The sequence below is a fragment of the Peromyscus eremicus genome, chromosome 1 (assembly GCF_949786415.1).
Source record: "Peromyscus eremicus chromosome 1, PerEre_H2_v1, whole genome shotgun sequence".
Taxonomy (NCBI): Eukaryota; Metazoa; Chordata; class Mammalia; order Rodentia; family Cricetidae; genus Peromyscus; species Peromyscus eremicus.
The window spans coordinates 174,507,586-174,568,533 of record NC_081416.1 but is presented as its reverse complement, the minus strand read 5'-3'; the positions used below and the strand labels follow the sequence as shown (position 1 = coordinate 174,568,533).

General features: G+C 40.2%; 1 protein-coding gene across 1 annotated transcript; it reads right to left on the bottom strand.

Annotated features, from left to right (window-relative positions):
* Positions 1–2,272: 2,272 nt before the first annotated feature.
* On the bottom strand, positions 2,273–43,693 carry LOC131902560 (sulfotransferase 2A1-like). The gene is made up of 6 exons (XM_059253585.1): positions 43,561–43,693; positions 42,285–42,493; positions 40,498–40,624; positions 29,283–29,377; positions 9,207–9,384; positions 2,273–2,405 (listed from the first exon to the last, which is right to left on the bottom strand). The coding sequence occupies exons 1-6, from the start codon at positions 43,691–43,693 to the stop codon at positions 2,293–2,295; spliced, it is 855 nt and encodes a 284-aa protein (XP_059109568.1). The 3' UTR covers positions 2,273–2,292.
* Positions 43,694–60,948: the final 17,255 nt, after the last annotated feature.

Here is a 60,948-nt window from a genome sequence, read left to right as displayed (position 1 = left end):
AAGCTCCTTAACTTTACCTTATTTCTCTGGTCTGTACCTGTCCAAACAGATTTCTAGTTGCTTAAAGACTACAAACTACTACAAATCAACACCAGGTAGTCGTACACTTACTGAAAACCAAAGTAAACTAGATGCTTCTGTAGCACGAATCTTAAAAGGTATTATTAATAGAAACAAACCCAAGGCCAGTTACTGGGGTGAATGCTGGAAGAGCAGAGAAGCAGAACAAGCCACAGCTTCCTCTTCTTGCCAGTTCTTCAGCTGATCCTGTTTCCTAAGACTGGAAGCCTCTGAGTCCTCACCCGAATAGATCTCAGCTGAACTGCTGCTAGAAGCCTAAAAACTTAACTAGCTCTAGTTCCTGGTCCTCACACCTTAAATACCTTTCTGCTTTCTGCCATCACTTCCTGGGATTAAAGGCATGAGTCACCATGCCTGGCTGTTTCTAGTGTGGCTTTGAATTCACAGAGATCCAGACAGATCTCTGCCTTTGGAATGCTAGGATTAAAGGTGTATATGCCACCATTTTCTGGCCTCTATGTCTATCTAGTTGCCATTCTGTTCTCTGACTCCAGATAAGTTTATTAGGGTGCACAATATTTTTGGGGAACACAATATCACCACATGCTTCTGATGGAATTTCTAACTAGCCAGAGTCTCTGGTTTGAACCACAATTTTCAGACTTTTCCAAAGCTCCCTGCACTTTGGTAGCCCCAGATGGTCACACTGAACCTAGGAAGCCTGAATTCCTCTCCTTTCTCCCAACCTTTGGTCAGCACTCTTACCTGCCTAGGTCCTGACAGTGTCCTAACTTCAGCTAAGAAGAAGTTACAGAATAGTTTACATCATCAACAACAAACAGGCTGATATGTCAGGCCAAAAAAAAAAACTCAGGACAAATGGCTAACTGTGGTGCCTATTAGCAAAACAAAGTGCATGCTGGCCTCCAAGCAGTCTGGGCAAGTATTTGTTACAGAGTCCACTCAGATATCTGGAATCTTGGCTCCTCTCAGCTCCTCTCATTCCAGGCTCTACCCTAAACTTCTCCAGATCATCGGCTTTCCTTCCCCAGCTCTGATTCCTGTGTAACAATGACATTCTGACATACTACTTCTTGACTCTCTTGGTCTTCTTGTCTCTCTCTCTCTCTCTCTCTCTCTCTCTCTCTCTCTCTCTCTCTCTCTCTCTCTCTCTCTTGGCTCCTCTCTGTTCATCCTCCTTTCTTGCTCCCCACCTCATGGCCTGGCCTATTCTGCTGGCCATGTTCAGTCTATTACTTTCTCTCCCTGCTCTAGAATCTTCCAGGTGCCCCTGGCTGTATTCTCTACCATGTCTATAAGAAAAAACTTCCATTTAACCATAAAAGTAAAGAGAGTAATGCATTCTTTTCCCACCTGCACATCCAGATTTAAATATAAGTGTGTCTCTATGACACACAAGCAGAGTGGACTGTGTGGGAGCATAAAGTACTAATAGGAGCAAAAAGACAGGACTCAACAGTAGAGGAGAAATACTGAGTAAATTACTTGATGCTCATGTCTGTTTCAAAGTTTCCTAATGTAACCCAACATTTTATACACCCACTAAAAATTACAAAGAAAGAAATAGTGAAATACAGGTATAAAATACTGAGCAGAAGTGTAAGTTTACAAAGGTCTTACACCTTAGGCTATATGAATGAAGTTTCAAAGTCTCTATAAATACAACTTTGTATTTCTTTTGCAAAAAAGACACAATAAAAGTTAAATAAAGTTTCTTGCAGTTTTTTTTATATTTAAAATGTTACAAGGATTGTTTTAAGCTGAGATTCCATGAAGCATATTGGAGTTAGCTGATAATGTATAACAAACCATGAATAAAAGAAGCAAATATTTGATGAATCAAGACTCCAAGATTTAGAGCTGGAGAGATTATTCTGAGGTCAAGAGCACTGTACTACCCTTGTAGAGGACCTGAGTTCTGTTCCAAGACACAAAGCAGGTAGCTTATAGCAATATATAACTGTAAACCCATGGGAACCAATGCACTCTTCTGACCACTGAAGGTACTGTACACAAATATGGAAACACACACACACACACACACACACACACACACACACACACACACACACATTACAACTACCTCCACTGCTATTACCACTACCAATACTTCTATCACTTAATATCTGAAAAAACAAAACTCTACAATTCAATAACAGTATTTATTCTGTGACCACACCCAGTCATTCACATGTACAAGAACAGGAAAATAAACCCCACTCTCCATATATTATTTTAAAGTTTAAGAATTTATTCCCATGGAAACAGCCCTGGAGGGAAACCGGCCATTTTCTCCTGGAATACTTTATCAAAGGCTTCAGCTTGGGCTACTGTAAAGTGATTCTTCCAGTCCCCAGCCATGCCTGGAAAATGTTAAGCAGACACATAGATGGGTTAATGATGATCTCAACACTGATCTCAGTCCTTCCTTCACATGCTCTTACCATCTGCTTGACAAGGACCACACAGTTAATAAAATGGAAGTACCAGTGACTTCCTGGAGAACACATCTTATTCCCTTGACATAATTTACATCAGTCTTCTACCTCTGTGGCAATAATGTCCCCTCTTCTCCTATCTCATCATATCAGCTACAGACTCTAAGAGCTTCCACACTATCTCTACATTTTAGATGTTGAAATTATTCCTGCTTCCTACTACACCTGCTTCCATCACACTGTCCAATCCAACAGAGTTTCTTATCTCAATTATCCAAACAGGTTTCAATTCTTCTTTCTAAATTTTAATGTTTACTTATAAAAGTTCTGCAAAATATGCAAGCAACTTTTAAAAGATCTTTTAAAATTAAGTGTAATCATATGTGTGTATGTACACATGAATGCAGTTTCCTGTAGAGCTTTGAGGCATCAGATCCCCTTAAGCTGGAGATGCACACTGTTGTGAACTACATGCCAATCATCTTGATGCTTTCATCAGATGCAGGAGACCCAGATACTGCCAGCTGAGAACATCCCAAGATTTCTGTTTTCAGTCAGCATGGTGTCTGGTGATGCATCAAGACCTACATGATCTTTTTACCATATCTTTTTGCCAGACTTTGGTTCTCATCACTGCATTCTAGTATGTCTATAGTTTTGACATTAGAGATGTCAAATTTTGCAACTGCTCTCATTGAACTGTGTGTTCCTTCTTTCTAGAGTGCTGATATCTTCCCTATACTCACTTCCTGTTCTTTGGTTTCCTAGTTTACGCCACTGTGACCACCTCTTCCTCTCTTCCCTCCATGAAGAACTCTGCAGGCCCCATCTTTGTTGTATTTTATTTTATAACTGTGACACTTTGATGAATTTCCTTTTTGTAAAGATGCCTGAAATATGTATCTAATATATTGAGAAAGTAAAATGTTTCCTTCATCAGCAAAGGATTCATTCACCAAATCATATCAGGCACATAGAACATACTCAGTATGGAATTGTTGAAAGCATTCATGAATGAGTGAGGAAGGTACTGACCTTGTTTCCATTTTGTTGATGAGGAAAAATAAGTCCTTGAGATGTTACCCAGCGTAATAATGACGAAAGTGAACTTGAAGCCAAAAAGGCTGACAGTCGAAGTCAAGGTTTTCCTCATGATATTACATTCCTTTATCATATAAGTTAACTTTAAATTCCCAGTGGTATTATTAAAGAAAATATAAAGTATTCATAATTAAATGGTAATTATTGATACACCATATTTAAGGAATATGACATTAATTGATATGACTATAAGACTGTCAAGTGTTCAGAGCCTGCCAATGCCAATTAGACTAAAAGGAAAGTCTTTGTCCTCATAGCCAAACACTCCAGCCTCTAGGCTTTGGGCCCAGGGGCTAAACCCTGTGCCCCCACACCACCACCCATTGCAGTCTCACTTTCAGGCCAGTAGACACATCTCCTTCAGATGGGTCAGACTACCACCATCCCCCACAGACCCTATAGCCCTCAAGCCCCACCTCCCCCAAACCACACCCTCCCTTGGAGACTGCAACTGCTTCCTGAGACAGAGCCTGCCAGTGCTGATTGGACTAAGAGGTGAGTCTTTGTCCTCATATACAAATATCCCAGCCTCTAGGCTTTGGGCCCAGGGGTTCAACCCTGCACCCCCACACCACCACCCATTGCATTCCCAGCCTTATGTCAGTAGACAGGTCTCCTTCAGACAGGTCAGACTAACACCATCCCCCACCAGGCCCTGCAACCAACAAGCTCCACCCCTCCCAAACCCACTAATCCTCCAAGACTGCAACTGCTCCCTCAAACAGAGCATGCCAATGCCAAATGGACTAAGAGCTGCTCCCTGAGACACAAAGTCCATCAGCACAAAATAGACCAAGAGCCCTGATTAGACCAAGAGCTCCCATTGGACCAAGAAAGGCTCCCGCAGACACAGACATCACTTGCACCAAGTGGAGAAAGAGATGGGTAGACACCAGTGCAAAAATACATTCAATAACATAGAGATCAATATGGCTCCATCAGAACCTAGTTGTTCTACAACAGGAAGATCTGAATATCCCAATGCAGAAGAAACAGAAGAAATCAACCTTAAAAAATGACTTCAAGAAGATGATAGGGGCCTTTAAAGAGAAAATGAAAAATTCCATTAAAGAAATTGAGGAAAAGACAAAAAAATTGGAAGAAATCAATAAATCCCTTAAAGAAAACCATGAAAAAGCAATTAAACAGGTGAAGAAATCAGTTCAAGATTTGAAAACTGAAATCAAAATAATAAAGAAGACACAAACTGAGGGAATACTGGAAATGGAAAATCTGAGTAAATGAACAGAAACTACAGGTGCAAGCATAACCAACAGGATGCAAGAGATGGAAAAGTGAATCTCTGGCATTGAAGATACAATAGAGGAAATAGATTCATCAGTCAAAGAAAACACTAAAGCCAACAAAGTCATAACACAAAACGTCCAGGAAATTTGGGACACCATGAAAAGGCCAAACCTAAGAATCACAGGGATAAAAGAAAAAGAATACCAACTCAAAGGCACAGAAAATATATTCAACAAAATCATAGAAGAAAACTTTCCCAACCTAAAGAAGGAAATGCCTATTAAGATACAAGAAGCTTACAGAACACCAAATAGATTGGATCCAAAAAAAAAAGTCCCTCACTAAATAATAATCAAACCTCTAAACATACAGAATAAAGAAACAATATTAAGAGCTGCAAAGGAAAAAGGTCAAGTAACATATAAAGGCAGACCCATCAGAATAACACCTGAATTTCTCAATGGAGACTCTAAAAACCAGTAGGTCCTGGACAGACATAATGCAGAAACTAAGAGACCATGGATGCCAACCCAGACTATTATACCCAGCAAAACTCTTAATCACCATACACGGAGAAAACAAAATAATTCATGATCGAACCAGATTTAAACAATACCTATCCACAAATCCACCCCTACAGAAGGCACTAGAAGGAAAAATCCAACAAAAGGAAGTTAGATACACCCATGAAAATAGGCAGTAGATAATCCCACACCAACAAATACCAAAGAAGAGAAATACACAACACTACCACCAAAAAATAACAGGAGGGCTGGAGAGATGGCTCAGAAGAGCACTGGCTGCTCTTCTAAAGGTCCTGAGTTCAATTTCCAGTACCCACATGGTGGCTCACAACCATCTATAACAAGATCTGGTGCCCTCTTCTGGCCAGCAGGCATACATGCAGACAGAACACTGTATACATAATAAATAAATAAGTAACAGGAATTAACAATCACTAGTCATTAATATCCATTAATATCAATGGTCTCAATTCGCCTATAAAAGACACAGCCTAAGCCAGGCAGTGGTGGCGTATGCCTTTCATCACAGCACTTGGGAGGCAGAGCCAGACAGAATCTGTGTGAGTTCAAGGCCAGCCTGCTCTACACAGTGAGATCCAGGACAAGCACCAAAACAACACAGAGACCCCTTGTCTTGAAAAAACTATAAATAAATAAATAAATAAATAAATAAATAAATAAATAAATAAATAAATGAATAAATAAATAAATACAGACACAGGCAAATAAAATGGATACAAAAACAGGATCCAACTTTCTGCTGCATATAAGAAACACAACTCCCATGGGAGACCTCTATTTGGGGGATGTGGGGATGCAGGATGGCTTGGGAAAGAGGGCTGGGGGTGAAAGGAGGGAGGAGGGGGGATCTGTGGATAGTATGTGAAGTGAGTAGAAAATTTCTTAATAAAGAAAAATGAAAGAAAAAAAGAAACACAACTTGCCGGGCAGTGGTGGTGCACGCCTTTAATCCCAGCACTCGGGAGGCAGAGGCAGGGGATCTCTGTGAGTTTGAGGCCAGCCTGGGCTACAGAATGAGTTCCAGGAAAGGCTCCAAAGCTACACAGAGAAAACCTGTCTCGAAAAACCAAAAAGAAAAAAGAAAAAAAAGAAACACAACTCAACTGCAAAGACACACACTACCTCATATTTAGCAAAGGGGAAATCCACCAAGATGAAGTCTCAATTCTGAGCATTTATGCCCCAAATACAAGGACACCCACATTTGTAAAAGATATATTACTAAACCTTAAATCGCACATCAAACCACATACACTAGTAGTGGAAGAATTCAACACTCCACTCTCACCAATGGACAGGTCTGCCAGACAGAAACTTAACAGAGAAATAAGGGAATTAACAGGCATTATGAATCAAATGGACTTAATAGATATCTACAGAATACTTGACCCAAACACAAAGAATATACCTTCTTCTCAGCACCACATAGAACCTTCTCTAAAATCAACCACATGCTCAGTCACAAAGCAAATCTCAACAGATACAAAAACATTGAAATAACTTATATTTTTTGGACCACCATGCCTTAGAGTTAGATTTCAACAACAACAAAATTACAGAAAGCCTACAATCTCATGGGAACTGAATAATGCCCAATTGAATCACCAATGGGTCAAGGAAGAAATAAAGAGAGAAATTAAAGACCCTAATTCTTGGTAGCTTAACTCTTGTTGGAAAGGAACATCCTCATAGTTCTAGAGGTTGCAGTTCTCACAAAAGTTTCTTGTCCAGTCTCCTATGGTTTTTATTGCCTTATGCTTTAGAGAATTAGGTATCTAATGGTAAGTAATTAAATTAATTTTAGAATTAATCTTTGATCACTCATACCTTCAAGGTTTAAAAAAGGAACCAATATGATGTAGGGATTGAAAAGACCAGCATTATCTTCATGTGTCCTATAAACCATGATAGCTAAAAGAATCCTGTATAATAAAGCCACCTCTGGAGGCATCACCACCCCTGACCTCAAGCTCTACTATATACCAATAGCAATAAAACAGCTTGGTACTGGATTAAGAACTGACATGTGGACCAATGGAATCGAATTGAAGAACCTGATATTAATCCACAAACCTATGAATACCTATATTTGACAAAGAAGCCAAAACTGTACAATGGGGAAAAAAACCATCTTCAACAAATAGTGCTGGCGTAACTGGATGTCAACATGTAGAACATTGCAAATAGATCCATATCTGTCACCATGCACAAAACTCAAGTCCAAGTGGATCAAAGACCTCAATATAAATGCAGTTACACTGAACTTGATAGAAGAGAAAGTAGGAACTAGTCTTGAATGCATTGCCATTGTGGTCTCATCCTGTAAGAATCTACATGGAAAAGAGGAAATGACAGGAGACCACTTCCTAAATATAACACCAGTAGCACAGACATTGAAAGCAACAATTAATAAACAGCTCCTCTTGAAACTGAGAAGCTTTTGTAGGGTGAAGGATACGGTCCAATAAGACAAAATGACACCCTACAGAATGGGAAAAGATCTTAACCAACCCCACATCTGACAGTTGTTCATGGAATTGTGTCCTTAATTCTATTGAATCTGCTCCATTGTGTTTCTAACAAAACTTCTACTTGTTAGTTTCCATAGTCTTTCCCTATTAAACAAGATATTTCATTCCTTTTGGCATTTCATTAAAGCCTTTTATGTATACATACTGTTTTACCTCTGCCAAATTCTGATTCATTACAGGAAATCCAAGAATAGGCAACTTCTCTTCTTATGTGGGACCTCAGTTCTAGTACAGACAACTCTGTCTCCATAGAGTCTGAAGCGCAGGAATCTGGGGTTATTTGTCAATAGCAGTGGATTCTCCAGAGATCTCACTCCATAGTGTATAAATGACAATATTCTTGAAGTGACATGTATGTGTGCTTAAATCTGAACCCAAACATCCTCTTGTGAGGACACCTGGAGTACTGGATTAAATGCAATCTGCTAGCCACTTTAACTTACTTATCTACATGTATACTCCTGATGTCTTTATATTCTAGGACATGATCCTTACAATCTAGAGTGGAGGAGGATGGAAGATCAAGGCTAAAGCATGTCAAGAAAATTGGGAGAAGAAAATTAAACCCATAACTCTCTACTTCTTGCATATATACCCATTTTTTTTACTTGTCCCCAAAGACCTGACATCTGATTCATTCCTTCTTCAATGCCCAGTCCCATCTCACCAATTATTTGTTAATTAGGTAAAGGTGACACTCCAGGTGTGGTTCTTTCTGGCAAAGTTGCTCCTCAACTTTACAGCTGTGAAACCACACCCACAATCTGCTCCCAGCATAGAGAGGTAGCACAGACATAGAGAAGATGAATATTCCCATACCTGGAGAGGCAATTCAGAACAAACTGAGTAGCCCTGACCCTGGAGCAATCCAAATTTAGGTTGGCAAGTACCATCAGGTTGTAACACTGATGAATAATTTGCTTAGTCTTTATGGAGTCTATACTCAGCCTGGTGTGTGACAGCAATCTTGGCATGTTCAACATCTTTTCCAGCCATGAATGGAAGTATTTTCTGTGGTTATCATCCCTGATATATCTTTGGTCCCACACACTAATTCCTTTAGAGTTGAGGTCTATGATACAGGGAGCCTTACAAAGTCTCACTGCAACATGTCTACCCTTTTGTTTTCCATTTATTGTACTGGACAAAACCCTCTGCGATCTCAACGTGCTCATCATTCAGAGCTATTGAAGCCCACCTTGTCATAATGGAATGATTCCCCTCTAAAGTCTGTGAGTCTCAGTGGAACAACAAGCTTTCCACATGTTCTGACAAAATTTAAAGCTCAAAAATTTCTTCACCTTTTCTCAAGAGAACCAAATCTTTAGAAGCCATATCTTCAGGGACCAGACTATAATTGGACATGTTATTTTCTTTCATAGCTTGGAAGGAGCTGTACTTGAGGACCATATCCAGCTCATCTGGCTCTAATTTCTTCCCTAGGAAGTCACAAATCTTCTTTATGGTGCTCTTTGCATCCTAAAAGAAGAAGAAACAAAAATGAAGGTAATCAACGGAAAGCTCTGAGAGAACAGATGCAGAGATGGGAACTATGGATGGAGGGTGAAAAGGGGACATGAAGAAAAAAATGGCAACATAAAATGAGAAAGCATTGAAAGGGGGTTAGGAAAGGTACAGGGAATGTTGAGAGGACAGGAGTCCCACACAGCATATGTATATTGAGTGGGCTTAAAATGTGACTGATCTGTGGCCCTAAAAGACACAGTCTATAATTTCTTATACAGAGGAAAGGATATTAGAGACAGGGTTTCATAAAACTGATGCTGTTCTCAAACTTACTTCCTAGTGGATGAATTCATTAAACAGCCAATCCTCCTCCTTCCATCTCTGTAGTGATGTGCTCACAAGTTTATGACAACCCACCTACTAAATGAGTTAGGATGTTTTTCTTGAGAGAGGGTCTCACTATGGAGCCCTGTCTGGTGGGATGGAAGTTGCTCTGAAGACGAGACTGACCTCAAGCTCAAAGAGGTCACAGATCCACCTACATGACTTTGCCACCTAAGTGCTGGCATTAAAATTATACACCACCATACTCAATCTGCCCTGTGATGTTCAAAGAGATTTATAGAAATAATTCTAGACAATGATCCATGGGAATGAAGGCAATGTGCACAAGGAATATGAGAGGGGTTAATGTTTACACCATGTAATACTGTATTCTATGGGTAAATGAGAATAATATAGTTTTACACTTTCATAAGACTGATCTCAATAATTATTACTTGGGGATACTTCTGGAAAATATTAGTTTGTTTTCAGTTATAATCTCATGCTATAACTCAGATGGGCATCACATTTACAATCTTCCTACTTCACATACCCATATTCTAGAATTACAACTGTACACTGCCACAACTGGGTTAATACTAGGAAATAGTCACAAGAAGGCAGACTCTCTGCCTTTCTGCTTTTGAATTCCAGCTCTTTTTCTGGGGGCTTAAAGATATCATTGTCTCAAAATTTTTATTACATATTTTATCACAGATTCAGTTAATATATCATGGGAAGGTAAACAACCATGGCAATAACAGAAAAGAATGTGTTGAAAGGTTGGACAGGAGACTTTTGAGAAACTGCACTACCATACAACAGAGACAGCTGTGTAAGGAAGCTTCCTGGGGAATACTGAATTTTATAATGAGAAAGTAAAAGATTTTATAAAAGACAAAAGAGTCGATGGGACCAAGAGGTGAGTGACTCTGCTCATACCCAGAGAGTCCTGCCCTATGGACCCATCACTAGAACACAGCTGGTCCCCGGGAACCCCGACCCAACTCTGTCCCATTTGCTGGCCAGTAGGCAGGGCTCCCGCAGGAAGGCTGCCCTCAACAAGACCCCCCAGTGGACCGTGCAATCTACATGCCCTGTCCCCATACCCATTCGCCTGAGACCCCAGCCACTTCCCAAGGCATGGAAACCAAAACACCAGCCCTCATTGGACAAAGAGCTCTCATTGGAACAAGAGTAACCTCCTGAAACAGGGAATCTGCCACCCCTCATTAAACCAAGAGTGGCTTTCTGAGATGAAGAATCTGCCACCTCTCATTGGACCAAGACAGGATTCCTGAAACACAGAATCTGTCAGCTCTGACTGGACCAAAGCCCTGATTAGACCAAGAGTGGCTCCATGAGTCACAGAATCAATAAGCTTGGGTTGACCCAAGAGCAGCTTCCTGAAACACACAATCTGCCTGTTCCAATTAGACCAAGATCTAACATTGGACCCAGAGACACAACACAGACACAACAAGCACAGAGTGGAACAATAGCAACTTGCTCAGACACAGGCACCTCTTATACCTATTAGAGGAGGAGATGGGCAGATGTCAAGGCAAAAATACATACAACAACATAAAGAGCGATACAGCATCACCAGAACATAGGCCTCCTCCAACAGCAAGACCTGACCATCACAAGGTAGAAGAAGCAGAGAAAGCGGCCTTAAAAACAGCATCATGAAGATGCTAGAAGCCTTTCAAAGAAAAATGAAAATCAAATTGAGGAAAAGGCAAATAAAAAATGAAAGAAATCAATAAAGAAATAGAGGAAAAGAAAAATAAAAATTGGAAGAAATCAATGAATCCCAGAGATGTAAGGGTAGTTCAACATACAAAAGTCTGTCAATGTAATACACCATATAAACAAACTGAAAGAAAAAACACACATGATCATTTCATTAGACACTGAAAAGGCCTTTGAAAAAATCCAACACCCCTTCATGATAAAGGTCTTGGAGAGATCAGGAATACAGGAAACATACCTAAATACAATAAAGGCAATTTACAGCAAGCCAACAGTCAACATCAAATTAAATGGAGAAAAACTCAAAGTGATTCCACTAAAATCAGGAACAAGACAAGGCAAATATCTCTCCCCATATTTATTGAATATAGTACTTGAAGTTCTAGCTAGAGCAATAAGACAACAAAAGGAGATCAAGGGGATACAAATTGGAAAGGAAGAAAACAAACTTTTACTACTTGCAGATGACATGATGGTATGCATAAGTGACTCCAAAAATTTGACCAAGAAACTCTTACAGCTGATAAACTCCTTCAGTAATGTGGCAGGATACAAGATTAACTTAAAAAAAATCAGTAGCCCTCCTATATACAAATGACAAGTGGGCTTAGAAAGAAATCAGAGAAATACGACCCTTTACAATAGCCACAAATAATATAAAATACTTTGGAGTACCTCTAAGCAAGTGAAGGACCTATATGACAAGAACTTTAAGTTCCTGAAGAAAGAAATTGAAGAAGATATCAGAAAATGGAAAGATCTCCCATGCTCATGGATAGGTAGGATTAACATAGTAAAAATGGCAATCTTACCAAAGCAATCTACAGATTCAATGCAATCCCCACCAAATCCAAATACAATTCTTCACAGACCTGGAAAGAACAATACTCAACTTCATATGGAAAAACAAAAAACTCAAGATAGCCAAGAGAATCTGTACAATAAAACAACCTCTGGAGGCATCACAACCCTTGACTTCAAGCTCTATTATAGAATTACAGTAATAAAAACAGCTTGGTACCGGCATAAAAACTGACATATAGACCAATGGAACTAAACTGAAAATGCTGACATTAATCCACATATGTTTGAACACCTAATTTTTGGAAAAGAAGCAAAAATTGTACAATGAAAAAGAGAAAGCATCTTCAACAAATGGTGCTGGCATAACTGGATGTCAACATGTAGAAGATTGCAAATAAATCCATATCTGTTGCCATTCACAAAATTTAAGTCCAAGTGGATCAAAGATCACAACATAAATCCAGTTACACTGAACCTGATAGAAGAGAAAGTAGGAACTAGTCTTGAATGCATCGGCACCAAAGATCACTTCCTAATATAACACCAGTAGCATAGACACTGAGGTCAACAATTAATAAATGGTTCCTCTTGAAACTGAGAAGCTTTTGCAGGGCAAAGGACATAGTCAATAAGACAAAATGACAGCCTACAGAATAGGAAAAGATCTTAACCAACCCCACATCTGACAGAGGGCTGATATCCAGAATATATAAAGAACTTGAGAAACTAGAAACCAAAATACCTAACAGTCCAATTAAAAAAAATGGGCTAGAGAGCTAAACAGAGAATTCTTAACAGAAGAATCTCAAATGGCTTAAAGACACTTAAGGAATTGCTCAATATCCTTAGTCATCAGGGAAATGCAAATCAAAACAACTCTGAGATACCACCTTACACCTGTCAGAATGGCTAAGATTAAAAATACTGAAGACAGCTTATGCTGGAGAGGATGTGAAGAAAGGGGAACACTCCTACACTGTTGGTGGGAATTCAAATTGGTACAGACACTTTGGAAATCTGTGTGGTGCTTTCTCAGAAAATTGGGAATCAATCTCCCTCAAGACCCAGCTATACCACTTTGGGGCATATACCCAAGGAATGCTCAATCATACCACAAGGACACATGCTTAACTATGTTCATAGCAGTATTATTTGTAATAGCCAGAACCTAGAAACCACCTAGATGCCCTTCAACTGAAGAATGGATAAAGAAAATGTGGTACATATACACAATGGATTACTACTCAGCAGAGGAAAACAATGACATCATGAGGTTTGCAGGCAAATGGATAGTACTAGAAAAATTCATCCTGAGTGAGGTAACACAGACTCAGAAAGACAACCATGGTATGTATTCACTCATAAGTGGATATTAGACGTAAAGCAAAGGATAACCAGACTGCAACTCACAACTCCAGGGAGGCCAGCTAGTAAAGATGACCCTAGTAAAGACACAGGGATTGCCCAGCGATGGAAAAATGGATGAGATCTACATGAGCAAACTGGGGGTAAGGGGTGTGTGTGTAATGGATGGCAAGGATCATAGGAAAGAGAGCTTAGGGGAACAGGAGGTCCTAGCTGTATCAGGAACAGAGAGGGAGAACAAGGAAATAGATACCATGATGAATGAACACACCATGGGAATAAGAAGAAGCAGAGTGCTAGAGAGGTCCCCATGAATCCACAAAGATGACTCCACTATAGTCTGCTGGCAATGTTTGAGAGAAAGCCCAAACTGACCTACTCTGGTTATCGGATGGCCGAACACCCTGTCATCATAGAACCCTCATCCAGTGACTGATGGAAGCAGATGCAGAGATCCATGGCCAAGCCCCAGGTGGAGCTCCAGGAGTCCAATAGATGAGAGAGAGGAGATATTATATGAGCAAAAAAATATCGAGATCATGATTGGAAAAATTACAGAGACAACTACCCAAACTAGTGGAAACGCATGAACTGTGAACCAATAGCTGAGGAACCCTGATGGAACTGGACTAGGCCCTCTGGATAAGTGAGACAGTTGTTCAGCTTGAACTCTTTAGGGGGCCCCCAGGCAGTGAGACCAGGACCTGTCCTTAGTGCATGAGCCGGCTTTTTGGAACATAGTGCCTATGCTGAGCCACTTTGCCCAGCCTTGGTGCAGGGAGGAGAGGATTGGACCTCCCTCAACTGAATGTACCAGGCTCTGCTGGCTCCCAAGGGGAGACCTTACCTTGGAGGGGGTAGGAATGGGGGAGTGGGCTGGGGGTAATGCTGGGGGGTGGGAGGAGGGAGGGCAAGGGAATCCATGGTTGATATGTAAAATGAATAGAAAACTCTTAATAAAAAGAAAAAAGACAAAAGAGACTTTTGTATTGCTACTTATGTGCAAACTTTCTGTTCCTGGATGATACCATTAAGAGATCAAATTCCTTTTGAATAATCCAGTTTTCCTGTTTTTATACTCCTTAATATTTTTCATTAAGGATTATATTTTGGAGCCCCCAGCACCCATCTGGACCAGAGGTGAGTGCCTGGGGTCATACCCAGAGAGGCCTGCCCCTAGGTCCCATCCCTGGGCACCAGCCATTCCAGGGAAGACCTGCCCAACTTGGCCCCAGTTTCCGGCCATCAGGCTAGGCCTCCCTGGGAAGGTTCCCCTTCTACAAGATCCCCCTGGCAGACCATGCAGTCTACATGTCCTGCCCCCACACCCATCTGCCCGAGACAACCCCACACACACACACTTCCTGAGAATTGGAGACCAGCCCCCAGTGCCCATCTGGACCAGAGAGGCTTCCTGAAATGCCAAATCTGTCAGCTCTGTCTGGACCAAGACCGCTGAAAAGACCAAGAACAAATTCATGAGGAGATGGGCAGACAACAAGGCAGAAGTACATACAACAAAATAAACAGCAATACAGCATCACCAGAAGCTAGCCATCCTCCAACAGCAAGACGTGAACATCACAAAATGGAAGAAGCAGAAGAAAGCAACCTTAAGAATAACATCATGAAGATGCTAGAGGCCTATAAAGAAGAAATCAAAAGTGAAACTGAGGAACAGACAACCAAAAAATGGGAAGAATACTATAAAAAAAAAAAAAAAACTAGAAGAAAAGACAAATAAAGCAGAAGAAAACAATAAATCCCTGAAAGAAAACCATGAAAAAGCAATGAAAACAGATGAGGGAAACAGTCCAAGACCTGAAAAGAGAAATAGAAAAATGAAGAAGACACAAACAGAGGGAATGCTGGAAATAGAAAATCTGGGTAAACAAACAGGAACTACAGATGCAAGTATAACCAACAGAATGCAAGAGCTGGAAGACCAGATCTCTGGCATTGAAGATACAGTGGAAGAAATAGATTCATCAGTCAAAGAAAATACTAAAGCCAACAAAGTCCTGACCCAAAATATCCAGGAAATTTGGGACGCCATGAAAAGACCAAACCTACAAATAATAGGGATAGAAGAAGGAGAAGAATACCAACTCAAAGGCACAGAAAATATACTCAACAAGATCATAGAAGAAAACTTTCCCAACTTAAAGAAGGAAATGCCTATGAAGACACAAGAAGCCTATAGAACACCAAACAGACTAGACCCCCCAAAAAAGGCCCCTCACGACATAATAATTAAACAACTAAACATGCAGAATAAAGAAAGGATATTAAGAGCAGCAAAAGAAAAAGGCCAAGTGACTTATAAAGGCAAACCCATCAGAATAACACCCGATTTCTCAATGGAGATTTTGAAAGCCAAAAGGACCTGGACAGATGTGATGCAGACACTAAGAGACCATGGATGCCAGCCTAGACTAATATACCCAGCAAAATTTTCAATTATCATAGACAGAGTGAACAAGACATTCCAAGACAAAGCCGGATTTAAAAAATACTTATCCACAAACACAGCCCTACAGAAAGCACTAGAAGGAAAATTCCAACCTAAGGAAGTCAGATACACCCTCGAAAACACAGGCAATAGATAACACCACAGCAGTAAACCCCAACGAAGAGAAGTACACACACACTACCACCAAAAAAAAAAAGAATGAACAATCGCTGATCATTAATATCCCTTAATATCAATGGACTTAATTCATCTATAAAAAGACGCAGGCTAACAGAATCGATACAAAAGCAGGACCCATCTTTCTGCTGCATAAAAGAAACACACCTCAAATTCAAAGATATACACTACCTAAAATAAAAGGCTGGGAAAAGACTTTCCAATCAAATGGTCTTAAGAAGCAAGCTGGTGTAGCCATCCTAATATACAGCAAAATAGACTTCAAACTAAAATCAATCAAAAGAGATCAAGAAGGGCATTACATACACATCACAGGAAAGATCCACCAAGATGAAGTTTCAATTCTGAACATTTATGCCCCAAACACAAGGGCAAACACATATGTAAAAAAAAAAAAAGAAAAAGAAAAAAAAACATTACACTAAAGATTAAATCACATATGAAACCCCACACATTAATAGTGGGAGACTTCAACACCCCACTTTCACCACTGGACAGATCTCCCAATTCAAAACTTAACAGAGAAATAAAGGACTTAACTGATGTTATGTCTCAGATGGACTTAATCGATATCTACAGAACATTCCATCCTAACAAAACAGAGTATACCTTCTTCTCAGCACCCCATGGAACCTTCTCTAAAATCGACCACATACTTCTCCACAAAGCAAATCTCAAAACATACAAAACAATTGGAATAACCTCCTGTATTCTATCAGACCACCATGGCTTAAAGTTAGATTTCAACAACAACAAAAACTACAGAAAATCTACAATCTCATGGAAACTGAATAATGCTCAGCTGAATCACCAATGGGTTAAGGAAGAAATAAAGAAAGAAATTAAAGACTTCCTAGAGATCAATGAAAATGAATACACTACATGCCCAAACTTATGGGACACTATGAAAGCAGTGCTAAGAGGGAAATTCATAGCACTAAATGCCCACATAAAGAAGTTGGAGAAATCTCACACCAGTGACTTAACAGCATACCTAAAGCTCTAGAACAAGAAGAAGCGAAGTCTCCCAGGAAGAATAGATGCCAGGAAATTATCAAATTGAGAGCTGAAATCAATAAAATAGAAACACAGAAAACAATACAAAAAAATTAATGAAACAAAGAGTTGATTCTTTGAGAAAAACAACAAGATAGACAAGCCCTTATCCAAAATAACCAAAAGACAGAGAGAGAGCACCCAAATTTAAAAAATCAGAAATGAAAAGGGGGACATAACAACAGACAATGAGGAAATCCAGAGAATCATCAGGTCATACTTCAAAAACCTCTACTCCACAAAACTGGAAAACCTAAAAGAAATGGATAATTTTCTGGATAGGTACCACATACCTAAGTTAAATCAAGACCAGATAAACTATTTAAATATTCCAGTAACCCCTAAGAAAATAGAATCAATCATTAAAAGTCTCCCAACCAAAAAAAGCCAAGGCAGGACCAGATGGTTTCAGTGCAGAATTCTACAAGACCTTCAAAGAAGAGTTAATACCAATATTCTTTATATTCCTCCACACAATAGGCACAGAAGGAACATTACCAAACTCCTTCTATGAAGCTACAATTACCCTGATTCCTAAACCAAGCAAAGATGCAACAAAGGAAGAGAACTACAGACCGATCTCCATCATGAACATTGATGCAAAAATACTCAATAAAATACTGGCAAACAGACTCCAAGAACACATCAAAACAATTATCCACCATGATCAAGTAGGCTTCAATCCAGGGATGCAAGGGTGGTTCAACATATGAAAGTCCGTCAATGTAATACACCATATAAACAAACTCAAAGAAAAAAAACACATGATCATCTCACTAGATGCAGAAAAGGCATTTGACAAAATCCAACACCCCTTCATGATAAAGGTCTTGGAGTGATCAGGAATACAGGGAACATACCTAAACATAATAAAGGCAATATACAGCAAGCCAACAGCCAACATCAAATTAAATGGAGAGAAACTCAAAGCGATTTCACTAAAATCAGGAACAAGGCAAGGCTGTCCACTCTACCCATACCTATTCAACATAGTACTTAAAGTTCTAGCCAGAGCAATAAGACAACATAAGGAGATTAAGGGGATACAAATTGGAAAGAAAGAAGTGAAGCTTTCCCTGTTTGCAGATGACAGGATAGTATATATGAGTGACCCCAAAAATTCAACCAAGGAACTGATACAGCTTATAAACACCTTCAGCAACATAGCAGGATACAAGATCAACTCAAAAAATCAGTAGCCCTCCTATATACAATTGACAAACAGGCTGAGAAGGAAATCAGAGATACATCACCTTTCACAATAGCCACAAATGATATAAAATACCTTGGGGTAACTCTAACTAAGCAAGTGAAGGACTTATATGACAAGAACTTTAAGTCCCCGAAAAAAGAAATTGAAGAAGATGTAAGAAAATGGAAAGATCTCCCATGCTCATGGATAGGCAGAATTAACACAGTAAAAATGGCAATCTTAACAAAAGCAATCTACAGATTCAATTCAATCCCCATCAAAATACCAACACAATTCTTCACAGACCTGGAAAGAATAATACTCAACTTCATATGGAAGAACAAAAAACTCAGGATAGCCAAAAGAATCCTGTACAATAAAACAACCTCTGGAGGCATCACAATCCCTGACCTCAAGCTCTACTATAGAGCTACAGTAAGAAAAACAGCTTGGTACTGGCATAAAAACCGACATGTGGACCAATGGAATCGAATTGAAGAACCTGACATTAATCCACATACCTATGAACATATAATTTTTGACAAAGAAGCCAAAACTGTACAATGGAAAAAAGAAAGCATTTTCAACAAATGGTGCTGGCATAACTGGATGTCAATGTGTACAAAGCTGCAAAGAGATCCATATCTGTCACCATGTACAAAACTGAAGTCCAAATGGATCAAAGACCTCAACATGAATCCAGTTACTCTGAACCTGATAGAAGAGAAAGTAGGAAGTAGTCTTGAGAGCATTGGCACAAGAGACCACTTCCTAAATATAACACCAGTAGCACAGGCACTGAGAGAAACAATCAACCAATGGGACCTCTTGAAACTGAGATGCTTTTATAGAGCAAACGACATGGTCAACAAGACAAAGTGACAGCCTACAGAATGGGAAAAGGTCTTCACCAACCCCACATCTGACAGAGGGCTGATATCCAGAATATATAAAGAACTCAAGAAATTAAACATCGCCGGGCGGTGGTGGCGCACGCCTTTAATCCCAGCACTCGGGAGGCAGAGCCAGGTGGATCTCTGTGAGTTCGAGGCCAGCCTGGGCTACCAAGTGAGTTCCAGGAAAGGCGCAAAGCTACACAGAGAAACCCTGTCTCGAAAAACCAAAAAAAAAAAAAAAAAAAGAAATTAAACATCAAAATGCCCAACAGTCCAATTAAGAAATGGGCTATAGGGGCTGGAGAGATGGCTCAGAGGTTAAGAGCACTGACTGCTCTTCCAGAGGTCCTGAGTTCAATTCCCAGCAACCACATGGTGGCTCACAACCATCTGTAATGAGATCTGGCACCCTCTTCTGGCCTGCAGGCAGAACGCTGTATACATAATAAATAAATAATTCTTTTAAAAAAAAAAAAAAAGAAATGGGCTATAGAACTAAACAGAGAATTCTCAACTGAGGAAGTTCAAATGGCTGAGAGACATTTAAGGAATTGCTCAACATCCCTAATCATCAGGGAAATGCAAATCAAAACGACTCTGAGGTACCACCTCACACCTGTCAGAATGGCTAAGATCAAAAACACTAAAGACACCTTGTGCTGGAGAGGATGTGAAGCAAGGGCAACTCTCCTCCACTGCTGGTGGGAATGCAAGTTTGTACAGCCATTTGGAAACCAATATGGCGCTTACTTAGAAAACTGGGAATCAATCTCTCTCAAGATCCAGCTATGCCACTCTTGGGCATATACCCAAGGAATGCTTAATCATACCACAAGGGCACTTGCTCAGCTATGTTCATATCAGCATTGTTTGTAATAGACAGAACATGGAAACAACCTAGATGCCCTTCAACTGAAGAATGGATAAAGAAAATGTGGTACATATACACAATGGAGAACTACTGAGCAGAGAAAAACAATGACATCATGAGGTCTGCAGGCAAATGGATGGATCTAGAAAAAATCATCCTGAGTGAGGTAACCCAGACTCAGAAAGACAAACATGGTATGTCCTCACTCATAGGAGAATACTAGATGTGGAACAAGGATGACTGGACTGCTACTCACAACTCCAAGGAGGCTACCTAGAAAACAGGACCCCAAGAAAGACATGGGGATCGCCCAATGACAGAGAAATGGAAGAGATCTACATGAACAGCCTGGACATGAGTGGGGGTAATGAAGGACGAGGGTCAAGAGAAAGAGAGCTTAGGGGAGTGGGAGACCCCAGCTGGATCAAGAACAGAGAGGGAGAACAAGGAATAAGAGACCATGATAAATGAAGACCACATGAGAATAGGAAGAAGCAAAGTGCTAGAGAGGTCCCCAAAAACCCATAAAGATACCTCCACAATAGACTGCTGGCAATGGTTGAGAGAAAGCCCAAACTGGCCTACTCTGGTGAGAGGATGGCCAAACACCCTAACTGTCATGCTAGAAATCTCAACCAATGACTGATGGAAGCAGATGCAGAGAGCCACGGCCAGGCCCAAGGTGGAGCTCTGGGAGTCCAATTGGCGAGAAAGAGGAGAGATTGTATGAGTGAGAATTGTTGAGACCAAGACTGGAAAAAGCACAGGGATGAATAGCCAAACTAGTGGAAACACATGAACAATGAACCAATAGCTGAGGAGCCCCAAACTGGATCAGGTCCTCTGGATAAGTGAGACAGTTGATCAGTTTGAACTGTTAGGGAGACACCCAGGCAGTGGGACCAGGACCTGTCCTTAGTGTATGAGCTGGCTGTTTGGAACCTGGGGCCTATGCAGGGACACTTAGCTCAGCCTGCGAGGAGGGGACTGGACCTGCCTGGACTGATTCTACCAGATTGAGCTGAATCCCCAGGGGAGTTTTTGCCCTGGAGGAGATGGGAATGGGATGTGGGCTGGGGAGAGAGGTGGGGGCGGTGGTGCAGGAGGAGGGAGGACTGGGGAATCTGTGGCTGATATGTAATATTAAATCAAATTGTAAAAAAAAAGAATTATTTTTTGACTCCTGCCAGGGAAGCAGGTAGGCTGACTGCAGATTTTTACCTTTCACTGTGCTCCTCTAGATCCAATACCCCAGTCTCATGTCCAGTTATGCCACAGAAAATCTGTGGAAACTCCCCCCAGACTAGAGTGGATTCCACAGATCTTCTAACCTCAGTCCTGCAATTCACTGTGCTATCCCAACATCCAACTCCAACAGGCCCTCATTTGCAAACCAAAGACCACTGTGGCCAGGTAGGAAGTAAACTAGCTACAGATTTTGACCTCCTCCTCATTCCTTTGAGTCCAATCCCCTAGCTTTATCCCCAGCTCTGTAAGCAGAACAACTGCATCAGCTACCCACATCTCTAGTGGATCTCCCAGACCCCTCATAACATCCCTACACCAATGCATTGATTTGTTTCACACCTCAGCTCCTTCGTGCATTCTCTGGGAACCCACAGGCCAAGCTGAGCAGGGAAGCAGTTAGGCTAAATGCAGATCATCACATCTCCATTTGCTCATTCAAGTCCAGTCTCCTAGTCTTCTTCCCAGCTCTGTGTAGAACACCTGCTAAAGTCTCCTTCTCCTAAATGTCACTGTCTCATGTGAATAACACAAAGATTAACCTCCAAATTTCCTTCTCCCTACTCATTGTTTTGTCCTAGCAAATCCTGAAATCCAGATGACACTCCCTAAGCACCTACAGGCACTCTAACAAGGAAAGCCAATAGGCTGACTGCAGATCTACATCTCTCCCTCCATTCTTCCAAGTCTACTTCTCAGGCTTATTCACAGATTTATATTGAACCTTCTGCTGTAGCCTGACCTCACTCAGTAGCACCATTCTCAGGTGACTAACTAAGCAGCTCCTGTAGAAAACTCTGCTCTCTTCCCTCCTGTGGACCTTCTTATGACCTTCTCCTAGATGATCCCCATTGCTAAGTGTCAGCTTTCTATACCTGGAACCCCCAGTGGCCACACTTATCAGGATCCCAGAAGAATTTACTACCAACACATAGCCACCACACTCTCCTAAGCATGAGACAGCAACAAAAAGTAAGGAAGGAAACACCAACCCAACAAAGACAACACCAGATATCACCACCTAGAATTACAATTTTCCCAATCCCAAATACCTAGATGATAACCTAAAAGCATAGTCAATAACATCCAAGACAGTATGACTTCACTAGAACCCAGAAACCATACTACAACAGGCACTGAGTATTTCAGCATAGCTGCAGAATAAGAAAATGACCCTAAAATAGCCTGTATGGGGATAATAGAGGTCCTTAAAGATGGACAAAATAAATCCCACAATGAAATGTATAAAAACACAAACAGTGGAAGGAAATGAATAAAAGATCTGAAAACAGAAATATAATAAATCTGAAAACCCAAACTGAATGAAATCTGCAAAAGAAAAACTTAGGAACTCAAGCAGGAATCTCAGATGTGATCTTCATGAATACAATACAAGAAATGGATGAGAGAATCTCAGGCATTGAAGACAACATAGAAGAAATACATTTGACAAAGAAAAGGTTAAATCTAAAAAATTCCTGTGACAAAACATGTAGGATATCTGGGACACTATGAAAAGAACAAGTCTAATAGTAAGAATAGAGGAGGAAGAAGAAAACCCAGGTCAAAGACACAGAAAATATTTTCAACAAAATCATAGAAAAAAATCTCTAACCTAAAGAAGGACATGCCTATCAAAGTGAAAGAAGCATACAGAACACCAAATAGACTGAATTGGGAATGAAAGTCCCCTCAGCATGAGCAAATTATGGATGAATAGGTAAGTGCTGGAATGGTAGGATGAAGTAGGGAGGGCGAAAGGAGAGAGACTTGGAAAAGGGAATATGGGGAGACACAGTTAAAATAAGGGACATTTGAGGGAACATATGCAACCTAATACAGCATATATATATATATATATATATATATATATATATATATATATATATATATATATATATATGGACTATCTAAATAATATGACCTAATAATGGGGGAGATAGTATCCCAAATGCCCATCTCTTGTCACAAAAGGAATTTTCTGTTACTGAGATTGGTTTACATCTAATTGAGTTGTTGGCCAAAGAGACCTCATTGAAATCCCTAACAAACACAGACTATAGATTGCTCTTCACAAAGTGACAGCAAGGTCCTATTGCTGAAAACAACAAATTTATAACTTATTAAGATGCTTGGCTGGCAACTACATAGAGCTTTCATCCCTACTTTCCAGCATCTTTGTTAACAGGAATGTACTATGAACACTATCAAAAGAGAAATGGAAACATGAAGCCAGCCACAAATCCTTTGATCTGCAAGGGTGTCTGTTGTGCAGCAACCCTTTTCTACACTATGAAAATGTATTGCTCACATTGGTTAATAAAAAGCTGACAGGCAGGTAGCTGGGCAGCAAGTTAGATGGGAAAGCCAAATTGAGAATGATGGGAAGAAGGATGGTGGAGTCAGGAGAGATGCCAGCCAGCCACCCAGGAGGCAAGATATGCTAGATGACAGGTAAAGCCACGAGCCACCTGATATTACATAGATTAATAGGAATGGGTTAATTTAAATGTAAGATTGAGCTGGTAACAAGCCTAAAATATTACCCAAACATTTATAATTCATGTTCAGCCTCTGAGTTGGTTATTTTGGACTAGGCAGTTGGGATAGGAAATGTCCCTTTATATATGGCATTCCAATGTGTGGCCAAATTTCCACATAAAACACGACAAAGCTTAGGAAAGGATACTAGACACACAAGAATGTAGTCAAGCATGGCTTCTTGGTAGTGACTTTTTCTCTAGTGACCTCTGTTTGTTGGCAGTGAGGACATGCATGGCTCCTTTAAGAGATGGCTTTCTGGCTTAGTGCTAGCAGCAAACATGGGCAGTGGCTCTTTTAAGATACCCCACTACCAAACACTTATATGGTGTTTATGAGCAGCTGGCAGCATGCTACTCTGTAGCAGCATGGACCTACAAACTTCCCAGAGATCAGGAAGTAAACATGGTTCACAATGCTGGTGGTAAACATGCCTCTGCCATGAGACTAGACTGTCAGTGAACCAAGGGGGAGGAGCTAGCACCAGTGTGCCATGATTTAAGTTACACTGCATTTTTTTATTCATGCAGACAGAAAAGCTTATCAATGTGCAGTAAGGACATATTCAGACAAGAAGAGCCTCTAAACAGGTCACAGTGTGTTTAAAAATATGCATAGGCTTGGGAGAGAGAAAAAAGAATATATATAGTCCTTGATTAAAAAACATAGTTTTAAAATAAAGTAAATTCCTTAAATAATAAGCCACATAAATATGGAAAACACACAGAGATTCTGGATACTGTATGTTATTGTGTTGTCTTAATTTTTTTACTACTCATTAACAAATGATACTGCTAAGAGATATTTGATTATGAAAGCTTCTAGGTTAAACCAACCTATATATTTTCATACTATCTTGACATCAAAATTTAAGTTAAAAGATATGTTACTTTGGGAAAGAGGATCTGGTTTTATTCCACAGGAAATGAGAGGCTCTGGATTTATTCCAGGTTAATAAAAATCAGGTTTGAATGAGGAAGACCCCCTGAATAATTTCCAATGGGAAAGATTAACCCACATGATGCAACATTTGAGAGTGCCTCTGTTGTAGTTCCCTCTGAGTTCTGCATCAGAACAACTTCAAGGCTGCGGGCTGAGATAATCCAGCCTCACAGAGTACTTCAGTCATGATGTGACCATAATCCTAAATTTTCTCAGGATCCCGAAAAGATTACCAGCACCCACAGTCAATAGGAAGTAGTCTACAAAACCACATCCACATTCCCAAAAATAAATTATGAATGTTTGTCATCGTTTGGGAAGCTGGATACAAATTGTAATACATAATGATCAGGAAAAAAACCTAAGCAAGAAGATTATATTCAGGAATCTTGTTCTGAAAAGAAAAAGGGGAGATAGAGAAATGATAGGATAAAATGGTACATTATTGAATCTACTTTAACCCAAAAAACAAGAATTAATCTTATGTATTTTACATTGGTATGGATTTTGGTTTATTGTTACAAATTTAAAGTTAATTTTGTGATACTGTGTGTATATTTCTACTCGTTTCAGGTATTATGTTTATGCAACTAATTTTAAAGTGTAATATATAGTTAAGAAATACAGATTTATAGTCATCTATAACAACAAACTTATAATCACGTTAGTTAGGACTTCTAGGTAAAAAGAGATATATTCCAGATATATAGGCAATCTTCAAACACTTCACAGAATATGATATTTAAAATGTTTTAAGAACTTAGACTTTTCTTGATGGTGAGACACGTCTATTCCTGGCAGCACCAATTACTTCAAAAAGGATGATGGGTATCGAAGAAACTCCATATGAAGTTTGTTCTTTTATGGTAAAAGCTGGCCATGAGGTTAAAGAAACTGCCCTTGCCTCAACTGCTGACAGCTACTGTCTAAACTGAACCAGGAGGATGAAAGACAAGTGACTGCTGAACTTTTCCAAGATAGTGTAGGACAGTCCTTCAAAATCCTCTGCTTAACAGGAAAGCCCAGCAGATATGCTTGGACAGTAGGTCAGAGTTGGATGCACCAATGTTACAGAGGAACTTTGGGTGACTGTCCAGGCAACCTGATGTCCCTGCCATTAGGTTCTTTGATGGAGTTGAGGACTAAATAGTTATAATTATAGTTTTCCTTAGTTATAATAGAAAGTAAATAAAATACAAAAATAAAATAGATAATTATTTTCTCTAATTTTGCCAAATGTAAATGGATTAGATATTGACACTGTAATTCTTACTTAATAATTGTTTTAGTTGTATATAGTTTTACTATATCAAGGTTAAAACTTTCCTTTTTAATTAGAGAAAAAGGAAAAACTTCTGGATAAAAATCCTTTTCTACACTGTATATATTACTCACATTGGCTAATAAACAGCTGACAGGCTAGTAGCTGGGCAGGAAGTTGGAAGTAAAACCAAAATGAGAATGATGGGCAGAAGGAGAGCAGATTCAGGAGAGATGACAGCCAGCCAGGAAGCAAGACATTTTAGAGGACAGGTAAAGCTATGGAACACCTGGAAATACATAGAGTAATAAAAATGGGTTAATTTAAAGGCGAGAGTTAGCTAGTAATAAGCCTGAGCTATCAGCCAAGCATTTTGAATTCACATTCAGGCTCTGAGTTGGTTATCCAGGACCAGGCAGTTAGGACAAAAAAAATGTCCAATTACATAGTCCCACCTGCAAGATATGCTAGGGCAATGTTGCCACAAAGCTCATGGCAGTAACCAACCAATAAATGGATTTTACTTAAGGCCCACTCCACGAGATAAAACATATACCTGACACTGCTTTGGTGACCAGAGACCAGATAGCCTGGAGACCTAGGGTAAAACCAAATAGTACTGGTCTAAAAAATTAGTGGAAAAAAATGACTATGAATGGTGTTCTGCTTTGCTCAGATTAGTGCCTTGTTCAGCCATTATCAGAGAAGATTTCTCCCAAAGCAGTTGGGAACAAAAATAGAGATCCACAGACAGACAATACATAAAGTTTGAGATATTTTTGAATAATCAACCCTACATGATATGTCTCCACCAAATCTCTCACTTTAGAGCTCAAAGAAAGGAGGAGGAGGAGGAGGAGGAGGAGGAGGAGGAGGAGGAGGAGAAGAGAATGTTAGAACCAGAGAGGAGGGAGGACACTAAGAAAACATGACCATCCACATCAACATAAAAAACTCATATGAACCCACAGACTGGAGCAGCATGCATAGTGCCACACCAGTCTGCACTAATCCTCTGCTTATATGTTAGGGTCTAGTGTTTAGTGATTTTGTGGTCTTCCTGGGTGTTCGAACATGTGGGTCTCTGCTTGTGCCTTCTCTTGTGCTGATTTCCTTCTCTTGGTTTGTCTTGTCCAACTTTGAGGGAATAATATTACTTCATCAGATTGTACTTTATTTTGTTATTGTACTTTATTTTGTTATATTTTAAAAAATGAATGCATGAAAATCTAGCCACTAGGATAAAGGTTAACAAAGGTAAAGGTATATATGAACTATCATATATACCTGCTGGGAAAGGGAAAATCCATTGTCTCCAATGAAGTGACCCTGGATATATCAACCACTCCAGGTAAGTTTCCACATGAAGGAGTAGTTGACCAACATGTAATAGACTCCACAGTTTTATTGGTGTGTGTCTATGTGTGTGTCTGTGTGTGTGTATGTGTATGTGTGTGTGTGTGTGTGTGTGTGTGCATGTGTGCTTTTATTTGGTTGTAGTTCAGTGTTTTTATTTTTTCTTTTTGGGTATTGTTTTTTGTTTTCTTTCAGGGGGAATTTTGTTTTATTTGGATTTTGTTTGTTTTTTCAGAAAGAATTTAAGGTTATGTGGGTAAAGAGGAAGAGAAAGTTTGGAAGAAATTGTGGGAGAGAAAGAAGATGATCAGAATATATTTAAATTTAAAAATTGTTTTCAATGATAAAAAATTTAATAAGAGAAATAAAATGAAAACAAAAAGTTACATCTATCAGCAACCTTCATTATCACCAGAGTCTACTTCTAAAAGGTACACAGTGCCTATAAGACTGCATCTTCTCCTCAACTAAATTTTTAAGCTGTTGTAAGGATGGGCAAGTGTTTTCTCTGACAGACTGCACAATTTTTTTCTTGTTCAGTAAAAAGTACAATTAATATCTTTATCTGTGATATGTAAATGATGGTTACCTTTCACTAATAACTTCAAAACTACTTAAACTTTTGAGTTGCTGATCAAATGAGAATATTTTTATGCTTATATGATTGGTGTCATTATTTTGTGTTCATCTTTAGAGGGAGTATTTTTTAACTACAGGAAAATAAAATACACAAATGAATTTAAAATTACTTTAATTAATGATCTTTGAAACAATGTCTTTTATAGCCAAGGTTGACCTCAAACCCACCATACAAACAAGGATAACCTAGATCACCTGAATCTTGACTCTCTCTGTGTCAGTGCTAAGTTTAGAATCATGTGACACCTTGCCAAGATTCTTTTTTAATTTTTAAAATAAGAGAAATTTGAGACATATGCACAGTACTTAAACATATTGACAACCATCTGTAGGGCATTTCAATAAAATGAAACCTGCAATGATCTAATAAGGGTATCACCTATCCATCTATTTACATATGTGTCATTACTAAATGTTGAAACATTTTAGATATTCTCTACTAAGAATTTTGAGATCTCCAGTGGATTCTAGCCCACCATGCAGAACCCTCTATATTGCAGATCAGAGGGCACAGTCCTCCCTGACTGGCTACACCCTCTACATGCCTGGTCAAATTTGAGTATCACTCAGTGCTGTTCATGTAACTTCAATACTTGTGCTCTCCCAAGATTCATAGATGGATTTCCTGCCTTTGTTCCTCTCCTTGCTATCAAGGGGAGATGACATGAATTTGGGCATAACAGTGAATGACATTACTTTACTCATTTCCCACTGACCGCTGGATAATTAAGTGTATCAAATGTATTGCATAGACAGAATTAAAACACCTATAGTACAAGTGTGAGCTACCCCACCCTACTCCAGGGTGGAGTAGGGTAAAGAAGACGTGGGTGGTGGACAAAGAGGCTGGCGAGAAAATGCCAGGTTCAGGTCAATAAAAGATATAGGGCATAATCTCACTTTTATTGACTCTTCATTGGTTTAACACTGACATGGCGATACTGAGGAATGTGAGGTGCTGCATGGGGTGAGTTTGTGAGAGGCTTTGTGATTGCTGTAAGAATGTCAGTTACCTTTTTCATGTCTTCATAGCTCAGCAGCAGAAAGTTGTCCCTTTCTCTCATGGACAGCCAGGCACGGGTGTGCTCAAACCATGATCCATATGCCACTGTGTGAAGGGAAGAGGAAAACATTGATTATAAAGTATGAAAGTGAGGTCTGCCTGATAATCTTCAATTTTCTGCAAATGGCACACAGCTTTACTAAGAAAAATCAAACCAGTATTTACACTATTCAATGTGATGTTTGACACATACACAAAGATAGTGGGCTGATTAAATCAAGTTCATTAGTAAACTCATCATCTCACAGATTTACCCTGTTGTCTTATAGAGACATCCTCCTGGTGGGCTACAATGATGGAGGCATGTTTTGGGGAAAAGCAATCATACCAATACAGTAAGCCAGAGGGGTCTTTGCATGGCCATGCTTGGACTATATATTACCATTATGTCTAAAGATCTATCTTAACCCTTACAGAGGGAAATCCCCTTAACCTGTCATCCACCTCTAAGCTTCCACCACTTCTCAATAGTGACTCCTTAATACCCTAGCCTCCTGAAAACAGACTACTAGAGACGTTCCAGGAATAGCATTGAGGGAACTGGAGGAACTAGATAAAAATCATCCTGAGTGAGGTATCCCAGACACAGAAAGACAAATATGGTATGTACTCACTCAAGAGTGGATATTAGCTGTAAAGTAAAGGATAACCATGCTAGAATAAACAGACCCATAGAGACTAGGTAACAAGGAGGGCCCAAAGAGAATGGTTTGACTGGGATGGGAACATGAGAGATTAGGTTGGAGGCATTGTTGGAGTGGGAGAGTAATGAAAGAGACATCTTGAGGGCAGGCATTTGGGGTCAGGTAGAAACTTGGTAAGAGAAACTCCCATGAATCTACAAGGATGATTCCAACTAAGACAATTAGCAAAAGTGGATAGGAAGCCTGAACTGGCCATCTCCTGTAAGCAGGGTGGTAACTCACCACATTGTAATCAGAGAGCCTTCATCCAGTGACCTAAACAAACAGATAGAGAGACCCAGAGCCAAGCACTGGGCCTAGCTCAGGGAATCCTATTGAAGAGACAGAGGAAGGATTGGATGAGCCAGGTGGGTCAAGGTCATCCCAAAGGTACCAACAGAAACAAATGACATGGGCTCATAGGAGCTCACAGACTCTGGACTGACATCTAAAGATCATGCATGGAACTGACCTAGGTCCTCTACACATGTGTGTCAATTGTGTACCTTGATCTGCTTGTAGGACTCCTAGTGATGAAAGCAGGGCCCATCCCTATTTCTTAGGCTGAATTTTAGGGACCTCTTCCTCATATGGGATGCCTTGTCCAGCCTTAATACAAAGAGAACATCCCTGGGCATCAGCCATTCCAGGGAAGACCTGCCCAACTTGGCCCCAGGTTCTGGCCATTGGGCAGAACCTGCACCCTGAAGGTTCCCCTCCTCCAAGACCCGCCCTCACTGGCAGACCTGCAATCTCCACGCCCTGCCCCCACACCATCCGCCGGAGACCCCAGCCACTTCCTCAGACTTAGAGACCAGCCCCCAGCTCCCATCCTGCCCGGAACTCTCATCTAGACAAGAGAGCTTCCATCTGGACCAGAGAGAGGCTTCCTGAATCTGTCAGCTCTGTCTGGACCAAGAATGCTGATAAGGCCAAGAACGAATCCATAAGGAGATGGGCAGACAAGGCAGAAGTACATACAATAAAATAAAGAACAATACAGCATCACCAGAACGTAGCCCTCCTCCAACAGCTAGACCTGAACATCACAAAATGGAAGAAGCAGAAGAAAGCAACCTTATGAATAACATCTTGAAGATGCTAGAGGCTTATAAAGAAGAAATCAAAAATGAAACGAAGGAACAGACAAACAAAAAATGGGAAGAACACTATAAAAAAAACTAGAGGAAAGGACAAATGAAGAAGAAGAAAACATAAATCCCTGAAAGAAAATCATGAAAAAGCAATGAAACAGATGAGGGAAACAGTCCAAGACTTGAAAAGGAAAATAGAAAAAATGAAGAAGACACAAACAGAGGGAATGCTGGAAATAGAAAATCTGAGTGAATGAAAAGTAACTTCAGATGCAAGTATAACAAATAAAATGCAAGAGATGGAAGAGAGGATCTCTGGCATTGAAGATACAGTAGAAGAAATAGATTCATCAGTCAAAGAAAACACTAAAGCCAACAAAGTCATCACCCAAGAAATTTGGGACGCCATGAAAAGACCAAACTTACGAACAATAGGGATAGAGGAAGGAGAAGAATACCAACTCAAAGGCACAGAAAATATATTCAACAAGGTCATAGAAGAAAACTTTCCCAACCTAAAGAAGGAAATGCCTATGAAGATACAAGAAGCCTATAGAACACCAAAAAGACTAGACCCAAAAAAAATTTCCCTTGCCACATAATAATTAAACAACTAAACGTGCAGAATAAATAAAGAATAAGAGCAGCAAAGGAAAAAGGGCAAGTGACTTATAAAGGCAAACCCATCAGAATAACACCTGATTTCTCAATGGAGATTTTGAAAGCTGAAAGGACCTGGACAGATGTGATGCAGACACTGAGAGACCATGGATGCCAGCCTAGACTAATATACCCAGTAAAATTTTCAATTATCATAGACAGAGTGAACAAGATTAAGACAAAGCCAGATTTAAACAATACTTATCCACAAACCCAGCCCTACAGAAAGCACTAGAAGGAAAATTCCAACCTAAGGAAGTCAGATACACCCTCGAAAACACAGGCAATAGATAACACCACAGCAGTAAACCCCAAAGAAGAGAAGTACACACACACTACCACCAAAAAAAACAAAAAACAAAAAAAAAACAAGAATGAACAAACACTGGTCATCCCTTAATATCAATGGACTTAATTCACCTACAAAAAGACACAGGCAAACAGAATGGATAAGAAAGCAGGACCCATCTTTCTGCTGCATACAAAAAAACACACCTCAAATTCAAAGGCAGACACTACCTAAGAATAAAAGGCTGGGAAAAGTGTTCCCAATCAAATGGTCTTAAGAAGCAAGCTGGTGTAGCCATCCTAATATACAGCAAAATAGACTTCAAACTAAAAATCAATCAAAAGAGATCAAGAAGGGCATTACATACTCATCACAGGAAAGATCCACCAAGATGAAGTCTCAATTCAGAACATTTATGCCTTAAACACAAGGGCACCCACATATGTAAAAGAAACATTACTAAAGCTTAAACCACATATAAAACCCCACACATTAATAGTGGAAGACTTCCACATCCCACTTTTGTGGTGGTATTGTGTTCCCCAAAATATTGTGTATCCTAATAAACTTATCTGGGGTCAGAGAACAGAAAAGCCACAATATTAAGCATAGAGGTTAGGCAGTGGTAGCACACGCCTTTAATCCTAGCATTCCAGAGACAGAAATCCCTCTGGATCTCTGTGAGTTCAAGGCCACATTGGAAACAGCCAGGCATGGTGACTCATGCCTTTAATCCCAGAAAGCAGCCTTTAATCCCAGGGAGTGGTAGTAGAAAGCAGAAAGGTTTATAAGGCGTGAGGACCAGAAAATAGCAGCATTTGGCCTGGTTAAGCACTTGGCTGGTTAAGCATTCAGGCTTTGAGCAGCAGTTTAGCTGAGAGCCATTAAGATGAGGACACAGAAGCTTCCAGTTTGAGGAAACAGGACCAGCTGAGAAGTTGGCCAGGTGAGGTTAGCTGTGGCTTGTTCTATCTCTCTGACCTTCCAGCATTGACCCCAATAACTGGCCTCAGGTTTGATTCTATTAATAAGAAGTTTTAAGATTCATGCTACACACTTTCACCACTGGACAGATCTGCCAAAACAAAACTTAACAGAGAAATAAAGGACTTAACTGATGTTATGACTTAAATGGACTTAATTGATATCTACAGAACGTTCCATCCTAACAAAAAAGAATATACCTTCTTCTCAGCACCCCATGGAACCTTCTCTAAAATCGACCACATACTTGGCCGCAAAGCAAATCTCAACAGATACAAAACAATTGGAATAACCTCCTGCGTTCTATCAGAACACAATGGTTTAAAGTTAGATTTCAACAACAACAAAAACTACAGAAAATCTACAATCTCATGGAAACTGAATAATGCTCAGCTGAATCACCAATGGGTTAAGGAAGAAATAAAGAAAGAAATTAAAGACTTCCTAGGGATCAATGAAAATGAAGACACCACATACGCAAACTTATGGGACACTATGAAAGCAGTGCTAAGAGGGAAATTCATAGCACTAAATGGCCACATAAAGAAGTTGGAGAAATCGCACACCAGTGACTTAACAGCACACCTAAAGCTCTAGAACAAGAAGAAGCAAAGTCTCCCAGGAAGAATAGATGCCAGGAAATTATCAAATTGAGAGCTGAAATCAATAAAATAGAAACACAGAAAAATACAAAAAATTAATGAAACAAAGTGTTGGTTCTTTGAAAAAATCAACAGAATAAACATGCCCTTATCCAAACTAACCAAAAGACGGAGAGAGAGCATCCAAATTTAAAAAATCAGAAATGAAAACGGGGACATAACAACAGACAATGAGGAAATCCAGAGAATCATCAGGTCATACTTCAAAAACCTCTATTCCACAAAACTGGAAAACCTAAAAGAAATGGATAATTTTCTGGCTAGGTACCACATACCTAAGTTAAATCAAGACCAGATAAACTATTTAAATATTCCAGTAACCCCTAAGAAAATAGAATCAATCATTAAAAGTTTCCCAACCAAAAAAAGCCCAGGACCAGATGGTTTCAGTGCAGAATTCTACAAGACCTTCAAAAAAGAGTTAATACCAATATTCTTTATATTGTTCCACACAATAGACACAGAAGGAACATTACCAAACTCCTTCTTTAAGGTTACAATTACCCTAATTCCTAAACCAAGCAAAGATGCAACAAAGGAAGAGAACTACAGACCGATCTCCAAAATGAACATTGATGCAAAAATACTCAATAAAATACTGGCAAACAAACTCCAAGAACACATCAAAACAATTATCCACCGTGGTCAAGTAGGCTTTATCCCAGGGATGCAAGGGTGGTTCAACATAAGAAAGTCCTTCAATGTAATACACCATATAAACAAACTCAAAGAAAAAAAACACATGATCATCTCACTGGATGCAGAAAAGGCATTTGACAAAATCCAACACCCCTTCATGATAAAGGTCTTGGAGTGATCAGGAATACAGGGAACATACCTAAACATAATAAAGGCAATATACAGCAAGCCAACAGCCAACATCAAATTAAATGGAGAGAAACTCAAAGCGATTTCACTAAAATCAGGAACAAGGCAAGGCTGTCCACTCTACCCATACCTATTCAACATAGTACTTAAAGTTCTAGCCAAAGCAATAAGAAAACATAAGGAGATTAAGGGGATACAAATTGGAAAGAAAGAAGTGAAGCTTTCCCTGTTTGCAGATGATAGGATAGTATATATGAGTGACCCCAAAAATTCAACCAAGGAACTGATACAGCTTATAAACACCTTCAGCAACATAGCAGGATACAAGATCAACTCAAAAAATCAGTAGCCCTCCTATATACAATTGACAAACAGGCTGAGAAGGAAATCAGAGATACATCACCTTTTACAATAGCCACAAATGATATAAAATACCTTGGGGTAACTCTAACTAAGCAAGTGAAGGACTTATATGACAAGAACTTTAAGTCCCCGAAAAAAGAAATTGAAGAAGATGTAAGAAAATGGAAAGATTTCCCATGCTCATGGATAGGCAGGATTAACACAGTAAAAATGGAAATCTTACCAAAAAGTAATCAACAGATTCAATGCAATCACCATCAAAATACCAACACAATTCTTCACAGACCTGGAAAGAATAATACTCAACTTCATATGGAAAAACAAAAAACCCAGGAAGCCAAAAGAATCCTGTACAATAACACAACCTCTGGAGGCATCACGATCCCTGACTTCAAGCTCTACTATAGAGCTACAGTAATAAAAACAGCTTGGTACTGGCATAAAAACCAACATGTGGACCAATGGAATCCAATTGAAGACCCTGACATTAATCCGCAAGCCTATGAACATATAATTTTTGACAAAGAAGCCAAAAGTGCACAATGGAAAAAAGAAAGCATCTTCAACAAATGGTGCTGGCATAACTGGATATCAACATGTAGAAGGCTACAAATAGATCCATATCTATAACCATGCACAAAACTTAAGTCCAAGTAGATCAAGGACCTCAACATAAATCCAGCTACTCTGAACCTGCTGGAAGAGAAAGTAGGAAGTAGTCTTGAACACATTGGCATAGGAGACCACTTCCTAAATAGAACACCAGTAGCACAGGCACTGAGAGAAACAATCAATCAATGGGACCTCTTGAAACTGAAAAGCTTTTATAGAGCAAAGGATATGGTCAACAAGGCAAAGTGACAGCCTACAGAATGGGAAAAGATCTTCACCAATCCCACATCTGACAGAAGACTGATATCCAGAATATATAAGGAACTCAAGAAATTAGACATCAAAATGCCCAACAGTCCAATTAAGAAATGGGGAATAGAACTAAACAGAGAATTCTCAATAGAGGAAACTCAAATGGCCGAAAGACATATAAGGAACTGCCCAACATCCCTAATCATCAGGGAAATGCAAATCAAAACAACTCTGAGATACTACCTTACGCCTGTCAGAATGGCTAAGATCAAAAACACTGAAGACACCTTATGCTGGAGAGGATGTGGAGCTAGGGGAACTCTCCTCCAAGGCTGGTGGGAATGCAAGCTTGTACAACCATTTTGGAAATCAATATGACGCTTCCTTAGAAAATTGGGAATCCATCTCCCCCAAGATCCAGCTGTACCACTCTTGGGCATATACCCAAAGAATGCTCAACCACACCACAAGAGCACTTGTTCAGCTATGTTCATATCAGCATTGTTTGTAATAGACAGAACATGGAAACAACCTAGATGCCCTTCAACTGAAGAATGGATAAAGAAAATGTGGTACATATACACAATGGAATGCTACTCAGCAGAGAAAAACAATGACATCATTAGGTTTGCAGACAAATGGATGGATCTAGAAAAAATCATCCTGAGTGAGGTATCCCAGACTCAGAAAGACAAACATGGTATGTCCTCACTCATAACAGGATACTAGATGTGGAACAAGGATGACTGGACTGCTACTCACATCACCAGGGAGGCTACCTGGAAAACAGGACCCCAAGAAAGACACGGGGATCGCCCAATGACAGAGAAATGGAATGAGATCTACATGAACAGCCTGGACATGAGTGGGGGTAGTGAAGGGCGAGGGTCGAGGGAAAGAGAGCTTGGGGGAGCAGGAGATCCCAGCTGGATCAAGAACAGAGAGGGAGAACAAGGAATAGGAGACCATGGTAAATGAAGACCACATGAGAATAGGAAAAAGCAAAGTGCTAGAGAGGCCCACAGAAATCCACAAAGATACCCCCACAACAGACTGCTGGCAATGGTCGAGATACAGCCCAAACTGACCTACTCTGGTGAAGGGATGACCAAACACCCTAATTGTCGTGCTAGAAACCTCATCCAACTACTGAGGGAACTGGATGCAGAGATCCATGGCTAGGCCCCGGGTGGAGCTCTGGGAGTCCAATTAGTGAGAATGAGGAGAGTTTATATGAGCGAGAATTGTTGAGACCAAGGTTGGATAAAGCACAGGGACAAATAGCCAAACTAATGGAAACACATGAACTATGAACCAATGGCTGAGGGGTCACCGCTGGATCAGGCCCTCTGAATGGGTGAGATAGTTGATTGGCTTGATCTGTTTGGGAGGCATCCAGGCAGTGGGACCGGGTCCTGTGCTCATTGCATGAGTTGGTTGTTTGAAACCTGGGGCCTATGCAGGATCGCTTGGCTCGGCCCGGGAGGAGGGGACTGGACCTACCTGGACTGAGTCTACCAGGTTGATCTCAGTCCGCAGGGAAGGCTTTGCCCTAGAGGAGGTTGGAATGGGGGGTGGGCTGGGGGGAAGGTGAGGGAGGACGGAGTGGGGAGAACAAGGGAATCCGTGGCTGATATGTAGAACTGAATTGTATTGCAAAATAAAAATAAAAAAAAATAGCAACACAATTCTTCACAGACCTGGAAAGAATAATACTCAACTTCATATGGAAGAACAAAAAACTCAGGATAGCCAAAAGAATCCTGTACAATAAAACAACCTCTGGAAGAATCGCAATCCCTGACCTCAAGCTCTACTATAGAGCTACAGTAAGAAAAACAGCTTGGTACTGGCATAAAAACCGACATGTGGACCAATGGAATCGAATTGAAGAACCTGACATTAATCCACATACCTATGAACATATAATTTTTGACAAAGAAGCCAAAACTGTACAATGGAAAAAAGAAAGCATTTTCAACAAATGGTGCTGGCATAACTGGATGTCAATGTGTACAAAGCTGCAAAGAGATCCATATCTGTCACCATGTACAAAACTGAAGTCCAAATGGATCAAAGACCTCAACATGAATCCAATTACTCTGAACCTGATGGAGGAGAAAGTAGGAACTAGTCTTGAGTGCATTGACATAGGAGATCACTTCCTAAATATAACACCAGTAGCACAGGCACTGAGAGAAACAATCAATCAATGGGACCTCTTGAAACTGAAAAGCTTTTATAGAGCAAACGACATGGTCAACAAGACAAAGCGACAGCCTACAGAATGGGAAAAGGTCTTCACCAACCCCACATCTGACAGAGGGCTGATATCCAGAATATATAAAGAACTCAAGAAATTAAACATCAAAATGCCCAACACTCCAATTAAGAAATGGGCTATAGAACTAAACAGAGAATTCTCAAAAGAGGAAGTTCAAATGCCTGAAAGACATTTAAGGAATTGTTCAACATCCTTAATCATCAGGGAAATGCAAATCAAAACAACTCTGAGGTACCACCTTACACCTGTCAGAATGGCTAAGATCAAAAACACTGAAGACACCTTATGCTGGAGAGGATGTGGAGCAAGGGCAACTCTCTTCCATGGCTGGTGGGAATGCAAGCTTGTACAGCCATTTGGAAATAATATGGCACTTACTTAGAAAACTGGGAATCAATCTCCCCCAAGACCCAGCTATGCCACTCTTGGGCATATACCCAAGGAATGCTTAATCATACCACAAGGACACTTGCTCAGCTATGTTCATATCAGCATTGTTTGTAATAGACAGAACCTGGAAACAACCTAGAAGATGCCCTTCAGCTGAAGAATGGATAAAGAAAATGTGGTACATATACACAATGGAATGCTACTCATCCGAGAAAAACAATGACATCAAGAGGTTTCAGGCAAATGGATGGATCTAGAAAAAATCATCCTGAGTGAGGTAACCCAGACTCAGAAAGACAAACATGGTATGTACATCACTCATAGGAGGGTACTAGATGTAAAACAAAGATGACTAGACTGCTACTCACCACTCCAAGGAGGCTACCTAGAAAACAGGACCCTAAGAAAGACACAAAGATTGCCCAATGGCAGAGAAATGGAAGAGATCTACATGAACAACCCGGACGTGAGTGGGGGTAATGAAGGGCAAGAGTCGAGGGAAAGAGAGCTTAGGGGAGCGGGAGATCCCAGCTGGATTAAGAACAGAGAGGGAGAACAAGGAATAAGAGACCATGATAAATGAAGACCACATGGGAATAGGAAGAAGCAAAGTGCTAGAGAGGTCCCCAGAAATCCACAAAGATACCTCCACAATAGACTACTGGCAATGGTCAGGAGAAAGCCTGAACTGACCTACTCTGGTGAGAGGATGGCCAAACACCCTAACTGTCATGCTAGAAATCTCATCCAATGACTGAGGGAAGCGGATGCAAAGATCCATGGCCAAGCCCCAGGTGGAGCCCCAGGAATTGAATTGGCGAGAAAGAGGAGAGACTGTATGAGCAAGAATTGTTGAGACCAAGATTGGAAAAAGCACAGGGACAAATAGCTAAATGAATGGAAACACTAATGGAACCAATAGCTGAGGAGCCCCCAACTGGATCAGGCCCTCTGGATAAGTGAGACAGTTGATTAGCTTGAACTGTTTGGGAGGCACCCAGGCAGTGGGACCGGGACCTCTCCTTAGTGCATGAGCTGGCTGTTTGGAACCTGGGGCTTATGCAGGGACACTTGGCTCAGCCTTCAAGGAAGGGACTGGACCTGCCTGGACTGAATCTACCAGGTTGAACTGAATCCCCAGTGGAGTTTTTGCCCTGGAGGAGATGGGAATGGGGAGTGGGCTGGGGGGGAAGGAAGAAGGGGGGAGGACAGGGGAATCCATGGCTGATATGTAAAATTAAATTAAATTATAAAATAAAAATGCAAGGAGAAAAGTCTAACCCTACCTGAACTTGATAAGCCACACTTTGTTGACACCCATGCTGAGGCCTGCACCTTTATGAACAGAAACAGAGGAGGAGTGGAGTGGGGGTTGGGTGTGGAGAAGAATTGGAGGAAAGGAGGGAGGCTAAACTGGTCAGGATATAGAATAAATGAATAAATTTAATTTAAAAAAGAATTTAAAAACCTCTCAAAGCCCACACTCAGTGATGGACCTCCTGCAATTGTGCCTCATAAATCTTCTGAAACAGTTCCATCAAGTGGGAAACAAGTGTTCAAACGTCAAGGTCTGTTTGAGGCATTTCTTATTCAATACCACAAATTATAACACCTACCTTAGTACTGGAAAGACCAGACACTCCAAATGTTGACAGGATGGTGTGTTATGGGTCAAGCTGTAGTTGTGCCCTATTATGCAGTGGTGTGTGAAAACAGGAAGACTTCACAATTAGGTTCAAAATGGTGATGAGATTTAGAACCACAGATTTGTTGAATATAGAGGGATAAGATGGAGACAAGACTACAGAATACACTAAATGTTAGGGACATAACCAAATTAGATAAAATACATAATCTTGTGGGTGTGAGCCCCAACATTAAATTGAGGGAACATGGTAATAGGTGCTTTTAGTACTAGAACTCAAGAAGTGGATGCAGGAGGAGCAGAGCTTCAACATTGTCCCTGGCTATATAGAGTTCAAGACCAACCTGAGCTATATCTCACCTTGTCATTAAAAATGGCTCTGAGGCTCCCCCAAGTCCTGTATTTAATAGGACACTCACCATTTCCTTTGAGGAACCATTCAAAATAAGTTCTCAGTGATTCTGGATTCTTAACAACTTTCATCTTACTCCAGAAAAAATAACCAGACACAAGAACATCTCTGGGATTTCTGATTAAATAGATCACCTTAAACAGAAAAACATGTACATGAAGGTCAACATAGTCATCTGAAACCATTTAACTTGCACAATTTATATGAAATGTCAATCAAATCTCCATGAGGTTTCTAAAAACATTAATTATTTTATTTGACAAAATATTTACATAAGTGCAAAATATCTATAGTGAGAATCCTCTTTTATAATTTTATTTCATTTACAAACATGTAACAGCAAAATTATTCAGGCCACTAATACTTTAAAAAACAAAACAACAATAACAAAAATCCAAGACTGATTCTCTAGTTGTAAGGATCAATATCTTACAGTGTGAAAAACCACCCATCCACTGTGAAAGAACATCTTATATATTCAGAGATGAGTACTGTGCTAAATCTATCTACAATATGAGAAACTAAGTATTTTCCACAACTGTAACTACCAAATATAATTTTCAGAAGAATCATGATGAAGAGCTCAAAGCCAGTGTGTCATTGTACAACAGTGAACACAAAGACCTACAGGCAACTCAGATATGCAGAGGGTTGGAGAAATAGACTTTCTCTGGGAAAAGCATAACAGCTGGTTGGTTATGCAATTCCCAGTGCTCAGCCTTGAAAACATGCATACAAGTAATATTTTATAGACTGAGCAGGTTACATCTAAATATTGAGAAATACATAGATACATATACAAATGTAACAAAAATTTTAAAAAAAGAGACCACAAAATTGAAAGAGAGAAAGAAGGAAAGCTTGGAGGGAGGAAGGGGGATGATGTATGTAATTATATTATAATCACAAACAATGAAAGAAACAAATTAAAATAAATAATAATTTTAATAAAAGGAAATTTATATTTTGTGCCAACACTCTTTGTGACATTATTCTAGAATTCAACTCTTTAGGCCTCAATTTTTCTAGCTAAGTATGTGTCAAATCCCAATAATGCACATGCATTTAACTGAATGGTCACAAGTTCCCTACAATATTTTCAAGAGAGGAAATTTTTCTAAGTTTGTCTTTGCAATTTAAGCATAAAATATTTTTAGGCTCCATGGTGTAATGACTTCCAAAAACTTTCTTACTAACAAGAAACTATGATACTTCAGAACCTGGATATTTCTGATCCCTTCTGGAGATCCTCTATCAATGATGTGGGTGATTCCTGTGGCTACTGATCTCAATGGACAGCTAGATACAGCAACACAGTGGGTACAGATGAGCTATGACTGCTGAACCATCTCCATGATTAGAGCACTGATGCCTGGTCAGGCTGCTTTTCTATGAGCAACTCTGTCTGGGGTGATTCACACACTGCTCATGGGATTTATGTAGAATCAAGATTAGCTAATTGACTTTGATGACAGCATAACAGTAATGTCCACTGTACACTAGAGTGTGCCCTCTGCTTGACCTGTATGTGTAGTTCCTGAATGCTCTATTTAATATTTCACATTCTTTCATTTATCTGCCATGGATCACTGTGTGGTACTTGACATCCTGGTACTCTGATGTAGTTTAAGGTGGAGACACATCTACATCACTTACTTAGTGCATGAGAATCTCATGTTCCCACCCACAACCTACACAATCCGAGTGCATTTCAGAAAGAGCTCCAGGGCCCATCAGGGTAGATGAAGTTCAAAGAGCATTTGGTCAAAGATTTCTCAACAACTGGACACTGACCTTAGCCTTTGAACTGAAGAAAGACTTGGGGAAAAGATGGAAGGGAAGGTGGGAGATGATGATTCGTGGTCCTTCCTTATTGATTAATTTTTGATATCCATCTGGACTCTCTATCCAGGGTGAGCGGTCCCAGATAGGCACAGATTGGATCCAAGTGGGATCCCCCTTGGTCTGAATCAGGCAGACAATCTCAATCAGCCAGTTAGTTCCTGAAGAAGGAAAAGTAATGGTCACTCATTTCAACAGGACTTGTGAAAAAGCCTCAAGTAGAAAATTGTACATCTGTACAATTTACAGTGCAGCTGTTTCCAAGCACACAGACCTGTGGGGTTCACAATGCCCACATGCTCTAAGTACAAAGTATATTCATCCAGCACATTGCCAATGCTTCACATGGAGAAACTGAGACTATACTCAATTAACTCCACCTGAACATTCCCTGAAGTCCTGGGCCATCATTATTCTACATTCTGGTGCTTTGAGTTCGACTTTCCCAGATACTTCACAGGGATGTAATTGTGGACTCTGTCCTTGAGTCTCGATCCTTTCTTTTAAGGCAAAGCAATTGAGATGCATCCATGCTGCAGTATGTGTGTGAGTACTGCTTCTCTTTAGGTGAATAAATCCCCTTCTGTCCATTTACCACACACATTTGTATTTATGTTTATATGTTCACTTGTCCTTGGATATTTCTTTAGCTTTCTTCTCTGGGCCATTGTATGAATCTTCTTCATGCATTCCACCCACCACCCTTGGCTTTTCCATGTTCTTTCACTGTCAGTGTCAGCAACCCAAAACTTACCTGTGTTCAGTGCTTCTGCCACCCAGCATACAACACTCCCCAAAGCCCATGCTATTTCTTTTTGGTTTTTTGAGTTTGAGACTGTTTTCACTCCCTGAACAAGGTCCATGGTAATTCTTCTTCTACCTGACATTGTCCTCTCCTCCACATATTCTTACATCCATGCCTTTATACCTTGGTGCTATTTCTTCTGTTTATTTTCATCATTTCCCTCTTCAACTCTCCTCCACACAGAGACAGAACAATGCCAGAGTCTGCCTTAGGATCCACTGGCATTGCTCACATGGCCTGGATGAGCCTCTGCCCACACAGACCAGGCTGGAGTTCTTTCTCTGAGTGAAAATGCACTCACACACAGCTCTCCATACCCACAAAACATTTTAAACATCAGATATATAGAGCACTCCACTCATCACCCAAATGAATGATGATCAAAGCCCTATCCTTCTTCATACACTTCAGGATCATTCTCACCTGATTTAGGGTAAGTCAGTATGACTGTGTCTTCATCTCTGATCACCAACTTATCACGAGATTCTTCAATTTTTTCTTTTTGATTCTCTGCAGTAGGGAGAGGTATCCCTTCAAACCAAAGGTAGTCTGACATGGCAAAGAGCTTTTTGTGGGTGCTGTTAGGATTACAGCTTTAGCCACCTTTTCAGCTTCTAGCAAATGGTGAGGGTAATATTTACAGTGCAGGCAAAGAAATCAGTAACACCCCACAGTTCATTGTGAAACTAACTACTGACAGGAAGAAATAATGTAATAACCAGTCAAAGGTTGTTGTGTTAAGCAATTGTGAACTCATTCAGAGATCATTCTGCAGCATCTGTGAGCCAGAGTTCATGATCCCAAACAAGAAACTCAATAACAAGTATTAGGACATAGAAATGGGGCTTAATTTAAAGTGTTTTCTAATACAATTCAGTTTTCAGAATAGTTTCAAATGTGCATAAAAGTTACAGAGATCATACAAAATGTTACCACATGCAATTCTTTTTTAAAAAAAGTAGTGGTTGTTTATGAGGAACTCAATTCCTTAGCTGTGCTCTATGGCTCTCACCCACACTCTCCCCCTCCAGTACCTCACTCCCTTCCCATATTTAGGATTTCTTCTTTACTTTTCAGTTTATATTTACGTATATGTATATGATCACATGTACATATAACCTACTGAGTCTAATTAGTTCTGTTTGTATGTGAATGTATGCTGAGCTGAGCACTTGTGATTGGAAAACCAATATGGGATTTCCCTACTGAGGCAGCTGATTCTCTTTCTTTCAGCAGCCGTTGGCCTCCTGTATTCCCTCATCTAGAGGTAAGACCATGTAGAATTTCCCTGTCCTTATTTCTATACCAACTGGTGTGATTATGATGGTACCTTTCACTAAATATACTACTGAGAGTTCATAGGTGTATTTTCCTGTCATGGCTAGGGTATATATACTATCAACAGGGATCCTTAGCCTCTGGGGCCATTCTGTCCCCTCTTCTGTGTTTTTTCCAAGTGTTAGGTTGAATGGATTCACTGCAGATGTATCAGATGTGCCTGGACACCTTACAGTCAGTTATTCTCTATGGGCTCTTGCTGCACCAGAAACTTAGGTTACCTCTGAAGAGGTAACCTCTGAAGAGGACTGAGGAAAGGTAAGTGTGCTGCTTGCCCATTTCCCAGCCTTCCTCTTACCAGGAGACAATGAGATACAGCGGGGAGTCAAGCCAAGCAAGAATTCCTTTATTATTAGGCAGTAAGCCTCTTTTATAGCAGAAAACCTCAGAACCCTAGGAGCAGGTGGAAGGAACCAACCAATCGTTTTAAAGGTCACCCTATGCTCATTTCCTTGTTAACGAGCTGTTTATGCACTGACATCATCTCCTGATCTTTGTATCTAAGCTCAGCATAAAAAACTTGGGCTAACTTCCTCTCGGCACCATCTTGTAGCTCATGTCATCCTGAATGCCCCACAATTCTCTGCATTTTGACTAGATGTGGGACTTTGTAATAGTTTCCATATGTTACAAAAGCTTCTTTGATGAGGGTGGGAACTATATTTATCTGTGTGTAAAAGACAGGTATAAAGAAAACAGGTAGCAAGTATACTGGATTCTGAAACTTACAGCAGCAGTTTCACCTCTTAGATCGATGCCCTTTCCAGGCCCAAGTGGTTGTCTATGTGTGGGGCAGCATTTCCTATCTGCAGGTGGGGTGAGCCCAGGGCACATTTTCTCCCTAACTACCTAAAGACTGAGAATCAACAAATTCCGACACGTTGCAATTCTATGTCCTTGGGTGTCTGTAAATGTCTCAAATGAGATACTTTTGCCTGGACACTTAACATTTACCAAATGTCTGCCAATGAAGATAACTGCAAGAAAGCAGATGTCTAAGTTTATATTGGAGAAAGGAACAAAGAACTGGTTGTGGGAAACAAGTATCAACTGTGTGACTGTTTCCATACACAGCTGGGGATGTTATCCAAATACCCTAATTGTATAGGGGAAGTTGTGCCCAATAAATGATCAATCACACTGTTAGAAATTCTTGGGGAAGAATCAGATGGGAAGGCTACAATAGCACACAAGAAATTCACTTCAGGAAACAGCTAATACATTCAAAAGCCAATATCACCAAAACTCCTTAAGTTTGGCTTTAACCAGGGGCTCTGCTGGGTTAGCCTTGTCAGTGCCAGCTGAGTAATTACTTCATATTTCTGTGGCTCAAAGCATTAGTCCCATTACATTTTAAGCTATTGTGAACAGCACTTTTTCTTATTTCTTTCTCAACATGTTCATTGTTGTCATTTGAAAGTGCTGCCTTGCAGAAAGTACTTATCAGGTCTAAGTGTTTTCTTGGAGGAGTCTTTAGGATTTGTGACATGTGGGGCAGTATCATCTGTGAGGGAGGATCATCTCACTACTTTCCTACTCATATCATATTTCTATATTTATCTTTTCTTTTAATCAAGACCTTGAAGAGTATATAAAATAAAGCATAATCAAGAGGAATGAATGTATATATGTATATATATATATGTACACATACATATGCAGTCACATACATGCACTTTTACATGCATATATGCATGCACACATACGCTCACACAAAAAATCAAGTATTGTTAAATAAAAGACCAAAAAATAATCCTGGAGCAAAACAATAAACTGCAGCAATTAAATTTGTCAGACGAAAGGTCCTAGTACAAGGAAAGTCTCTGAGTGAAATCGCTAGACAGATGCTTAGGACCTTCCACTCCCATATCTCCAAGCCCACACCCAGGCATCACCAGCCCTGGTGACAGTCAGTGTTCTTCTTTAATGTCTCAGCACAAGGTATGAAAGCCATTCCATCTGTGTAGTCAGTACATGTAACCTATGTAGTCTCTGAACACAAACTGTTTATGAGCAGGCACTGGAACAGAAGCTTCCATTGCATAGTATTCAGAGAACCACCATTCTGAAAAGATGGCAGGTTAATGCCCTAAATCCTGTCTTCCATCTCATCTCCCCCCAGCTAACTTTCTGTATGACTGGAGGAATAGCAGCAAACAGCCGTTTCACAGATCAGGTGCTCTCCCTTCTGTCAGTATATTTCTGATGTCTGTGTTCCTCTTTATCATCACAAGCACTCTTCCCTCTTTCTCTGGGTTATGGTGATATTTTATTTGTACTTAAATGTGATTTTATTTGTATGTTAATAAATAAAGTTGCCTGGGGGTCAGAGCTAATAGTAAGCCATAGCGGAGCTGGGCATTCATGGTGCCCGCCTTTAATCCCAGCACTTGGTAGGCAGAGCTAGGTAGATCTCTGTGTGGTCAAAGATACAGCCAGCATTGGAGACACACGCCTTTAATCTCAATACCAACCATAGAAAACCTGGAGGTCTGTACAGATAGGCAGTGACAAGGCAGTAATGTGGTTTGGTTTACAACCAATGAGAAGGCAGAACAGAAAGTCTATATAAAGACAAACACACAGGAAGTAGGCCTCTCTTGGCTGAAGAGGATCACTGAAGCAGGAAGGGTAATGCTCTTAGCTTTGACCTCTTGGGCTTTTATCTTTACATTGGCTCGTGTTTCTTATTTAATAAGATGGTTATTTCTACACTGGGTGTCTGAGCTGAGGTCCTTTTGGAAGTACTCTTTGTAGCTGGTGTCTGGCAGCATCAGTCTTATATTCCTCCAGGTCCTGTAGGATGAGGAATTAACTCAGATTAAGCAACCTGCCTTAGTTTCACTTCCTGTGCTGTGATAATTCACCCTGAGAAAAGGAACTTAAAGGAGGTAGGGTTTGTTTGGCTTGTAGTTCCAGGATACAGCCCATCGTTGTGGGGAAGTCAAGGCACAGAACCTTGAGATAGCTAGTCACATCACAGCAGACACACAGGCTACTGTGGGAAATACATTAGAGCCATTGTACCTGACATAAACTCAAGAGTGATGGCACAACCAGGCTCTGAAATAATTATTTGCAATAAGCAGTGACTGTTATCTGAGATTTATACAGGTGCTTTTTCTGTAGGATCTTAGGTTCTTTGTATGAATTCGGTCACAAAATATTCATGGCAAACCAGAAGGTCTTGTAATAGCTGAGAATGGCTTGAGTAATATGTTCTTTCTGACTACTCCTAGATCAGATCAAAGGATATGGCATTTGGAATTTGACTTGTTAAAAATACCTTTTGTGCAATAACTAATGAAATGTTTTTTCAAGGCTGTTAAGAGTTCAGTCCACTGTGATTCCCAAGGCTTCATTGCATCCTCGAGTATCTCTCTTTTTTTCCAGGCATCTCACATGAAACAGTTACTGACATTTGGTACCCAACCTGTGGTGCTCAAGGAAATGAGAGGTCCACATGCTCCAGGACTGCAGGTTAAGTACAGTCACAGGCAAATGAGACTCTGAGATTGGGAAGGGACATAAGGAATTCTCCATTTCAGAAGCAGCAATATGTGCAGTTGCTAAAAATCTTTGTCAGAAGGAAATGGAAAGGGAAGGGAAACAGCTTACCAAGGTTTTAGAACTAATTAAGTGGCTTTGTATTGGTTTCAGGAAACTCCTCATGTTCCATTAAAATGACAGTGTCAAAGTATTGAGAGCTTTGAGGAGAGTTCATCAGAGAGAAGAAGCTATACTCTTTCAGATTTTGCCTTTATGTAAATTAATTCCCAATGCTTTAAAGCATCTGCAGAATGAAGAGTCAGAAAAGGCCTCATCAGCCCATGAACTGTAGACTACTGGCTGTGGAGCCGCCATGGGACGGGACCCTCTGGATATGGAGGATGATTGTTTGGCTCGAACTGTTTGGGGGACACCCAGGCAGGGGGAATCGGGGATCCATCCTGGTGCATGGGCAGGCTTTTGGGAGTCCGGTGCCTGTGGTGTGATGCCTTGGGAGGGGCTTGGAACTGCCTAGGATCTGTGTGCTGGGCTCTGCTGACTCCCCATGGGAGACCTTGATTTGGGGGATGTGGGGATGTGGGGTGGCTTGGTAGGGTGGACTGGGGGTGGGAGGAGGGAGCAGGTGGGATCTGTGGATGGTGTGTGGAGTGAGTAGAAATTTTCTTAATAGAGAAAAATGAAAAAAAAGAAAAAGTAACTTCTTCATCAGATGTGAAAAAGGAAGTAAGAAGGAGGATATTCTGGCCAGGAATTGTCAGTTAGCAGAGGAGAATGTTGTCTCAGAGGAAAATAAAAACGTTGTTTTGGAGTAAGGTGTGGAGGTTCAAGATGTTGGAGAGGAATCTCCTCTTCCTCCTTTAGATGAAACTCACATTAATTGCATTCGATTAATAAATCAGTGAGAAATGTGCATTTTGATCTCTTACCACAGGGAAACCTGTTTAGTAAGAAATGGGTTAAGGGTCAGAGGTTATAGGGAAACCAAGAAGAAACCATTTGTTGAACAATTAATTTCCAAAAGTCCTCTTAGTACATCTTCATGTGTTCATCATGATGGAGCAAATATCAAATCACAGCAGCTGTGGATACCTGCAGGGGTTCAAGCAGCAGAAGTGTGTCATCGATGGGGCACATGATCTCTAAGACAAGTCCTATACTGAAGAGCTCTAATGGCTTGAGAGGGAGAATTTTTCCCTTTTGGGGGTTGTGACGTGTTCCATGCTACAGTGCACGTCCCCCATGCTATTTCACAGGCAACATCACTCAGCTGGTAAAGTCAGTTTTGGCCAATTGTGAGGATCAGATTTTGACCCCCTGAACCTATGTGGAAGGAGAGAACTGATCCTGCAAACTGTCTTCTGACTTCTACTCATGCACATGCTTTATACTCACACGGAGATATGCAAATAAAAGTAATTCAGTGTAAATAAAACATTTAAAGTCTGAAGGATCCCTCTCACCTCTTTCCATGAGAGATCATTATGTATTGGTCAAAAACATTTTATATTTAATGTGTGTGTGTGTGTGTGTGTGTGTGTGTGTGTGTGTGTCCCAAGGAGCAAAGAAGAGGTTGATGGATATCTTAGAGTTGCAGTTAAGCAGTTATTAGCCACCTGAAATGGGTGACAGGAATGGAACTTAGGTCCTCTGCTAAGCATGACTCGTCTTTAACCAATGAGCCATTTCTCCAGCTCCCTTATGAATTTTTTTTTTAGATCCAGACTTATTTTGGTATTCTTGTGTGTGTGTGTGTGTGTGTGTTTTTACTTTATTTTATTTTTCTTTATTAAGAAATTTTCTACTCAATCCTCATGCTATCCACAGACAGCCCCTCCTCCCTCCTCCCACCCCCCAGCCCTCTTTCCCAAGCCACCCTGCATCCCCACATCCTCCAAATCAAGGTCTCCCATGGGGAGTCAGCAGAGCCCAGCACACTGAGCCTAGGCAGGTCCAAGCCCCTTCCCACACCGGATTCCCAGAAGCCTGCCCATGCACCAGGGACAGAACCTTCTTGTTCAGTAAAAAGTACAATTAATATCTTTATCTGTGATATTTAAATGATGGTTACCTTTCACTAATAACTTCAAAACTACTTAAACTTTTGAGTTGCTGATCAAATGAGAATATTTTTATGCTTATATGATTGGTGTCATTATTTTGTGTTCATCTTTAGAGGGAGTATTTTTTAACTACATGAAAATAAAATGCACAAATGAACTTAAAATTACTTCAATTAACGAATTGAAGTTTCAATTTTGAAACGATGTCTCTTATAGACAAGGTTGACCTCAATCCCACCATACAAACAAGGATAACCTAGATCACCTGAATCTTGACTCTCTCTGTGTCAGTGCTAAGTTTAGAGTCATGTGACACCTTGCCAAGATTCTTTTTTAATTTTTAAAATAAGAGAAATTTGAGACGTATGCATAGTACTTAAACATATTGACAACCATCTGTAGGGCATTTCAATAAAATGAAACCTGCAATGATCTAATAAGGGTATCACCTATCCATCTATTTACATATGTGTCATTACTAAATGTTGAAACATTTTAGATATTCTCTACTAAGAATTTTGAGATCTCCAGTGGATTCTAGCCCACCATGCAGAACCCCCTGTACTTCAGATCACAGGGCACAGTCCTCCCTGACAGGCTACACCCTCTACATGCCTGGTCAAATTTGAGTATCACTCAGTGCTGTTCATGTAACTTCAATACTTGTGCTCTCCCAAGATTCATAGATGGATTTCCTGCCTTTGTTCCTCTCCTTGCCATCAAGGGGAGATGACATGAATTTGAGCATAACAGTGAATGACATTACTTTACTCATTCCCCACTGACCGCTGGATAATTAAGTGTATCAAATGTATTGCATAGACAGAATTAAAACACCTATAGTACAAGTGTGAGCTACCCCACCCTACTCCAGGGTGGAGTAGGGTAAAGAAGACGTGGGTGGTGGACAAAGAGGCTGGCGAGAAAATGCCAGGTTCAGGTCAATAAAAGATATAGGGCATAATCTCACTTTTATTGACTCTTCATTGGTTTAACACTGACATGGCGATACTGAGGAATGTGAGGTGCTGCATGGGGTGAGTTTGTGAGAGGCTTTGTGATTGCTGTAAGAATGTCAGTTACCTTTTTCATGTCTTCATAGCTCAGCAGCAGAAAGTTGTCCCTTTCTCTCATGGACAGCCAGGCACGGGTGTGCTCAAACCATGATCCATATGCCACTGTGTGAAGGGAAGAGGAAAACATTGATTATAAAGTATGAAAGTGAGGTCTGCCTGATAATCTTCAATTTTCTGCAAATGGCACACAGCTTTACTAAGAAAAATCAAACCAGTATTTACACTATTCAATGTGATGTTTGACACATACACAAAGATAGTGGGCTGATTAAATCAAGTTCATTAGTAAACTCATCATCTCACAGATTTACCCTGTTGTCTTATAGAGACATCCTCCTGGTGGGCTACAATGATGGAGGCATGTTTTGGGGAAAAGCAATCATACCAATACAGTAAGCCAGAGGGGTCTTTGCATGGCCATGCTTGGACTATATATTACCATCATGTCTAAAGATCTATCTTAACCCTTACAGAGGAAGATCCCCTTAACCTGTCATCCACCTCTAAGCTTCTACCACTTCTCAATAGTGACTCCTTAATACCCTAGCCTCCTAAAAACAGACTACTAGAGACGTTCCAGGAATAGCATACTACCTTCACCCCAATGCTTCAGTTACATTCCTAGGGCTACTGTGATATATTCTCAACAGTCACAGTGTCCTCACTATTCTTGGTCTAGAGCTCTCTCTACATTTCTCAGTCTCCATTGCATACTTGCATTGTTCACCATTATCTGAAGAACTAACTGAATCAAGTCAGGAAAAAGTTAAGAGTTACACCATGGTCAGAGCAGTAGGATACATGAATTCAAGGAATCTAAGATTTGATTGAAAACTGGGGTAAATGATCTACAGAGAAGCAGTAGAGAGAAATAAACTGCACAATACATGACAAAATTAAGCCACTTAAAGAGAATGAAAGCTGGGCTCAGGTGATGGCTCAGTGGAAAGCATTTGCGGTGCATGTGTGAGAACCTGAGTTTGAATCCTCAGGAAGGACTCAAAAATGGTGATGCAGTAAATATGTTACCCTAGTACTCCTTCTATGACATAGGAGGTGGAGATGGGAGAATGCTCAGAAGCTTGTGACCAGCTAATCTGGCACACACAGTGCTGAACAAGAAGAAAGAGACTCTGTCTCAAACAAGGTAGAAATTAAGGCTCAACACCTGATGTTGTTGTTTGTCTTCCACCCTCAAGCTTTGGCACAAGAACAGCCACATTTACACATTTGTAACCACACCATCATAAACACACACACCTATGCACATTTAAAGAAAAGGTAAAAGCCAAGCCAAATGTGGTGTCATACATCTATGATACTAAAACTCAGGAGGCAGAGACAAGAGAAGACCAGAGGTTCAATATCATTTTCCAGTACATAGAGAATTTATGGCCAACCTGGGATACAATGGGTCCTGTCTAAAAACAAACAAAAGCTAATAGCATTTTAGTGCAAGCACCAAAAATAAGCCAATGACATATATGTAGCTGATAATTAACAGTGGTTCTGCCTTGGAAGTCATTTTAAAAGATATGTGTTTATTTGGAGATAGGTATTGAAAAGACGTGTCAACAAGGCTACCTCAGTCTCAGTATGTACAAGGATTGTTGCCAGATCCTAACAGCTCCCTTTGGAGAGGTGGTGAGAAGGTGTGGTGTCAATGGCACAGACACCGAGAGTTAGTTGAAGTCAAATAACAAACTCGTTTATTAAATAATGGGTAAGAGGGGAAGGCTGGGGGGTGGGAGGAAGAAGGACAGGGGAATGCATGGCTGATATGTAAAATTAAACTAATTATAAAATAAAAATATTTATTTTAAATAAATAAATAAAGGGGAAGGCCTTAGATATGCTCCTCACAGAACCCAGTCTGTATCACAATCTGGTGGCATTACATGGTTGTCCCTCATTGGCTGGGCATGATCTGGAACTCTGACAGTGATTAGGAACTCTGACAGTGCCTATGGTTAGGCCGTCAGGCAGACTGCACAATCAGGAATTCTGACAGACACCAGGAACTCTGATAGTGCCTGTTGCTAGGCCCTCAGGCAGACTCTGCAGGATCAGGAACTCTGACAGTGACTAGAAACTCTGACAACACCTGTTGCTGGGCTTTCAGGCAGACTCCAGGTTGGCTCATAAGGAAGTACATTACGTGCATGCTTTGGCAACTGGTTTGAGCCAGTTTCCTCAACCCTGTGGGCCTGTCCTACTACAAAGGATGGTCTTGAACTATTGATTCACTTGAATCCATCCCATGAATGTTGTGATTGCAGGCTTGCACCATACTAATCAGCCTGGATATATATTATTTTGTTACATATTAATTTATGTGTATCCAGTGATAAGACCTAGTGGCTGTATCCAACAACAAAAAAAATCACAAGATCTGAGTGTCAGTGGGGAGTAATGTTCAGTAAGCAGACAAGTAAGTATCTGCCTCCTGGTGAAGTGTCCTAGAAAAACACAAAGATTTAATGACAGGGATGGGAAGAATAGCATTTTGTATGGCATTGGGAAGAATGATTTTCATCAATACAATAAGCAGTTGAGTGGAACCAAATAAATGAATCAAGGTTGTATGACATCATTAGTAATCACAATTAACAGAATGAGGGGAGTAAGTCATCAAAGAGTGAGAGAGAGAGAGAGAGAGAGAGAGAGAGAGAGAGAGAGGTGGGGAAAGAAGAGATGGAATGGGAAAGGGAGAGGGGGAGAGAGAGAGAGAGAATTTTATAAATGAGCATGCAGAGAATATGCAAGAGCCTAGAAACTTGTAGTTAATGAAAGAATTTTTGAAAGATTTATCTTAATTTTTTCTTTTGGTATACATTTGTGTGTTTTCATATGAGTGTGAGTCTGTGTATTTGTGTGTCTGCAGAGATGAGAAGAGTGCCAGTTCCCCTGAAGCTAGAACTATGGAAAATTGTGAGCCACTTGATGTGGGTACTGGGAAACAAACTCCCCTCCCCTAAAAAGCACCAAGTTATTTTGAGCACCAAAACATCTCTCCAGCTCCTAATGACATAGTTTTGAAAAGTAAGTTATGAAAACAACTTTATTGCACAAGGAAGAGTAGAAATTAGCACAATTGATCTATACAACTACTAAATAGTAAATGAAGTAAATAGAGATACAAAAGAGAATGTTGCTGTGGGATGGTCTGTATGTCAAATGTGTTGCTGATTGGTCAATAAATAAAACACTGATTGGCCATTGGCTAGGCAGGAAGTATAGGCAGGGCAAGGAGGAGAATAAAGCTGGGAAGTGGAAGGCTGAGTCAGAGAGACACTGCCAGCTGCCACCATGACAAACAGCATGTGAAGATGCCGGTAAGCCACGAGCCACATGGCAAGGCATAGATTAATGGAAATGGATTAATTTAAGCTATAAGAACAGTTAGCAAGAAGCCTGCCATGGCCATACAGTTTGTAACCAATATAAGTCTCTGTGCTTACTTGGTCAGGTCTGAGGGCTGTGGGACTGGCAGGTGAGAGAGATTTGTCCTGACTGTGGGCCAGGCAGAAAAACTATAGCTACAGGTGTCATTATGAAATAACAATGGGTAAAAAAAAGTGCTTATCATACAAACCTTATGACCAAACTGTCTCTGTAACCCACATACATTAGAAGTAGACAACTGAGTCCACAAAGTTGTTCTCAGGTTCTCACAAATGTTCTGTGAGATGCGTATACACACACAGACACTCATGCACACATACACACCAGATCATAATAAATAAGATATTTTTAAAGGAAAAAAATCACAGTATGAAGGCAAGGTGGAGTACTTGTGACAATCCAATAAAAAACAAAGATAATGTAATAAGATTACTTCAACAATCATCTTGATACAACCTAGAATTATCTGAGAAAGTCTCAGTTAAGATATTGTCCCTATTAGATTTGACCTGTGACCAGGGATTTAAGATGTTGTCTTCATTGATGATTGATGTGTTAGCGCCCACAGAATAGATAGCTGGTCCTGGGTTGTATGAAGAATCAACCTAGCCTGGAACACTGAGTGATTTAGCAAGCAGATTAGTAAAATAGATTCTGCTTCAGTTCCTTCTGGAAATACTGCCCTGACATCTCCCATAAATGTGACCTGAAAGTGGAAACCAGATAAACACTTTCTTTCCCTACATTGTTTCTGACAAGTGCATTTTGTCATTGAAACAATAAAGCAAATTAGAACAACAGTTAAATAAGAAAACAGCTTGAGCCCCTTGACAAAATCATCAAAATGACAATAATCAATAGGCACCTTTCACTACTAACTGAATATTAGTGTCAATTCCCAATTAAAAGAACACAGGCTAGAAGATTGGAATAAAAAAGTAGGAAGTATGTATTTGTTTGTACTCCATCATAAGAGACAGATATAACCTTACAATGAAGTGATGAAAAAAGGTGTTCAGGGCAAATGGAGCTAGAAAACAAACAAGTGTTGCTGATCTAAGCTGACAAAATAGACTTGAAAGTAAATCTATTGAGAAATGATAAATATTACTTCCTACTGATTAAGGCAATAATTCATGGAGAGAACTTTACAATTCAACACACATGCATCCAGTTCTATACAGAAAATACTATTAAATATAAAGCCACAGACTATCACCAGGTGTCATAGTAGTTTCATTCTCAACAATTAGTGCTTCATCCCAATAGAGAGTAAACAGAATTAAATGACATCACATGTAAAATTGCCTTAAAAGACATCTATTGAATATTTTATCTGAACACTGCAGAATACTGCTTGTTCTCAGCAGCCCATGGAACTATCTCTAAAACAGATCGTATATTAGGACACAAAGAACGTCTGAACGTCTGAATGGGGAAACTTCTTGGCTGAAGAGGACAGCAGCAGCAGTGAAGGATTGTTTTGAACTGAAAATTCCAAATTACTTCAGAGAATAATAGAATGCCCTCTGGAGACCTTTAAAACTTTCCAGTTACCACGGACTTCCCTTCTGGAGCACAGCCCCACCAGGAAGGATCCCCTTTTCCAAGACCCCTGGCAGACCCTGCAATCTCCACGCCCTGCCCCCATGCTCATCCGCCCGAGCCCCCATCCTCTTCCTGAGACTTAGAGGCTGGCCCCCAGCTCCCATCCAGCCCTGGACTTCCCTTCTGGAGCACAGACCCCTGGCAGACACTGCAATCTCCACACCCTGCCCCCACGCCCATCCGCCCGAGCCCCCAGCCTCTTCCTGAGAATTAGAGGCCGGCCCCCAGCTCCCATCCTACCCTGGACTTCCCTTCTGGAGCACAGACCCCTGGCAGACACTGCAATCTCCACACCCTGCCCCCACGCCCATCCGCCCGAGCCCCCAGCCTCTTCCTGAGAATTAGAGGCCGGCCCCCAGCTCCCATCCTACCCTGGACTTCCCTTCTGGAGCACAGACCCGAGCCACTTCCTGAGACTTAGAGGCTGGCCCCCAGCTCCCATCCTGCCCCAGACTTCCCTTCTGGAGGAGAGAGAGAGAGAGAGAGAGAGAGAGAGAGAGAGAGAGAGAGAAGAGCTCCCATCCTGCCCCCAGACTTCCCTTCTGGACAATAGCTCCCATCCTGCCCCGGACTTTCCTTCTGGACAAGAGCTCCCATCTTGCCCCAGACATCCAATTTAGACAAGAGAGCTCCCATCTAGACAAGAGAGAGAGACTTCCTGAATCTGTCAGCTCTGTCTGAACCAAGTGTGTGGATAAGACTAAGAACAAACCACAAGGAGATGGGCAGACATCAAGGCAGAAACACATACAACAAAATGAGTAGCAATACAGCATCACCAGGACCTAGCCCTCCTCCAACACCTAGACCTGAACATCAGAAATTGGAAGAAGCAGAAGAAAACAGCCTTATGAATGACATCATGAAGAAGCTAGAGGCTTGCGTAGAGGAAAAGACAAAAAAATGGGAAGAACGCTGTAAACAACTAGAGGAAAGGGCAAACAAATTAGAAGAAATCAATAAAGTCCTGGAAGAAAACAATAAAGTACTGAAAGAAAATCAAGAAAAATCAATGAAACAAATGAAGGAAACAGTCCAAGACCTGAAAAGGGAAATAGAAAAAATGAAGAAGACACAAACAGAGGGAATGCTGGAAATAGAAAATCTGAGAAAACGATTGGGAACTTCAGATGCAAGTATAATCAACAGAATGCAAGAGATGGAAGAGAGGATCTCTGGCGTTGAAGATACAGTAGAAGAAATAAATTCATTAGTCAAAGAAAACACTAAAGCCAACAAAGTCATGAACCAAAATGTCCAAGAAATTTGGGACACCATGAAAAGACCAAACCTACGAATAATAGGGGTAGAAGAAGGAGAAGAATACCAACTCAAGGGCACAGAAAATACATTCAACAAGATCATAGAAGAAAACTTTCCCAACTTAAAGAAGGAAATGCCTATGAAGATACAAGAAGCCTATAGAACACCAAACAGACTAGACCCCCGCCAAAAAAAAATCCCCTCGCCACATAATAATTAACCAACTAAATGTACAGAATAAAGAAAGAATATTAAGAGCAGCAAAAGAAAAAGGCTAAGTGACTTATAAAGGCAAACCCATCAGAATAACACCTGATTTCTCAATGGAGACTTTGAAAGCCAGAAGGACCTGGACAGATGTAATGCAGACACTAAGAGACCATGGATGCCAGCCTAGACTAATATACCCAACAAAACTTTCAATCATCATAGATGGAGCGAACAAGACATTCCATGACAAAGCCAAATTTAAAAAATACTTATACACAAACCCAGCCCTACAGAAAGCACTAGAAGGAAAATTCCAACCTAAGGAAGTCAGATACACCCTCAAAAACACAGGCAATAGATAAAGCCATAGCAGTAAACCCCAATGAAGAGAAGTACACACACATCACCACCAAAAAATAAAAGGAATGAACAATCACTGGTCATTAATATCCCTCAATATCAATGGACTTAATTCACCTATAAAAAGACATAGGCTTACAGAATGGATACGAAAGCAGGACCCATCTTTCTGCTGCATACAAGAAACACATCTCAAATTCAAAGATAGACACTACCTAAAAATAAAAGGCTGGAAAAAGACTTTCCAATCAAACGGTCTTAAGAAACAAGTGGGTGTAGCCATCCTGATATCCAGCAAAATAGACTTCAAACTAAAATCAATCAAAAGAGATCAAGAAGGGCATTACATACTCATCACAGGAAAGATCCACCAAGATGAAGTCTCAACTCTGAACATTTATGCCCCAAACACAAGGGCACCCACATATGTAAAAGAAACATTACTAAAGCTTAAATCACATATGAAACCCCACACAGTAATAGTGGGAGACCTCAACAGCCCACTTTCACCACTGGACAGATCTCCCAAATTGAAACTTAACAGAGAAATAAAGGACTTAACTGATGTCATGACTCAAATGGACTTAATTGATATCTACAGAACATTCCATCCTAACAAAAAAGAGTATACCTTCTTCTCAGCACCCCATGGAACCTTCTCTAAAATTGACCATATATGTGGCCACAAAACAAATCTAAACAGATACAAAACAATTGGAATAACCTCCTGTGTTCTATCAGACCACCATAGTCTAAAGTTGGATTTCAACAACAACAAAAACTACAGAAAACCTACAATCTCTTAAGGAAGAAATAAAGAAAGAAATTAAAGACTTCCTAGAGATCAATGAAAATGAAGACACCACATATCCAAACCTATGGGACACTATGAAAGCAGTGCTAAGAGGGAAATTCATAACACTAAATGCCCACATAAATAGCTTGGAGAAATCTCACACTAGTGACTTAACAGCACACCTGAAAGCTCTAGAACAAGAAGAAGCAAAGTCTCCCAGGAAAAATAGATGCCAGGAAATTATCAAAGTGAGAGCTGAAATCAATAAAATAGAAACAAAGAGAACAATACAAAAAATAATGAAACAAAGAGTTGGTTCTTTGAGAAAATCAATAAGATAGACAAGCCCTTATCCAAACTAACCAAAAGACAGAGAGAGAGCATCCAAATCAACAAAATCAGAAATGAAAAGGGGGACATAACAACAGACAATGAGGAAATCCAGAGAATCATCAGGTCATACTTCAAAAACCTCTATTCCACAAAACTGGAAAATCTGAAGGAAATGGATAACTTTCTGGCTAGGTACCACATACCTAAGTTAAATCAAGACCAGATAAACTATTTAAATAGTCCAATAACCCCTAACAAAATAGAAACAGTCATTAAAAGTCTCCCAACCAAAAAAAGCACAGGACCAGATGGTTTCAGTGCAGCATTCTACCACATCCTGAAAGAAGAGTTAATACCAATACTCTCTAAATTGTTCCACACAATAGAAACAGAAGGAACATTACCAAACTCCTTCTATGAGGCTAAAATTACCCTGATTCCTAAACCAAACAAGGATACAACAAAGAAAGAGAACTACAGACCGATCTCCCTCATGAACATTGATGCAAAAATACTCAATAAAATACTGGCAAACAGACTCCAAGAACACATCAAAACAATTATCCACCATGATCAAGTAGGCTTCATTCCAGGGATGCAAGGGTGGTTCAACATAAGAAAGTCCGTCAATGTAATACACCATATAAACAACTCAAAGAAAAAAATCACATGATCATCTCACCAGATGCAGAAAAGGCATTTGACAAAATCCAACACCCCTTCATGATAAAGGTCTTAGAGTGATCAGGAACATACCCAAACATAATAAAGGCAATTTACAGCAAGCCAACAGCCAACATCAAATTAAATGGAGAGAAACTCAAAGCAATTCCACTAAAATCAGGAACGAGGCAAGGCTGTCTGCTCTCCCCATACTTATTCAATATAGTACTTGAAGTTCTAGCAAGAGCAATAAGACAACATAAGGAGATTAAGGGTATACAAATTGGAAAGGAAGAAGTCAAGTTTTCCGTATTTGCAGATGACATGATAGTATACTTGAGCGACCCCAAAGATTCCACCAAGGAACTGATACAGCTTATAAACACCTTCAGCAACATAGCAGGATACAAGATCAACTCAAAAAATTCAGTAGCCCTCCTATATACAATGGACAAAGAAGGAGAATATCATGTAGGAGAAGGAAATCAGAGATACATCACCTTTTACTGTAGCCACAAATGACATAAAATACCTTGGGGTAACACCAACCAAGCAAGTGAAGGACCTATATGACAAGAACTTTAAGTCCTTGAAAAAAAAAATGAAGAAGATGTAAGAAAATGGAAAGATCTCCCATGCTCATGGATAGGCAGAACTAACATAGTAAAAATGGCAATCTTACCAAAAGCAATCTACAGATTCAATTCAATCCCCATCAAAATACCAACACAATTCTTCACAGACCTGGAAAGAATAATACTCAACTTCATATGGAAAAACAAAAAACCCAGGATAGCCAAAAGAATCCTGTACAATAACACAACCTCTGGAGGCATCACGATCCCTGACTTCAAGCTCTACTATAGAGCTACAGTAAGAAAAACAGCTTGTAACTGGCATAAAAACTGACATGTGGACCAATGAAATCCAATTGAAGACCCTGACATTAATCCGCAAGCCTATGAACATATAATTTTTGACAAAGAAGCCAAAAGTGCACAATGGAAAAAAGAAAGCATCTTCAACAAATGGTGCTGGCATAACTGGATATCAACATGTAGAAGGCTGCAAATAGGTCCATATCTATCACCGTGCACAAAACTTAAGTCCAAGTGGATCAAGGACCTCAACATAAATCCAGCTACTCTGAACCTGCTAGAAGAGAAAGTAGGAAGTAGTCTTGAACGCA

Coding starts and splice junctions, on each gene's coding strand:
- LOC131902560 (XM_059253585.1), bottom strand. CDS start 43,693: ATGTCAGACTACCTTTGGTTTGAAGGGATACCTCTCCCTACTGCAGAG. Junction 29,378..40,497: donor ATGGTTCCTCAAAGGAAATG/GTGAGTGTCCTA, acceptor CCCTTCACACAG/TGGCATATGGATCATGGTTT. Junction 9,385..29,282: donor GCTATGAAGACATGAAAAAG/GTAACTGACATT, acceptor TTCTTCTTTTAG/GATGCAAAGAGCACCATAAA.